Source organism: Bidens hawaiensis, unplaced genomic scaffold, assembly GCF_021521415.1.
Source record: "Bidens hawaiensis isolate Kalapana, Puna unplaced genomic scaffold, B.hawaiensis_p1.1 tig00004021_1, whole genome shotgun sequence".
NCBI classification, from domain to species: Eukaryota; Viridiplantae; Streptophyta; class Magnoliopsida; order Asterales; family Asteraceae; genus Bidens; species Bidens hawaiensis.
Genome location: NW_027491237.1, coordinates 1,182,321 through 1,254,409, shown reverse-complemented (window position 1 = coordinate 1,254,409; position 72,089 = coordinate 1,182,321). Strand labels below are relative to the sequence as shown.

The 72,089-nt window shown below is 35.8% G+C and overlaps 1 protein-coding gene and 1 pseudogene across 1 annotated transcript; both read right to left on the bottom strand.

The window, feature by feature from the left end:
- Positions 1 to 39,511: 39,511 nt before the first annotated feature.
- On the bottom strand, positions 39,512 to 40,639 carry LOC143625226 (uncharacterized). Its single transcript, XM_077095640.1, has one exon. The coding sequence runs from the start codon at positions 40,637 to 40,639 to the stop codon at positions 39,512 to 39,514; it is 1,128 nt and encodes a 375-aa protein (XP_076951755.1).
- Positions 40,640 to 45,947: 5,308 nt separating this feature from the next.
- On the bottom strand, positions 45,948 to 50,358 carry LOC143625225 (oligopeptide transporter 2-like; annotated as a pseudogene).
- Positions 50,359 to 72,089: the final 21,731 nt, after the last annotated feature.

Here is a 72,089-nt window from a genome sequence, read left to right as displayed (position 1 = left end):
GGTAATGGAATGGTACTGAGACAAAAGCCATGATGTCTCAACGGGATGGTGGGTATATTTGGAACATTCAAGTAGAAGAGGTGATTCAACAAGCTAATTTGGTGAACATTGTGGCTGGAAGATATGAAAAGGAACCAGTGGAGGACCAAGCGTACATGGCAGAAATGAATGATCAGCTCTCAGAGGTGATTATCAAGTGAAAGTGGTGGAACTAAATAGAAAACTTGAACAATTTAGGAATTCCTCTATGATGCTAAACCATGTCCTAAGTGTTCAACGTTCCCTGATTGAAAAAGGGTGAATTGGATTCTCTGAGGTTCCACCACCTTATAATAACAACTATAATTATAATCCAATTATATCGAATAAATTTGTCTTCAACTAATGAAATATGATATCGGTTATTGTGTTATAGTTGGTTTAGCTGGTATGATCTCATTTCAAGTTTTTTCAAGAAAATCCTAAAAATCAGAAAAATAAAAAATTAAAAAAAAATATGTCTGTCTTATTTTGTTTTATTTAATTGTTTTCAAAATATTTTTGTTGATCTTTCTATCAAAGTTGATTGTTCTTTCAAGATTGATTTCTTGCATCAGAATCATATGAAGTATCTGAGATTCAAATTTGATGATGCTTTCAATAAGGGGGAGATGGTAGAGTATTGGATGCAAATGCTGAAGTTGTTGATCATGTTCAAGTAAAGATTCTGAAGGTTTTGAAAGAATCAGTCTAAGGGGGAGATTGTTGGGTCACGATTTGGTTAGACTGACGCATATCAAAAAACCATGACATGATCAAGACAAAAGAGAAATTATCTAGAAGAGTCAAAGTATTATACGAGATGGAAGTTACGGCTTGGAGCATGTAATACCGAAATCCATAGGGATTTCGGTTTGCATGGGTTAGCAATACATAAATCATGTTGATTTCTGTTTGGGCTTAGTTGGGCATGGTCATTGGGCCGCTTGTAAATGCTAACTATATAAAGCATGTTTAATCATTTTAGGGTTAGTGGTTGTTGAGCAGAACTAGAGATCTCACACTTTGATAGCCACCACATCTAGAGAGCATAATATTCTGTGTGAAAGGGTTTATGTATTTGACGATTTAATGATAATAGAATCGTATGCATTGAAACCAAAGTACTTTGTGTTCATTATATTTATATTGTTCTTCTACATCGTTATTGAATCATCACGGTGTTAGGATTCCGCACTAACATCATGTTTGGGTTGATATCATACTGTAGTGATCCAGATTCGGGACTTACAACTCTCCCCCCCCCCCCCCGCCTCTTGTACTTTTAACAAGTCATTATAAGAACTTTTACAGCTCCTACTGACCTTAGAAACCCTTAGGAAATTAGCATGCTTATGGTCAATATTTAAATACCAATAGATTCTAATAGAGAAACAAGTTAATGATGTAAGTCGTCGTAGTTTCTCTTGTGAGGATTATTTTAGTAAGAAATCGGAGTATGCCCACATTCAAGAAACAATGAAATGTTTGTAAGAGTAGTAATAAATTCTAAAGAGATAATTTTTGATGGAATAGTGTTGTGATGGAGCAGTGGCTTGTAGAAGATGTGTAATTGAGATAATATCAAGTTTTCACTCCCCCGTCTCTTGCAAATCTTCTAAGTTATAATTGAGACACTTAAGGCTCCCACTGATCTTTAATATCTCTAAGAAAAATACAAGAGAAGTTTCAATGATGTACATGACGTGGGAATCTGTCATATATATGTTAGACTTGATTTGATTCCATTAATGTCCAGATGTCATAATAATCTTACCTGACACATTTAGAAGAAATCACAATAAGTATATATGAATGGATCACTTTAAGTCGTGGATCATAGAAGACATATTAGATACAAGTAAATAGTCTTTTAAATGATAAAAGAATTATGTATGAATATTATGTTTGAATAATTTCCATGAATATAAGTGAAATATAACTTATGATGGACCCACACTTATTTCTTATGCCAAGTAATGTTTAGGGCATCTAACACAAGATTTAAAATCACTAAAATGACATTATATGAAAAATCACCCTTATCAACCATGTCATGATTTCTCATGAAATTTGGTTTTAATGGATGAATTTTATAGGTCTCATTTTTCTTTTGTTAAATTTTTATTTGCATGATAACAAAAGTTTTGAAGTATGTAGTATCATCTAGTTCTATTTTACAAATGTTTCAATCCATATATTGATAACAAATAAAATGAGAGTTTAAGGTAAGAGTGACTTTATGTTGGCTATGCATACCTCATAACTGTTATAATGTAGCTTAAGTATTTATACTAAATTCAGATTAATCTCCAGAATATTTAAGGTATAATAAAGCGTAATTAAAAGACAGTTTATCATGGTTCTAATAACCTTAACATGCAAATTTGTCAATGACACTCGTGTTAGTTATTTGTTGATTTCGGGTAAACATATAGAACTAGACTCAACCAATCATGTGTTGATGGGAATATTAGGATTACCATACTTAAATATCATTTATACAACTATCAGTTTTAGCCAGTTTTTCGTTTGAATTATGGATAGTCCTATAATGCCTATGCCTAATCTAATGACATATATTTGCAACGAGACTTCTCCTTAGAGAACATAAAGCTAGAAGTAATACTTGTATTTTGTTTATGAACCTTAGAATTATCCTCTTTTAAGTTAAAGTGGTGTGAGTTGAATAACATCTTATTTCCAGTACCAGACATTTCTTTTTTTTTTTTTTACATATGTTGCTGATCAACACTCATATTTTCCTTTGGTACTTGTGAGTGTTATAGTTGATTCTTAATGCATCAGATTATACTATTGAAAATTTTAGTATGTAATGTACTATTAAATTGTACTTATTTTCATGTGTGAACCCTTAATTTGATGGGTCATGGTATTGTGCATTATGATGTATTCAGGGATACCATTTAAACGTATAGTTAGACTTTTGAAGGAATGCATGCATCTTATGAGTTATTTTGATTAGTCTTTGAAAAACTAAATCAAGAATAACTCTAGTGATAGCATTTATTTAAATAAGTTATTGATTATCATTACGATGGATTCATCCCATTTGTTATGCTCTAGTTTTCAATAGAATAATTGTTATTAGAAAGAGAAGTGGGATAGTAATATCATGTCTTAGTGGATAATTAAAATTGAGAAAAGCTATAAATGATATTAAAACTCTTTATGAGAAAAAATTCAATTGTGTTTTGAGATTCGAGTGGATATATTGAATGAGATCGTTATTTACAGAATAGTGTTATAGTGAGTAATATTATGGGATATTAAAATAATACATATTAAAATTTCTGATCATTAGATTAATGAAGGATCATTAATGTGAGGATCATTATATTTTATTGGATATGTGATATATATATATTATTAACATCAAACTAATAGACTATAATTAAAAGTTCTACATAAACAAAAAATAAGCACGTTTAGGCATAATTAAAATTTATTTAAGTATTGTGCAAAAAAATTGTAACACATCACATTTGGGCAGAAGTGAGACAACTATTTTAATGATGCATGGGCTAGTTTTGCTAGATAAAAATGTAGCTCATAACCTTTGGGCATAAGTTAGACATTTGTATCATGTTATGCAAAAACTAACAAAAACTTTCAATTAGACTTGAATGATATGGTAAATGTAACACATCACCTTTGGGAAGAAGTGATACATCAAAATTCACTCAAGTTAAGCTTTTTATGTTTTGTAAAATTTTATAAGATTTAATTGTTTACAAAACATTTAATTCGGAACAGTTTATAGGAAAATTAGAGTTCTTAGGAAATTAGTTATCGAGACTTTTGAGTTCTTGGGAATTATGAGATCTCGGGAATTTTAGTGAGCCTGACTTTTAGTGGGTTTTTAGGATTATGAGCGTTTTCGGGTTTTATATGGTTTTTCAAGATTTTGGTAAACCAAAACCATTAATAAAAAAAACCGAAATTTAATTTTAAATCCTTAACCCATAAACTATTTTTAACCCATAAATTATTTTTCCCATCAAATTAAATCCCATAAACTAATTTATGATAAAGACGAAATTCGAATTTTAATTGATTATCTTGTTTCCAAATTTAAAAGATTTAATTAAAATTATTTAATATTTTGAAATCTTTTATTGAAAAAACTATTTCACGTTTCAAAATATTTAATAGATAAAAATGAATCAAAATTGGAAACAATATATTTTTTCCTACGATTCATCCAAAATAAGGAGGATTCTTCGTTTTTATGATGAACATGAAGAACATCTTCGAAGAACTTTTAGTCAGTTTTCTATGGAATCTAAATCTTAAACATATTTTTAACAGATTTCGAATATATTAGAGTTTTAAATATGATTTTGGCAATTATAACCAGTTTTCTTAACAAAACATGAAAACCGAAAAATTAGGGTTTTAATCAAAATTCATGTTTTTCGATTTTAATTCCAAATTTAGGGAAAACATTAAGAACTGAATAACCAACATCACTCTGGTGCCACATGTTGATCAGTTCTTCTTGTATGGAACTAAAAACATGATAAATGTTAAACCTATGAACCTGTTACAGTAGTGAGAGTAGTAATCGTAACAAAGAAGGATGTAGACGACATGGTTTTCAGCTTGGTCGAGTTCCACTTTAGGATGTACTAGTAGAAGTGTAAGCGCATTGCAGCGGGTTCACACAAGTTATCCATTCATATTGGTTTGTAGTGTTTGGTGCGGTGTGTTATGGGTTACTGGTGCGAGCGCATTGCCGCATGTACATATGGTTAGTTGGTTGGTTTTTGTGCGGGGATGCTTACTAAACTTTTGACGTACACATATATATTGGATACCTTGTGTTTTGTGAAATATTTGTTAATAAAGTAGGCTTTTGAGTTTGTGATTTTTATTTAACATAAAGGATTGAATGTGTGTAATTTGGTAAGCAGTTAGAGTTGAAATTTAATCAGGAGGTGAAAGAAATTCTCAGGTTATAGGGATTGTGGGTGTTGTGTAGATGGGGATCCATTTACCTCGGAGTAGGGACCACAGGTTGTATGATATGCTGCGGCCTCTATGAATTAGGAACATGTGTAAGGAGTTGTCAATGTTTCCCAAATGAGCTAAAAATTAACTTTGATGGAACATGATGGAAAACTCTCTCTTTAACCTGTTTCGTTATCATGTGAAGTTTAATAACATCGTTCGTAAACATAGTCCAAGCCTCCAAAACAATGAAGCATAATGCATATTGACATATAGTTCTGTTGGACCACATGGAAGTCGTTCTTACACATTCCCTTAATGTGTTGAATGATATTTGTTTCCATGTTTGTCTTTAATAACTATGCTCTATAATGAAACCTGCGACACATTTAATATGCATAATTCTGTATTCATTTGATGACCATTGTATAATCACAAAGTGTCTTCGATGGTGTTATAAAGGTCATGGGATTCGTTTGTTGGTAGGCATTTCTATGCATGCTTGTATGGTTCTTTAGAACCAACTCCTTGGTTTGTAGCAACGTAAGACATATGAGGCCATCCAATTGTGCAACTATATGGATGGACATGGTGACTGGTTGGGTGGGGAAGCGAATCCTTAATCGACGGCCATAAATCAGCCGCTTAACCGTCAATCGGATAATTATATCAATCGTTCCTTCGTACAAACAACAATTTTTGGTTGATCTCAACTAAATGACTTGAAGAGTGTTGTTTTACAAAGGACAAAAGTTGACGCCACTCTTTGCAAGATGCCTTACACTTTGCGATGGCCTTTGTTGGTAGGTTTGTCATGATGCAAAAAAGTACCTCGACTCTTAAGTGTTGAATGTGTATATAATTTCCTGCAACTGGCAATTCAAGTCTGGATGTGATTAAAGTAATAGTATGTTGTTAGATAAAAATGCAATGGTAAAGTTGAAGGTCTCTAACCATCTTGCAAAACGACACACGTGACATATCTATATAAATGTATATGTATATTATAGCGTTGATCCAATGAAGAGCAGAAGGTGTACCTCTTTTTTTTCAACGTCATTGTGGTTGTCTATTAGTGGCTTGTGGAATTGAAATCTTTTTGGACGTAAGAATTAAGTAATGAGTGTGGGTAATGAGTGTATGGCGCAAGGCGTGAGAGTAAATAATGAGTATGTCGAGTGTGGGTTGTAGGTGATGTTCGGATTTTATAAAGGGGAGTGATTATGAAAACGAAACGTGGGTTTAGTGTGACTGTCCAATGGCAATAATTATCAATGTGTGTTTGCGGGGATTTAACGGGATTTCGGTCAATAGCGGTTGCTATGGCAAAATTTATATTGTGTATAGTTTTAAGACACAAAAAATGGTGGGGAATATCTCACATGATAGTAATCAAGTTTAAAAAGTGTTTCAATTAGGTCACTCATACATTATTTCTTGAAATCAGGTTAGTAAATATTCAAGTTGAGCCCCATTACCCCCTGACTAAAGGTTATTAGTCATGATAAAATGATTTTTAGCCGTTAAACAAACGCGACATCGAGTGATTTCACCCATTAAGGGTCCATATTGCATATATCATGTTATATGTTAACTACCACTATTTGAAATATATTCATTTGAAAAGTTTCTAATTTGAGTTGATACCATGCTTATGCACTTTTTTAGGACCAGCTTATTATCAAAGTATTGAGTTTTAATCAGGGGATAAAGCCCAGAAGGGTGTGCTTGTAAGTATCATCTAATAGTCATACACCAATGTGATAAGTATAATAATTTTCAATTGGTGGGGCCAAAACCCAAATTTTTTAGTGTGATGTACGTTTAGCGGCACTTGGCCAAAATATGTAAAATTAAATTCTTATTGTTCGAGGTAATTATATAATTATTGCAATACTTTGTGGGTCTTTCTCATACATTATAACTAACTACCTTTTGTTGTCACTATGTCATCTTTAATTCTTAGGATACTAAAGACAACAATTTGGTTTTTGGTTGGCTACTTCGCTTGGAATATTTGGAGAGGCTTCTTTTTTTAAATTTTATTTAGATTAAGAACTTTAGTTTGGTACTTGCTTGATAAGACATGTTTAATTTACATATCAATTTTTTATTTATGTGAACTTTATTAAAATACATTTACAAATATCTTTTTTTGTTTTGGTTTATATGTTTTATAATATATGAGTAAAACCAATTTACAGGTAACAAGAAGTATATAAACATAATAAAAATAGGAAACAAAAACATAGAGGAAAAATAAAAGAATTAACAAAATCTAAGATATATGTTCCTCCTTCATTTGCTGATTATGGGCTGCCTTTTGTTGCTGTTCAGGTGTGAATAAAAGATACAGTTTGGAAAAGAAAAAAAAAACTAAAAACATATGCGAAGGACCTTCAACTAACAAGTAATCAAGCCTGTCTATTTTTTTACTGTTATATTCATGTAAATAAGTACATGTGTAGAATTGTGCATCTATAACTACCAATGTTAACTGGTTTTAACACTCATAACTATCTATCAAATACTTCAAAAGTAATCAGTTTAATAACAAAACTATTGCCCAAAGAGAAATGTAGCAAGAGTCAACGAATGTTGGCTATAAACATTTGCAAACTATTTTGAATAATAACGAATAAGATTCAAATGCGTGAACGGGTCGGGCACCAGTTTTAGGTACCAGCTTAAGCAGTATCTTGAGGACTCCCAAAGATGTTCCCAAATCTCCAAGTCTCATCTCCTGCAGCTGATGCCTTTGTACACCATCCAGACTCGGCAACAACAAAAACATCAGAGGATTAGGCTACTTCTAGTTACCAATTTTAACTTTGACTTTCAAAACTATTTTTACTCTGAAAACTATACTTGTGTCATGAAAAGAACTCTAGATGTATAACCTCTGAGCCCAGCCATTTTAACCATTGACGGATACTTCCATAAAGTCAACTGGTTCTGATTGAACTCGTGTAAGCTCAATAGCCTGCGCTAACGTGTGCTCCATAATAATGAACACACCTGGGACCCGATCTCAACTGAGTTCAAACAGGAACGTGTGCGCATTCCAAAACTTTATGCAATGATCGTTACCGCCAACGCCCGAAGCAAGAATGTTAGCCTGAAACAGGCATCATGCGAGTGCCTTTACTGCTGTAGTGTGGTCTTCCAGGCAGTGAAGCCACTCGGTCTGCGAGGCAACATAACTCATTGAAGACTGTCATTTCCACCACTGGTCAGCTGTTGACCGGAAAATGACCATTTTAACCAAAAACATCATTTTAGACTCTTGCATGTTCTATATACACAATTAACTTTAGTGTATAACTGTTTGCTAATGAAGTGATATAAACATAGTTACTTGTATTTTTTTACTATGAAATTAACTTTTATTATTTACATTGAAGCTTAGATTAAACATACAACTTGGATTTACAGTTTATTGCTTTATGCAGAGTCACTTCATTTATTAAAAATACTAAAAGTGGCTATTTATACGCTTTTTTCATATGATATTTTTATATTATTTTAGTAGAATTCGGTTTTTTGAATTTAACCAAAACCAAACCGAGTTTTAAATTCAATTCCAGGTAGATAATTTCAAAGTCAGATCAATTCAGTTTTGAATATGGAAAAAAAATTTAACCAAATTCCCAGTATCCGAACTGATGCTATTGAAGCAAATTCATCATGCTACTAAATTTATCATGTAAATATTAAATTATAAAATTTCAGAATATTTATAACATGTACCTGAGATTTTAATGACAAAAACTATTGTTTAGCGTCCCATAATACATGTACATGAGATTTTAATGACAAAAACTATTGTTTAGCGTCCTATAATACATGTACCTGAGATTTAATCCAGATTCAATACGAGCCCTTCTTCGCATGTGTTTAACGTCCCATAATAAAACACAATAAATGCCATCCCCAGTTAAAGATTATAAACCAAAGTTATTTGCAGTGTTGTTTAGTTCATCAAATGAAAATGATAGTGCTTCAATTGTTGAGATTTTCTCGTGAGTCACATTTGTTGCTACCACACCAGTCCTTGGAACTCTCATATTGCCTGCATCGTCATCATCATCATCATCATCATCATCATCAACAACATAAATATGTGTTATGGCATTATGTATTGATCAGATGGACATACATCCATCACAAGCCATTTTTTTTTACCTTTATAGCATCAAAATTTGTTAACGATTATTATCTTACCATAAAGATATGTATAAATCAAAGAGAATTAAAAAGGAGACTTACCTGAGTTAGAGATGATAAACAAAATTGATGAGAGAAGAAAGTGCAACACCCTGCACGTCACGTAAAGGATAAACTTGATCATCAGTGACAAGAACTCAACAGTTATCTTATAACCAGAAACAAAATCCATCATCTTCATCCGAGTTGGTAAAACTGAAAGTTCAATTGGAAACCATGAACAAATGAGGAATCTGCTTACCATTTTAATACTATGATCATCTTTATTTTGTATTCATTCACTTGAGATTGAACAAAACACAGCTGTTTAGAATTGATACAAAATTATGGTGTGTCAATTGGATCAAATTAGACCTGTATTGAACAGAACATGTGAATTGTCTCTTTTGTCCCTTTTCCCTAATTATGAAATTATCATGGTGTGTCTCTTACTCTTCCTTAATAATATAAAATAGATAGTTAAGGATGGTATTAGGGTTCTTGAGAGGAACCCGGTATTTAGAAGAGAGAGGAGACACACAAAATTGTTATGTGTGTGATTATCTTATGATGCTAATATTTATCTTTCTATATATACACCCAATGGAAAACCCTTTATTAGTTAGTAAGGGTAATATGAACCATCAATAATTACCAAACTAATATATAATAAGGGTGGCAAACCCAACCCAAATGGATTGTTTTGGGTCAAGATGGATAAACTTTAAAAGTAAAATGGGTTAGGATGGATCATAAAAATTCTTCAAGTGGGTTATGATGGGTTGGAAATATACAAGTGAGTTTCATTTATAGGTTAAAATGGGTCAATACGAAATATCCAAGTTATCCAAAATTTGACTAATTCAAAATATCCAAACTATCACGTGCGAAACAAAACTTATCCGAAACCCAAAAAACGATCAAAATGAAACAAAAACCCCGAACCGACTAAAAGGAAACTAAAAAACAAAAACGAAACTGAACCGAAATAAGAAAACGACCAAAACGAAGCAAAAAAAACCGGAATAAAACCGAAAAACTGACCAAAACGAAATAAAAAAAGTGAAGCAACAGAAAAGCTTACCAAAACTAAATAAAAACACCGAATCAACCAAACCGAAAAAAAACTGAATCGAAATAGAAAAACGAAACAAAAAAACCGATATGAAACTGAAAAGTTGACCAAAACGAAACAAAAAAAAAGTGAAATGCAACTGTAAAGCTGAGCAAAATAAACAAAAACACCGAACCAACCAAAACGAAACAAAAAAACCGAAACGAAACTGAATTGAAATAGAAAAACGACCAACACGAAACAAAAAAACTGATATGAAACCGAAAAGCTGACCAAAACGAAACAAAAAAAAAGCGAAGTGCAACTGTAAAAAGCTGATCAATACAAAACAAAAACACCAAATCGACCGAAATGAAACAAAAAAACTAAAACGAAACTGAACCGAAATAGAAAAACTACCAAAACGAAACAAAAAAAGCGAAATGCAACTGAAAAGCTTACCAAAACAAAACAAAACAAAAACACTAAACCGACCAAAACGAAACAAAAACACCGAAACGAAACTGAACCGAAATAGAAAAACGACCGAAACGAAACAAAAAAACTGAATTGAAACTGAAAAATTGATTAAAAGGAAACATAAAAAAACTAAATGCAATTTAAAAACCGGACCAAAACGAATCAAAAACACCGAACCGACCAAAACAAAACATAAAAACTGAAACGAAACTTAACCGAAATAGAAAAACGACCAAAACGATACAAAAAAACCGATATGACACCGAAAAACTGACTAAACGAAACAAAAAAAAACGAAATACAATCAAAAAGCTTACTAAAGTGAAACAAAAAACTGAAAAGTAGCCGACCAAAATAAAACAAAATGAATCGAAACGGAAAAAAAAACGAAATGAAACCGGAAAAACTGACTAAAACAAAACAACATTGAAATCGAAATGAGCGGATACCGAAAGCGACCGAAATGAAAAATAAAACAAAACCGAACTGAAAAACTCGAACCTGAATCGGTACAAAATGGTTTTTTTTTATGAACGAGGATGACGTGGGAAACATTTTAGTTATTCTACATTTTGTGTTTTTATTTATATTTTGAATTATTATTTTTTTAATAGTTTTTTTGAATATTTTTTTAGGAGTTTTTAAAGACCTTTGTATGTCAACCTTCACTTGGGTCAAGATGTGTTAGCTTTACCCATCTTGACCCATATCTATTCTAACCTTCTATTTTGAAAATCCATCCTGACCCCATATCCATCCTGACCCATCACCCAAATCCAACCAAACCCACTCACATTGCCACCTCTAATAATAAGGTATAATTAATATTTTAATCTATTATAATATAAATGATTATAGTGGTCATATATAAATATAAATATATTATATATTTAATCTTATATAATAATCCAAACTTTCGCCTATTGGCCGATATTAATCCAACTTAAGAAATTCTCTACGTGAATCTCAACTTTCACTCTATTGGACTCCACTGAGTCTCTTGTTAATGGGAAATAACCCGATCAGTTTTAGAACAAAATATGTCTTTTCTCCAAGTTTATGAAGACAAATGAAATATGTAATAACACTCACCACCTTGGATGCCGCCACCATCGTTGCCGCCAACACCGCCACTCCTATCACACCCCGAAAATCTTAACTTAAAACAACGGAAGACTTAACTTAAGTCGTTCGGGTTATGACATATGCCGATAACCAATAATAATAGAATAAGAAATAAAATATTAACTTATATTTATAATAAAAGATTTATTATAATATCAGAGTTTTAAACATGTGCTACCGCACGGTTTATTATAATCCCATTTTCAACTTTATTCAAACACTTACCGCCCTCCTTTCCATGCCTCCACGAAACCTTCACTTACCTAAGAAGCATATTAAAAATAAACGTCAATACGAATGTTGGTGAGTTCTTTTTATTAAAAATAACACACACACACACATACATATATATATATATAAGTGCATATATTATAATCTAATGAAAATAGCGTAAACGAAACGTCCATATAATTCTTCATGGAAAATCGTAATGAATGACAATATATCAAGTAACATAATAACAATTTAATATATATAATTCCATACCATGGTTCAACAACCATTCTTTTATCATCCATAATCTATTACCATAGGCAACGGTGGTGGCCTTTCCTACCGCTCTTTTAAGTTGGTAATAATATTTACCAACAATCGAACTTATCATAAAAACGAAGCATTTTACCTTTTAAACAAATCGTACTATTGTAGACTAACAAGGAATACAACAAGTGTGTGACTATCAAAATTGATAACTCGATATATACCATACTCAAAATATTCTCGTTTTTAACCTAAAGCGATTGGAAATGGGGGCGTCACCCTGATAGATCTACCAATATTTTTGTGTCCTTATTAATTCGGTTAACAGTTATTTAACCAATTGTTGACTCATCCCACTTTTTTAAACGGTTTGTAAAATAAAATGCTTTTATAAAAACTTCAATATAAATAATATGCCTTTCCCCCAAAACACAATAAAAATCGATTCGAAAACGATGCGTCGATAGAGAAACTCACGGTTTGTAGCATTTCGTTCCAAAATCTCATGTCCTATATTAGTACACGTTTTGTTAATAAAAACTTGGTTTTAGTTAATAAAATCCTTTTAGTTTATTAATCCCAATCTAGTGTCCACACAAGCACATAAGCAAATAACTTCCTATTTAAGTTAACGAGTACACATAGTTTGGTTTTTCGTTAACTATTATTTAAATAACTAGATCAATTTATAAATGATTAAAATATATAAATATAATAAAATATTTTAAGTTTCAATTGTTGGAAAGTTTTTTAAGAAAAAATTAATCTTTTATTTTTTTTCTTAATTCTTGTCGGTTTTATGTTTAAAAACGAACTGTTTGGTTTTTTGTAACTTTAAAATTATGAGAAATATTTGTTACATATATAGTAATCAAGTTTTATGAGTTACTTGCAAAAGTATAGTATTTTCATGTTCGTTAATAATTTTTTTAAAATAGCAACTTTTTAACGTATTCGTGTCGGTTTTCGAGACATGAACCGTTTAGAACTAAGCTTTATCATCTTGTCTTCTTCCCATATATTAACTTATGTTATATATGAGTATTTTATAACTTTAGGAGTTGTTCTAAAACAGTCCCTAATAGTCGTGTCGGTTTACGTTTAAAAGCCGATTTTTCAACTGTTAACGTTACCGACAGGTCAAATAAGTAGAACAAGTTTACACTAATCATCTTATGAACTAATCACACATATAATAACACATAATTCACCATAAATTCCAGCTTTGATCATATAAATTCACAAGACATATTTAAACAAGTTTTAAGCTTTTAGTTCATATTCTAAGTTTAACAATGTTACTAATCAAGTTTGTTATTCTTATATGAACAAATATTATTATATAACCTAGGAATCTAGATTTTTAACTTATTTTATGAGGTTATAATAAGTTAAAACATTACTTTTCAATAAAGTTCTTCTTATTCTATTTTGGAATAATCTAAGTTCATGATTCAAGTATGTCTTTTTCTAAGAATCAAGTATTAACTTTTAGATGATTCTATTCTTTACTATAATCAATCAATTTACATAATTCCTATCATTATCAATCTCTAATAAATCACTCATATCCTTTGCGTAGCATTTTATGGGTTTCTGTAATACTGGAGAGATTTAATTCGGGGTTACATTGATTGCCTTGGATGGTTAAGGATTCTCCGTTTTAAAATTGGTAAACGACCCAACTTATCTGAACATATTATTTTGGCTCCATTCTTGGACAGCCAATCCATTCCTACGACTATATCAAAGTTAGACGGGTAAGTGATCGATATTGAACTTATGGTTGGCTAACAGAATATTACAGTTATGTATGACTTCACTTGTTTCTATTGACTTTCCATTAGCAAATTCAATAGAATAATTGGTATTTAACTTACTGGATTCTATTCCTAACTTAGGCTCGAATTGTTTGAAAACGAAGCTTAAGTCAGCTCTGGTATCGAAAAGTACAAAAGCATAGTGATTCTTGACGAGAAACGTACCGGAGACTACAGATGAATCCTTCCGGGCCTTTTTCGCGTTCATTTTTAATGCTTTGCCCTTGGTGTTTTGACCTTTGAATTTACGACAGTCTTTCCTATAATGTCCTGTAACACCGCATTCGCAACATCCTAGGTTTTAGTTTCCTGAACCGGATGGTATGATCTTGGCTTAACTGTCGCGTGTCACGTGATCAAACTGGTTGCACCGATTGAATTTCCAACAATCACCAGTATGATTTTTCCCACGCCTGTTGCATGAAGGCGCTTGTCCAAAGCTTCCTCCGGTTCCTATCATGTTGGCGGCAAACATCCGTCCAACTCCAAAGTTCCTCTTGAACTGCCCTCCAGGGTTCCCGTTCCACTTCCTTTTGAATTCGCCGGGTTTCTGATTCATACCGGTTGGATTTTGTTCGGGTGACCACTTTTTTCCGGTATCTTTCAGTATTCCCATGCGAACCGCATTATCAGTCAAAGATTTTGCCAGTTCTATGGCAAACTGGATAGTAGTTGGTTTAGAGGAGGTGACCATTCCTCGGATTTTGAAAGCTAAGCCCCAGATTTACCTCTGAATTCTTTCATATTCAGGCGTAACCATTCGGGGTACCAGTCGTGCCAATGCGTTGAATCGGGAGGTATATCCTCCTGTCGGCACCTTCCATCTTTAACTGCCAGAAGTCATATTCGATCTTCTGAAGTGCATTTCGGGGATAGTATTCTTTTAGCAACATCTCTTTCAATTCTTCCCAGGTTAGACGGTAAGCGGCATCTTCTCCAATATTTTTAATTATGGGGTTCCACCACTCGAGAGCCTCGTCACGGAATGAACATACTCTATATTTATCCTTTCAAGAGGGTGCAGTCATTGATTTTCATGACGGATTCCATTTTCTTGATCAATCGGATAATTTCTAATGGTCCTTCGGAACCGGTAAATTCTTTCGGTCCGCAACCTTGAAAATTTTTTATGAGACTGTGCTACCTGAGGGATTTTCGTTTAGAGTTTTAGTTTCTCCGGTAATGTTATTAGTTGTATTTCGGATATTGGCTTGAATTACGGTTAGCCTCATGTTGCTCGAGTGCCGTGTTCACATGTTGAGCGATTAATTGACCTAACTCTTCCTGAAAGATAGTAATCCGGATGCTTGGTTGGTAGTAGTTTGTCTTGTTTTAGGCGCCATAATTTCTTTTAGAAAAAGAATATAATTTGTTAGTTTTGGAAAAATATTTTCTAAACTTGAGAGATTAATATAACATTTAAATATATAACCATACAAAATGAGAGGGGGTTCATTGTTACCAAAATATAAAAAATTAAGTGTAATACATACTACACCTTATCACCACCCATCATAGTTCCTAAAAGATAACATCAAGTACCCAAAAGACAACAAGTTAAATATTAGTTACATAACATTCTACCAACTACAAATACTGCTTATGAGCCCAATCTAGTGTTGGCCCATTAAGTAGTGCACACACGGCTCAATAACCCTGTTCTTCGCCTCCAAACCTCCAACCCTTGCTTCGGTGTTCATCCCTCTATTCTCAATGGCGAACATATAGTGACACAAGGCATTGTATGAGTAGTCGTCGTTGCCTTGTTTGTCGACACCTGGAACACGGTTTATAAGATCATGGATAATGGTCTCGTAGGCCGCGACTGTCCCTTGGAGGGAGATGATAAGCTCAAGTTAAGAGGGGCCCCCCACAACCACTAGCTACGGTGAGGGAGGCGGTGGTGGTGGCGTCATCTCAGTCAAAGGGATCAACATAGCATAGGTGATTGCATCTTGGTTAGCCCTAGTTAGCTTTCGAGAGTACACCTTGTAACATTCTACTTTTGATCATAATAATAAAATAAAGTTCGTCTATTTTATTATGGGTCGTTATCGGTTTAGATAAATAGAATATGAGTTGGGCCAGTGTTGGGTTAAATAGATATGCGTTATGGACTTTAGTTACAAAAGAAAGAAAGAAAGACCATGGGCTTAAGCCCATGATCCATAATTATATAAGCCTTAATTACCCATTTAATCCTTCATTTCTCACATATTCCATACACCACCAAAACACACACTTAATATCTCTCTCTAGTTCTCTTCTTGCCTAAGACGAAATCAAGAAGGAAACCGAACACCGACCCGAGGTAATAATAGTATGATGTTTATAATCTTAAAACCGCGATATTTAGTCGCGAAACGACGAGCCGACACCGTTAAACCGTTAAGTTATGAGATCCGGGTATTATCGGGTAAAAAACGAACCTAAAATGATCTTAGGGGTCACCCTAGCTCAGATCTGGATCAAACGAGACGAAAAAAAAGTGAGCACGGTGCTGAAACACGTTTTTCCGGCCACTGCCCGATTTTCCGGCACGGCGGCGCTGGAAAGGCGGTTGGGTATTTAAGGATGTCAGAGAATTTTTCTGACATTCTCTAACAAACCCTAACCCTAATTCGTTATCAAACTAAGGGTGATTCGCCAAGTAATTCGTTAAAGGGAAACATAGCAAACTAGTTCCAGTTCGTGTTCAATTCGTTAAGGGAAAAGATAACGAATCACCCTTGATTCGTTAAATTCATTCATTAAAGGAGATAACGAATTGGAAGGTCCAATTGGCTACATGGACTGATTCGCTACATGAACTGATTCGTCAAAGGACCAGTTCGTTAGAAGGTCCAGTTCGCTTAATAACCAGTTCGTTAAAGGGTTCAATTCGCTACATGAATCAGTTCGTTATGATAACCCAATTCGTTAAGACCAAAGTAACAAATTAGAAGTTTAATGAAATGACATAGCAGTCCCTGGACTTAGAAAATGATGATTTAATTACAAAGAAGCTCTTGAACTTCTAAGTTAGCAAATTTATAATGATTCAAAATTCTAATGGAAAATGTGTTACGATGGTTAATGGAAAATGCTTAATAACCAGCTCGACCCCAACCAGGGGCTCTGCCCCTTGGACCCTGCTAGGGGCTGCCGCCCCTAGACCTCTCTGCAAGGGGTGCTGCCCCCGGACCCCCATTTGTTGTGGGTTATATAAAGATAGAAATGTGATATGAGTAGTATAGTTAATTGATACATGTGAATATTATACAGTTTGCCGTGCACAGCTCAAGAAGGGAATAACTATTAATGGTGAACGAAACCGCATTCAGGTGAGTTTCTAGCCCCATTCCTTGTTATGTTTTCGGGGCTGTGTGCATACTCGATGTGATTAGTTAATACACTTATCCTAAGTGATAAGTTTATGTCATATATGTATTATGTGAAATGTATGAATGCTTTCTTGTCGGTACATGAACGATCTTCGGATATTGCATGTACTTCCAGGTGACGGTTGATGTCATAGGTATGTTGTAAGATGACGAACGAATGATGTATGTATGTGCGAAATTTACGATTATGTATCTAGAAAGTGCGTTATGGAGGTATGGAAGAAAGGGTACTGGACCCTAATAATATCCGAGGATGGAGGGTACCGGACCCTAATAATATCCAAGGATGAAGGGTGACCGGACCCTAATAATATCCGAGGATGGTGGGTACCAGACCCTAATAATATCCGAGGATGGAGGGTACCGGACCCTAATAATATCCGAGGTATGTAGGGTGAAAACTCTTTATAACGTAAGGTTAGTTATGAATGTATATGTAAGAACGATGGACAGGTTAAGTATGTAATGCGTACCTTTGGGCACGTATATGTGTATGTAAAGTAAATTATGTGATTAACTAGAACTCACTCAGCATAGCTAACTGTTAGTATGCACGCAGGTTAACAGGTTGAGACAACTGGTTTGAGGAGGACACATGGCAAGATCGAAGAGGCTGGCATCTGAAGATTTGTCATGATGTTTTGATATTATAATTTATGTTATGTTTTAAAGACAAGTTAAGAATGTTTGTAACGAATGGATGACTATTATTATTATTCCGCGAAAGTTTTAATTAACTCTGATTTGTAGAACTATGTTTTTGAGTAAATCCAACACCAAAGTAGGGCTACCGGTAACGGGGCCTTACAAGTTGGTATCAGAGCAAAGTTCGAGAGATTTAATCATCCTATATGCATAGACTCGAACAAAGAATGATATTAAAGTAAGAAAAGAGAGAAGATTCCAGTTTGAGATAGCCATGTGTCACTCAAGCAAGCTCGGTAACGGTAAAGTGTATGATTAAATATGTATGTTAATGTTAGCTTAACTGCTAAAGAAAAGGATATGTGAATGTTAGGGATAGGAGTAATTGATTGTTTGATTGAATAACTGTTTAGAGTAGAAACAACACAAATAGACTCATAAAGGGAAGTGTATAGGACACGGAAAGTAACGTGATCAGCTAATCACATCTGGCCACTGTTATTACCTGTTAGCCTTACTATCCTTGTACTAAATAGTTCCTTAAGTGATGACGTTTGTGTTTTCCTTTCCAGAATACGATGGCTGGATCTAGGGCAGTTGTTGGAGCAGGAGGCCGCACCGGACATCGTGGCAAGCTTCGTCGCGTCCAACGACCTTCGGTAGAAACAGCTTCTAACACCGAAGAAGAAGGAAGTGCAGCTGGAGGAATCCTTAACAACAATGAAGGGGGGTTCAGCTAGATCCCTTAATCCAAGCAGCTATTGTCCATGCAGTAGCCACGGCTGTGAAAAACTTGAATCCGAAGGGTCTGCTGGAGGCCGTGAAAGAAGAGCTGATGGAGCGGGAGGAGGTGGTAGGAAAGATGATGAAGGAGAGAGGGAGGCTTCGAGTGAGGTAAGGTCTGTGAAAGTTGATGATAGGAAGAGGGGCCGAGGTGGGTGCAACTATAAGTCCTTCAAGGGCTGTGACCTGCCGAAACTGACTGGTTTGGGAGATGCAATCGCTACTCTTCAATAGATAACTGCCATGGATAAAATTATCCAAATCAGCGAGTGCCGTCCCGACCAAGCTGTCGGTTATGCCACCCAATCGTTTGGGGAGGAGGCAATGTATTGGTGGGAAAGTGTGGAGCAAAGAAAGACCTGAGATGAGATTAAGGCCCTGAGGTGGGAGGATCTGAAAGAGCTATTGATGAAGAAGTTCTGCACTGACGTCGAAGTTGAGAGGACGGAGATGAAGTTCCTAAACTTGAAAGCTGGGACGATGACATATCGTGAGTACACCACAGAGTTCAACCGAATGTCTAGGTTGGTACCCGATATGGTCAAAACTGAGGCTAAGAGAATCAAGTGCTATGTGAGGGGATTGCCACAGAAAGTCCGCGTACTAGTCAGGGCGAATAAACCCGCTACTTTTGACTCTGCTGTAGAACTCGCAGAGATGGTTTATGAGGACCTGGCGGTAGATGAATTTTTGGTAGGGGAAGAAAAAAAAGATAAGAAGTGGGTCAATCATGTTAAACGACCGGGTACTCAGTTATGGAACTCTAAGGACAAGAAGAAGAAGGTGTGGGAGAGAAAGACGTGCAAGACGTGTGGGAAGGTGCACGGTGGAGAGTGCAAGTGGGGTACTGGTTCGGATGTGTGTCACAAGTGTGGAAAGGCTCATGGTGGAGAGTGTAGGCTTGGGACAAATGCATGTTATAAGTGTGGGAAGGTGGGGCACTATGCTAATGAGTGTGATGTAAAACCCGCATGCTACAAGTGTGGTAAGACGGGTCATATGGCAAGGGAGTGTACTAATGGTGGAGCTGGAGGTAGTGGAAAGAAAGATGCCGATCAAGCTAGGCCAAGGACCAGGGCCTACATGCTGACCCAGGAACAGGCCAAGCAGATTCCAGATGTTGTGACTAGTACGTTTTTAGTAAACGGTATTTTGGTTCAGTATTATTTGATTCGGGTGCGAATAAAAGTTTCGTAGGTACACCGTTTAGTAAATTAGCTAAATTGAAATGTTTCTGAGTGTCAGAGACTTTTATAGTAGAAACCGCTGGTGACGCTTCGGTTAAAATAATGAGAATGGTTAAAAACTGTAAGATAGAGTTAGAGGGACATGAGTTCCCTATTACCTTGTATGTTATAACCTTAGGAGGTTCGATGTAGTTTTGGGAATGGATTGGTTGTCTGAGTATGAAGCTCAGATACTATGTAAGAGTAGGATGATAAGGTTAAAATCCTTGGATGGTAGTACGGTGATGGTTTATGGTGATAAGGAAAGTTCTGGGCTTAATGTCATTTTGATGATAAAAGCCGAGGGTTTGCTAAGGCGAGGGTGCAGTGCCTACCTGGCGTATGTAGTCAACGCTACGGCCGAGACGAAAGAGATGAAAGATGTTCCTATCGTGTGCGACTACCCAGAAGTATTTCCTGAGGATATTCCGGGATTGCCACCGGAGCAAGAGATAGAATTTCAGATAGATTTAGTACCAGGAGCCCGACCCTTCGCGAAAGCGCCTTACCGTCTAGCACCATCCGAGATGAAAGAATTGATGTCCCAACTGCAAAAACTCCTCGACAAAGGTGTTATTAGACCAAGTGTTTCCCCGTGGGGCGCACCAGTGTTATTCGTGAAGAAGAATGATGGAAGTATGAGAATGTGCATAGACTATCGCGAGTTGAATAAACTTAGGGTAAAGAATAGATATCCTTTTCCAAGGATTGATGATCTTTTTGACCAACTGCAAGGTTCAAGTTGGTTCTCATGAATAGATCTCAGATCAGGCTATCATCAGCTGAAAGTGAAAGAGGCAGACATCCCTAAAACAACGTTTAGGACGCGTTATGGACACTACGTGTTCCTCGTTATGTCATTCGGTCTAACGAATGCTCCCGCAGCATTTATGGACATGATGAATAGGGTGTGTCTGCCAATGTTGTATAAGTCAGTAATAGTCTTTATCGACGATATATTGATCTATTCCAAGAGCGAGTCTGATCATGCTGAGCATCTGAAAGAAGTATTAGAGACTCTGAAGGAAGAGAAGTTATATGCTAAGTTTTCGAAATGCGCGTTCTGGTTGCGAGAATTGCAATTTCTTATTCGTGTGATTAATCCTAAAGGGATTACCGTGGACCCAGCTAAGATTGAGGCAATAACGAATTGGAATACTCCATATAATCCGACTGATATACGAAGCTTCTTAGGGTTAGCTGGCTACTATAGGAGATTCATCGAAGGTTTCTCCAAGATAGCCGCACCGCTGACCGGTATGACCCGAAAGTCGGTAGTATTCAGTTGGGGAAAGTTCCAAGAAGAAGCTTTTGAAGAACTGAAGAAAAGACTCACGCAAGCTCCAATCCTTGCTCTACCCGACGGTGATGAGGATTTGGTTGTTTGTGCTGACGCTTCGCGTCAGGATTGGGTTGCGTGTTGATGCAACGAGGAAAGGTGATAGCTTACGCATCTAGACAGTTGAAAGTCCATGAGAGTACTTATCCGACGCATGACTAGCAGCAGTAGTGCATGCCTTAAAGATATGGAGGCATTACCTGTATGGTACTAAGTGTACTATTTATACGGATCATGAAAGTTTAAAGTATTTCTTCGAACAGAAAGAGCCGAACATGAGACAGAGAAGGTGGTTGGAGTTGATTAAGGATTACGACTACGACATTAAGTACTATCCTGGTAAAGCTAATGTGGTCGCCGACGCGCTAAGTCGTAAGAACGAGGAAGTCATTGCAACAGTGAAGTCATACCAGTTGATTATGAATTCAAGACTGTTTGTTGAAATCATCAAAGTACAGTCTGAAGTGCTGGTAGATGAAGGGCTAGTGAAGAAATAAAGGATTTTCGGTCAGAAAGACGAGTTGATGGAAAACACTCATGGTGTTAAGACTAGGTTTGACCGTATATGGATACCACGCCATGGGGATCTCAGAGGTTGAATCTTAGATGAAGCTCATAAGTCAAGATATTCGATTCATCCAGGAACTACGAAGATGTACCAAGATTTGAAAAGAGATTACTGGTGGCCAGGCATGAAGAATGATGTAGTAGATTATGTAAGTAAGTGCCTAACTTGCTTGCAAGTCAAGGCAAAGCACCAGAAACCTTATGGAAAGATGCAGCCTCTAGAGATACCAGAATGGAAATGGGAAGACATCACCATGGATTTCATAACTAAGCTACCCCGTACAGCTAAGCATCATGATACCATCTGGGTGATTGTGGACCGTTTAACCAAAAGTGCCCACTTTCTGCGTATACGAGAGGCTATCTCGTCCGAAACGTTAGCAATTTTGTTCATCAAAGAGGTTGTATCTAAGCATGGAGTGCTTTTATCGATTGTGTCAGATAGAGATACACGTTTTACCTCGAGATTCTGGAAGAAATTCAATGAAGCTATGGGGACGAGGTTGAACATTAGTACTGTGTATCATCCTCAAACCGATGGACAGTCTGAGAGGACGATCCAAACCCTTGAGGATATGCTACGTGCTTATGTTGGACCTCAAAGTCTAAAACGACTGGCGTATGATCATACTAGACTGAGATTATGTTGGACCTCTCCGAATGCGGAAGCATACAAACCAAATAAGCACATAAACAAGTAAGGTATAAGTTGTTAACACATAAGACAAAGTCGCAGTTTTGTGTATAGATAAATGTGAAATATACTAAGTTACGCATATGTTCCCAAAAGATTGAAAGCGGTAAAATAGGGGAATGTGGTACTCACCTCGATATACGAACAAAAGTTAAAGAGAATATTAAGAATGATGATTGCGGGAATCACACTCTTCGGAAAAAATACCGACGAGAATACTAAGTAACAAATAATTACGGAATAAATACGAATTGAATAAAGAATTTAAAAACTAAATAGAGGTTCGGGATTTGATTATCGAGGTAAGTTCTTATGGAAATTAAATATGACTTAGACTTTTAATTATAATTACTTTTGTTAAACAACGGTTTATAATAAATATTATTATTTTAATTATACAAAATTTCATAAAAATACGTAAGTAAATATTTATAAGACATTGGATAAATCATATAAAGAGATTTGTTTTAAATAATTAATTTAAGATAAAAATACATTAAATTTTTATATATATTTTCACCATTAGAAAAGATTCATTTTTATAAAAACCTTGTAAATAAAAAAGGATCAATAAATAAAAATATGATCTTTCAAAAATACTTAAACTTACACTTTTAATACGTCAATTAACTAGATTATAATATATATATATGTGTGTGTGTTTGTGTATATATAGTTTTAACCAAAATTCGAGGAAATGCGACCGGTTGATATGTCGATTTTATAAAAAAAACTGATTAATATACTTATAATATATATTAATCGTTTAAACATATTAATATAATTGTTGAATGGGTTAAAAATAATAAAAGAAAAGAAAACCCTCCCAAAATGGGCTGCCGGGAATCGAACCTGCGCCGGCAGCCGTTTCCGACAAAGCAAACACAACAGCCCACAACCACCTGATCTGCCCAATCAGTTGATTCAAACCCCAAATGTAAAAATAATAAACAGAACACTGGAATCAACAGTTTATACGAAGAACCCTAGATTAATCCATTGATCAATTCGCGATATTGAAACACGATTAATGTTAGGGTTATTGCAGAACATGAACCCGCGATTCTAATACATATAATATTTACCTTGAACAGTGAACAATTGAGGGTCAATTAGATTAACTCGTCATCGGCCAAAGACTGCTCAAGAACTCATAGTAGACAGCTAAGAAAATATAATTAGATAAGGGTGTAAGGTTGTCGATGGTATGAGGATAATATCTGCAGCTTGAATTGAATTATCGAGGTGGTTATAGTGAATAAGGGTTTACGAGTTAGGCCCGGTTCCTATAATAAGCAATTCGCATCAAACTGATTTTAGTTTCCTTAATCAATACGTCGGTGGAGCTCGTTTAGGCAATATGGTATCATAATCCTATATCAATTCATGATTATAACAAGAATTAAGGTTCAAGAAATCATACGGATCATGGGTTTGGGTATTCGGGTATCATATATGGGTTTGGGAGATGGGTAACTGGGTTAATGGATAATAAAAAAATCAGAAATTGTAGATCAGTCCTTGGAGATTAGAGATGGTACAGATTTCAGTTAAAGTATAGTGTGGGGGTTAAAATTGAATATTCATCAAAGTTATTTCATACATAATAATAAACTAATATTAATAAAATATTAAATCCTTGTTAGATGCGATATTTTATTATTTAAAATTTACCCGAACATAAAAGCGGGTCGTATAATATAACTTGGAAAATCCGAGTTGTTACAGTCTCCCCTACTTTAAAGGATTTCGTCCCGAAATTAAAGGATGTTATAACAAAATCAATAAATTTTGATTAAAAGAAAATTTTAATTATAATTTAAAAATTTATCATAGCAAAGAACTTGTATAGTTAAAATAACACTCCAAATACAAATGAGATAAGAGCCCTTATATATAGGATGTACCAGCGGCGTATCCACCATGTACTTATCATTTCCACATTTGTACCGTTATCCCAACCACTTTCATTCTATATTATAACACACAATCTTACAAATCATGATTTCCATGCGAGAACTTCGTTAATTATGTTCCAGACCATAATTATTTTTATCGTCGGATGGTCCACATGATTCGTCCCATCTAGTGGATTTTCAAAACATTTGATTAAAAACATGAGTTTGAGGAAACAAAGGTTTTATGGAGTTTTAGTTTAGATCACTAGAAAGTCATCAATGTATAAAATAATTTGAAAAGTTGAAGTGAATTTTAATAGAGAAAGAAATTTTTAAGACGACTTTTAAACGTAAAGATATAAGTATTTAAAGATGAAGAAGAGATAACTTATTAATAGTTAAAGTTGATGTAGGTAAGGAAATAAGATAGAAGTATACTTTAATAAATATTTTATTTAAACAAAATAGACTTTATTCATAAATAGTTCAAATACGGAAATAACTCAAAGCCATAAAGAGGTGTTACGATATGTAATTAGGGAATGACAAAAAAATTAAGATAGGTAAAGGGAACAACAAGGGTCTTCAATATCGTTGAGTAGCTTACTTGACGTGACTTGAAGTACCATAAGTAGTTGTAGGAGTAGGATCAGTTGAAGTAGATTGATTTGGTATCGCTTGGAAAAATGGAGTTTGAACGGTTTGCAAGATAGTTGTTTGGTGGAAATATGTTTGGTAAACTTGAGCCTGTGGTTGCGAGGTTTGGTAGTATTGGGTTAACTAAGGTTGACCTTGATTGGATGGAGGAGCTTAAGAGACATGAGGTTGATGGGTTTGAGCTTGGTAAGAATGGGTCAAGTAGTAGGTTATAGTCGTAGATTGGGCTTGATGAGCTTGAGTAAGTTGAGGGTACGCTTTACGGAGATGATTTGGGTTCTTACAATGGTAGCAAGAACGTGTATTAGGAACATCAGGTTGAGTATGAGGGGTAGGTTGTTGTAGAACAGCTTGTGCAGTAGATGGGGCACGACAGGTGTTAGCATGATGTCCATAACGGTTACATTTGATGCAGCGACGACATAGGGATTTAACTGAGTGATGACGGTTACAAATGGAGCATAACGGGAAGGCCTGAGGTAAGGTTTCTTGTTTGAGCATACTTGCAGGTGGGTAGGATTTGTTGCATCAAGGTTCTTACGTTTCTTGTTGTGAGGGTGAATGGAGGTAATTGGTTTGTAGTCACCAGCAGGGGAATTAGTGGGAAAAGTTGAATCGGTTGCATTGATGTTTTGAAATTGCGTCACTATTCTAGGGATCGCAACAGCTATCTCTTTGGCTATACAAGTAGGTATACGGTGGTCGTGAGAATCAAACGATTGATGTCGAGGATAACGTTGGATCATTGAATCAGATATTCTATAGGGACCAAAAATGAGGATTTATAAAATGAAGGATAAATTGAGGAACCATAAGAATAGTAAAATGTTTAATTATGTAAAAAATAATAATGTTGTCTTAATGAGTGAGGAATTGCGTCATGAGAATTAAAAGTAAAAGTTTATAAGATGAGGGGGGGTACATTGCGTAAATAGTTATTAAATGATGTAGTTAATAAGATTAATGTGTGATGACTACATGAGGAGTTAAGTCAGTTTAAAATTTAGATTATTAAGTTTACAATAAACTAACGAAATATAAATTGTGGATGTTTCCCCCCCATGAGCTTTCCATGGCAATTTGAATGGCCCAACGAACTAACGAAAAACAACTGAGTTGGACAGCCCATGAGCGTTACATGGCAATTCAATTGTCCCAACTAATTAACGAATTAACAATGAAATGAAGTTTGTCGGCCCAATGAGCGTTACACGGCGTTTTAACCGACCAAACTGAATAACGAACTATCGAAATAAATATGGGTAGTCGGAGTATCTTGTGAACCACCACGTTTGATTACTCTAACAAAAACACAAAAACAAGTTAAGAAATGGATAGTAGGAGTGCCCATGGGTTCCATGGATTTTTCACCCAACTAACCATTTAAATAACGGAACACAATAATCTGGAAAACCGAGTTTAGCCACGAATCACCGTGAATTCGGTTAAAATCAACCTAAGGTGTCAGTCATATGGCATTTATGGGTCTCTCTCGGGTCCATAAGGTTGAGTACTGTGGTCAGGTTATCACCCAGGTAAGGATTAGCGTCTTACCTTTGGTTCTTGGAACGTTTTCCCAGTGCCCAACTCAAAGTTTCTCTTCCCCTTTCATTTATCATAGGGACATGCCACATAACCTAATCTTAAGGTGTACGAGTGAAAAAAACAGGTGGGAATTCTTAAGGAATTTCCCGAAAATAAAAGCAATCTACTTTTTGAAAAGTTTTATTTGAATGTTGAGGCATAGCCTCGGAATTTGTGTGTGTGTGCAAAACAATAAAGAATAGGTAAATATCTAAGAAAGATGTAAACAATTTAAAATTGAACACATAAAGGTAAATAGATAGGCACGTATAGGGTTCCTAAACATGTGTCTAAGGCAATTTCTAACGACCTATCTTAAACCTTCGGCTCTGATACCAATCTTTCACACCCCAACCTACGGCGGAAATGCCGGGGCGGGAACTGATTGCCACAGCTCTCAAGGTACTATCATGCAATATTTATATGACAATATCTATTAATTTTATTCAATTCCAAATAAATCAAATACAAAATACAACTCATTAAACAAATAATAAACACAAATTTAATTCTTGATTTTATATTTTCTAACATAATTCTTCACTAAATCTTCACAAAGTCTTGCAACTAATTCAAGCGATAACCTGCATATGCGTATAAAATAGAATTTTGTCTACAACACATGTTGAGTGAGCAGCACACCAGTTTAGTTGTACATATAGTATATATAACAAAACACGTAGCTGCAACAAGTCATATGAGAATAACAAATTAACCAAATGAGCAAGTATAACTGAGATGTCGAGAAGCACAAAGGCTATAACGACTGGCGTATGATCATACTAAACTGAGATTATGTTGGACCTCTCCGAATGCGGAAGCATACAAAGCAAATAAGCACATAAACAAGTAAGGTGTTAGTTGTTAACACATAAGACAAAGTTGCAGTTTTGTGTATAGATAAATGTGAAATATACTAAGTTACGCATATGTCCCCAAAAGATTGAAAGCGGTAAAATAGGGGAATGTGGTACTTACCTCGATAGACGAACAAAAGTGAAAGAGAATATTAAGAATGATGATTGTAGGAATCACGCTCTTCGAAAAAAATACCGACGAGAATCCTAAGTAACAAATAATTACGGAATAAATACGAACTAAATAAAGAATCTAAAAACTAAATAGAGGTTCGGATTTGATTATCGAGGTAAGTTCTTATGGAATTAAATATGACTTAGACTTTTAATTATTATTACTTTTGTTTAACAACGGTTTATAATAATTAATATTATTTTAATTATACAAAATTTCATAAAAATACGTAAGTAAATATTTATAAGACCTTGGATAAATCATATAAAGAGATTTGTTTTAAATAATTAATTTAAGCTAAAAATACATTAAATTTTTATATATATTTTCACCATTAGAAAAATTTCTTTTTATAAAAACCTTGTAAATAATAAAGGATCAATAAATAAAAATATGATCTTTCAAAAATACTTAAACTTATAATTTTAATACGTCAATTAACTAGATTATAATATATATATATATGTGTGTGTGTGTGTGTGTAGTTTTAACCAAAATTCGAGGAAAAGCAACCGGTTGATAAGTCAGTTTTATAAAAACAAAACTGATTAATATACTTATAATATACATTAATCGTTTAAACATATTAATATAATTGTTAAATGGGTTAAAAATAATAAAAGTAAAGAAAACCCTCCCAAAATGGGCTGCCGGGAATCGAACCTGCGCCGGCAGCCGTTTCTGACAGAACAAACACAACAACCCACAACCACCTAATCTGCCGAATCAGTTGATTCAAACCCCAAAAGTAAAAATAATAAATAGAAGACTGGAAGCAATAGTTTATACGAAGAACCCTAGATTAATCCATTGATCAATTCGCGATATTTAAACACGATTAATGTTAGGGTTATTATAGAACATGAACCAACGATTCTAATACATATAATATTTACCTTAAACAGTGAACAAGTGAGGGTCATTAGATTAACCCGTCGCCGGCCAAATACAGGTCAAAAACTCATAGTAGACGGCTAAGAAAATATAATTAGATAAGGGTGTAAGGTTGTCGATGGTATGAGGATAATATCTGCAGATTGAATTGAATTATCGAGGTGGTTATAGTGAATAAGGGTTTACGAGTTAGGCCCGGTTCGTATAATAAGCAATTCGCATCAAACTGATTTTAGTTTCCTTAATCAATACGTCGGTGGAGCTCGTTTAGGCAATATGGTATCATAATCCTATATCAATTCATGACTATAACGAGAATTAAGGTTCAAGAAATCATACGAATCATGGGTTTTGGTATTCGGGTATCATATATGGGTTTGGAAGACGGGTAACTGGGTTAATGGATAATAAAAAATCATATATTGTAGATCAGTCCTTGGAGATTAGAGATGGTACAGATTTAGGTTAAAGTATAGTGTAGGGGTTAAAATTGAATATTCATCAAAGTTATTTCAGACATAATAATAAACTAATATTAATAAAATATTAAATACTTGTTAGACGCGATATTTTATTATTTAAAATTTATCCGAACATAAAAGCGGGTCGTATAATATAACTTGGAAAATCCGAGTTGTTACATACTCTACATAAGGTACCCGTAACATATATATAAAATGAAGTCAACTAAATGAATAGTTGGTGAGTTCACACAGTTTAAAATAATGTATAAAAATCGTACAATTCCATGAAAACTTGTCTAAAACACATAAGGGTTCTTTACACTAGAATCAATGGTCCATGAGTGTAAAGAATAAATGAAGGTCTTTTCTAGTTAGGATTGTGAACCAACATACTCAAATCGGTGTCCCTTTTCCACTAGAAACAATGGTCCACGAATGCAAAGGGGGGCGTATGATCATACTTATCGAAGAAATCCATGCACGTAATAATTGAGAAAGTAACAAGTAAACACAAAAGTCCATGATGTGAATTGTAGTTTGTAAATAATAAATAAACGAAATTGAATTTTTGATATGATATATATGCTACCCCCAAAATAGTAAAAAGGGTAAAAAGGGAGCGTGAGAAACTCACCTTGAAGTTGAAGACAAACTTGAAATAAAACCGAAGGTGCATAAATGAAACCCAAGCAATTGAACGTCACGAACTAGAATTAAAAGCACAAAATATTAACTAACGACTAATAAAAAGTAGATGGATCGGGTTGTCTGGATTGTTTTATATATTTTACATCATTTATGAAGTTTGATATTAAAATATTATAATATTATTTTAACGAAATTTTAACGAATTATTAAATCTAATATTTTCAAGTTGGCGTGTTATAAAGTTTAACGAAAATAATAATTACTTATATAGTATTAATCGGGTTTCTAACGAAAACTTAGCGGAAACGAAATTTGGTTTTAGATGAAAAGTGACAAATATGATTTATATCTAATATTACTTAACTTGAATAAATTTTATTAAATTTATAAAGATTTTTAATATAATTATTGATTTATAAAAACAATAAAAGATAATGGTTTTAACAAAATTAATACTAAAAGTAAAAGACGGCCTGACCCGGGAGAACCCGGGTTATTCTGCTCACAGTCACATGTACTAACCAGTAAGCCATATTGTTTGTTTGTTAAAAGATTAGAAACAAAAATATTTAAATTAACATTACAATTCCTCATCTTCATCAAAACCCTAGCTTTTTAAATCTGTTAACTTGTTCTATGTTTGATCATAATAGGTTAGGGGTTTTGTTAGTCGGGTTGAAACGAATCATAACCATATAAAACTTATTTGGATTGGTGCCAGAAAGGGGGTGTATGGAGTGTCGCTAGAAAACGGTATTGGGTGAACAAGTTAGAGATTTTAGAGTGTAAATTAACTGAATTTGATGTTTCGGACGAGATTAGATGAAGGATTAAAGGCTATATATAGTGTCAATTGGAACTTATGGCGTTAATTATCGTTAGTGATGTTTAAAAATATATCCGGCCGTTAGTCGACGGGTTTGGTGATTAATTAGTGTTAATTGGGTCGTTAATGACGAAGTAAATCACTTAATAATGTTTAGTAATAGTGGAGAAGACGTTTGGGGTGATTAACGGATCAAAAAGAGCCATAATACGACGTTTTATATATCGCGGCACCGGAAATCCGGTTGCCAGACTCGGGGCCGGAAAAGCGTGAAGGGGACGAAGGGGGCTGGGCTAGGATGTTATTGTTATTATTATATTATATATTTAATTTCATATTTACACTTAAAACCCCTCATCTTTAATTTTATATTTAAAACATAAATAAACTGTAATTACCATTTGAACCTTATACTTTTATATATCATATAAATGTTATGGATTATTTTTATATTATACCCGTCTAGTTTGCGACTCGTTTAAATATTGACTAGTAACGAACGGATAATAACATAAACCATAGGAAATGTTATATTCATGTTAAACAAATGACAATAATACGGTGAAACAATAAACATGTATATTTAACGAATACAGATATATAAAAACGACGTATGTCACATAAGATGAATGAAAAGAAAATTAATTAACATATTTATATTATTATATATATAATATATATGAAAGAAAACCGAAAATTTAAAAATGGGTCGTATTTTCGGGTTTGAAAAGTAACGAATGTTACACATAAAACATTTAATTACTTAATTACCCCTCTAAACATAACTTAGGACTCGGCCCATCGTGGTTTAGGAATAATCAAGTTAAAACATAAACACAATTACAAACTTAAGCTCCACTCGAAACCGCTCAGCAAACACCGCAGCATTCGAGATTACTTAGCTAGCATCAATATACACATGATTACCCTCTCTCGGACGTAACTTAGGTCCGACCCATCATGGCGTAGGCTTATAACCAGGTGTGGCGCGGTGTGTCTGCCGTCTTCCACATATGTAAGCATCCGAACAAACGTACACGACAGCCTGAGGGCCAGCGATTACTTTTGTTTATAATGTTTTAGAGATACGTAATCTCATGTATCAATTTGTTTGACTCGATTAAACAAGTTGTAAAAGTTGGGGCGTATTCACCTTTTCATGGATCAACTTCACTTCACTGATCGGTCTTTCTTTAGCTATCTCGGACCTATAGTACGAGTATAACATTTTGTTAATACTATATCTTTAATCTAGCTTAAGACCTTTAGTCTCTTTTGTATAATATTTCTCGATTATATTTTCTTTGTGAAACTTTATTTCAAAATACTTTCTTTCTTTTACAAGTTTTAACCTTTAGTTTTACTTGCTTATTTTTCTTAAATATTATGTTTCTTCTTCTAGAAGAAACGTATACTTTATTTCTTTACTTATTATCTAAGAAACTTAAATAATAATAATAATAATAATAACAAAGATTTACTTTTACTTTCATATTTCTTATTTCATATTTCTTATTTCATATTTTCTTTGTTATATAATTTCTTTATTTATACCTCGAGGTATCAAGTATACCCTCGACTAGGGTTTAAGTCTTTTAATATTTTATTTAGGCACTATCCCTACCTTGGTTTGCTTATATTTTCTAAATGCTTGGGCAACACCTCTACGCTTGTACTCTTATTGAGAATTCCTGATCAACACTTCTTGTATGCTAAACAAGGCACGTCGGTCGTCGGTCTTCGTCGGCACGCACTTTGAGGTGGACGTCGGCTCGTCTGCTTGGTGGCATGCACTTCGAGGCAATTTCATTAGTGTGTGGCATGAACTTCGAGGTAACATTGGTTTTGGACATGGATTTCGAGGTAACGTCTGTGGCACGCAAAGCGAGGTAGTGAGAGAGTGAGATTCTAGTGAGAGATAGTTGTGAGTTGTGAATGAGGGCTGATGACCCTATTTATAAGAGCTGTCAAGCTGACCCATCGTGATACGCGATGGATCTTGTTTATGAGCCATCGCGTATAGCAATGGGCCAACAGATCTTTTAATTATTATTTTATTGGATCGCGATACGCGATGGGCCAAAGGAAAGTCGTCGCTTATCGCGACTAGGCTTGATGAATCATGAAATAGCCTTGCCACGTGGCTGACGCAGTGCCACGTGGGGGCATGTGGCGAGACATGTGCCTGTTGTCATACCACGTCATCGTGATACGTGATGACGTTGGGTCTTGGAGGATCGCGTATCGCGATCGGATAGAAAATTAGAATTTCTATTTTAGTCCTTGTACTTTGAAACTTGGCAATTTTGATCCGAAAATTTCAAGATGTTACATTGAAGAAGTGTTATATTTTGCTATAAAACTAACACGGTTAGTTCCGTTAAGGAAAGGCTCAATTAATGGAGACCAATAAAGTGAAAATTGACAATATTATTTGTATGACACCAATTATATGAGTTCACCGAAAATATTTTTGTATGACATCAATTATATGGTTTTTGTCCCCCCCCACCAAAAAAAAATAGTGTTTCTAAATAATGTTTTGACATTATAAATATGATGTATCTATAACGAGTAAATATATCTAGGAGAATTTACATTCTCACTTTCCCTTTAGCCTTTTGTTTCTTTATTCAAATATCACTTCAATAATCTTGTTATAATTAGGGCTAATATTATAACACGTTATCAGCACTAGCCGCTTATCCTAATCAAGAAAGGTAATAGACACAAAGGTATCCACCTCGTGCTAAAGAACGTGGAGGTTCGAGTCCTCTTCAAGGCATAATATTGAGAATGCTCATTCAATGAGCAATTCAATAAGAGAGCTCGGATAGCAATACCGATTCGATCCGAGCTCTCTTGGAATAAGTTCGACAGCGGATCACGAAATCTTGGTAATCTTCTCTATCTAATGAATGGGAAGTCTGCTTTAAAATTTCAAATCGTCCGCCCTGCACCCACCCCTCGAGTATATGCTTCAACAGGAATCACACAAGGGTAGATTATAAACCTCTAGTAAAATGACCACCCGTAACCCAATAGTCCGTTTTAGGGATTGGCGACTTACCCATTCAGTGACTTTGGCACTGGACGTTCCCCAAATGGGTACTGTCGGGTCTGGTCAATAATAGACGCCTGTTGGCATTCCAGCCTTCCTTCGCCTTTCATGGCCACATATCTTTCCGTCTAAGGAATGGGAAATCCTTCTCCTATTCCATGAATCCAATTTGCATTTCATCCGGGAAAAGCCAACATAATCATCATAAACACTTCTTTAATTATGTACATTGGAAATATATATGCATATACGTATACTAAGTAATAGCAATAATGTGTATAAACATTGTTATTAAAATTTGATATTTATTCTAACTTTTATTTATATATGCACACTAATATTTCATTTAGAAGTTAGGTTTATTTACACTAACAATTCTATTCTTATTATTGTGCACACTAATTATATATTTTATGAAATAAACGTTATTTAATATCTTATTTATTATCTTACTATAATATAATTAATATTATATATATATACACACACAAACATATACAAACAGTAATACTACCGTTATTAAACGGTAATATAGCCGTTGTAAAACGGTTATAAATTTTCAACTATAAATAACCAATTATCAATCTCAAATCTTTCACAAATACAAAAATTTTCTTCTCGGGAATACTCAAGATAATATTTGGAAAGGTGATTCATCCAGTTTTAATGTTAACTACCATAATGTTAACAATCTTATTGTTCTTAATTTGTAATCTCCCACCTAGAGAGTTTAATCTTTTCTTTTTTCTTTATCTATTTATAGCTAAACCTTTTTGTTTTCTTTCAATTTTAATAAGTATGTAATTCTAATATTTATCTTATTTGTGTTTAGCAATAAAATGGCAAGCATCGCAAAACTTGAATTTCCGGCTCTTAATATTACCGGAGATAATTATATGTTGTGGACGACACATGTTAAACGACATCTCAAATCAATGGGTGTTTTGAATACGATAACAGAGGGAAATAATGGCGAGGATCAAGACAAGGCAAAAGCCGATGTCTTCCTCCACAAACACATTGATGAGATGTTACAATTTGAGTATTCAAATTATGAGGATCCATGCATTTTGTGGGAAGATTTAAAAAGCAGATTTGATCATCAAAGGGAAGTTCTACTTCCCACTGCTAGAGATGAATGGAACAATCTCAGGTTCCAAGATTTCAAAAAAGTAAATGAGTACACCTCTGCTTTGTTCAGAATATGCTCAACGCTCCGATTTTGTGAGCAAACTGTTACTGAGGGAGATATGTTGGAGAAAACTTTCTCCACATTTCATGCATCAAGTATAAACTTGCAAACACATTATCGTTTGCAGAATTATAGGAGATACTCTGATCTAAATGCATTACTCCTTGTAGCAGAGAAAAATAATGAATTATTGATGAAAAATCATCAATCTCGTCCCACGGGTTCATTGGCAATACCAGAAGCAAATGTTGCTCACAAACATTCTCATAAAAATTCTGGTCATAAATGGGAACAAGGTCTTGGACAAGGCCATGGACGTGGCCGTGGTCATTTTGACAAAAGACATTTTAATGATCGTAAGCATTAATTTAAATGTAACACTAATTCTTACGGTCGTGGCCGTGGTCGTAGCCAGAGAGCCAATAATTACCATGTTCCACAAAATACCAATTCCAACCAACACAATAAATGGAATGAAGCTGGTAGGTCCGAAAACAATGGCACTTCATGTTTTAGATGTGAAAGTACAAACCACTAGTCAAAGGCTTGTCGCACAGCTCCACATCTGTGTGAACTATACAATAATTAACCATGTTGATAACTTTGATGATATCAATGTTGAGCTGAGCATTGCAGACTTTGATGTGGAACTCTGAAACAAATGTTGCTTGACGACAATTATTATATGCAATAATTAAGTGTGTTTCTCATTATCTTTAATTATGTAGTTCCCTTCATGTACTGTTTGTTTTTCAATTATGTCAAATCCGAGCCCCGGTGCGGAAGCGTGAATATTCGGTGTTATTAAAGACAGTGGAGCTAGGAGAACAAACTTAAGGCCCATAAGATTGCTTTATGTAACAAAACCTTTTTTTTTTCTTTTTAGTTTGTTAAAATAAAATCCCCACACTTATTTTTAACGACATCCATTGTTCACGAGACCAAGAATTGTACTTGATTTTTATTTTCTTACCAAAATTTTGTTGTTTTTCGATTCTCACGATCTTGCATTCCTCGATAAAGGTTAAAATAACAATTTCACACAAAAACACACAAAATGAAAACTACGGGTTGCCTCCGGTACAACGCCTTTCTTTAACGTCTTTGGCTAGACGTGGACACATTTTGTTCAGTTTGTGTATGTCGGGTTCTCCAAGTCAATCATGTCATGATTTTCTTTTTGGAACCCTTCATAGAATAATTTTAGGCAGTGTCAATTGACTTTAAACGTTTTACCTGTCTTTTTCGCTTGTTATCTCAACTGCACCATGAGGAAAAACGTTAGTAACAACAAATGGTCCAACCCATCTGGACCTTAATTTCCCAGGAAAAAGCTTGAGTTTAGACGAAAATAACAAAACCTTTTGCCCTACACTAAACATTTTTCATGTGACTACCTTGTCATGAAATGCTTTGGTTCTTTCTTTGTAAATTTGAGAGTTCTCATAAGCATCATTACGAATCTCCTCTAACTCTTGAAGCTGTAATTTACGATAAACTCCTGCTTCGTCCATCTCTATGTTGAATTGTTTGACAGCCCAAAAGGCTTTATATTCTAATTCAACCGGAAGATGACAAGCTTTCCCAAAAACAAGTCGGTAGGGTGACATACCTATTGGTGTTTTGTAGGCTGTTCGGTATGCCCATAACGCATCATTCAGACGTAAGCTCCAATCCTTTCGATTTGGATTGACTGTTTTCTCTAGGATTGACTTGATATCTCGATTTGACACCTCTACTTGTCCATTTGTTTGTGGGTGGTAAGCTGTTTAAACGCGATGTGCAACTCCATACTTCTTGAAAAGTGCTTCGATTGTTCTATTGCAGAAATGCGTCCCTCTATCACTGATAAATGCTTTTGGCATTCCAAATCTGCTAAAAATATTGGACTTGATAAAATCTGAAACAACTTTAGCATCATTAGTTTTCGTGGCTTTTGCCTCTACCCATTTAGAGACATAGTACACAGCCAAAAGTATATAAGTGTTACCAAAGGAAGACGGGAATGGGCCCATGAAATCGATGCCCCATACATCAAAAATCTCACACACCAGGATTGGTGTGAGAGGCATTTGATCTCGTGATCTTAAATTCCCAGTCTTTTGACATCTCTCACATGACTTGCAAAACATATATGAATCTAAAAATATACTAGGCCAATAAAAACCAGATTGAAGTACCTTATGTGCTGTATGTTTGGGACCGAAATGTCCACCACATGCTTGTGAGTGAAAAAAATCTAAAATTGAGGGTACCTCGCTTGTGTCGACACATCTTCTTATCACTTGATCGTTACCATATTTCCAAGGTATGGCTCATCCCAAACGTAATGTCTTGACTCCTTCTTAATTTTCTCTCTTTGAGCGCGAGTCAGATCAAAGGGAAAGGTGTCTGTGATCAGGTAATTTACGATGTCAGCATACCACGGTGTAGCCAGTTGTGCAGCAAACAAACTTTCATCAGGGAACAGATCATGCAATGGCATAGGATCGTCATTGTTGATGATCCTGCTCAAGTGATCAGCCACCAAGTTGTGCTTTCCACTTTTGTATCGAATTTCTAAGTCAAACTCTTGAAGTAGAAGCACCCATCGAATCAATCTTGGCTTTGCATCTTTCTTTGTCATGAGATACCTCAATGCAGTGTGGCCAGAGAAAACAATTACTTTGGTACCGAGTAGATATTGCCTAAACTTTTCCAAAGCAAAGACAATAGCTAACAGCTCTTTTTGGGTAGTCGAGTAATTGCGTTGAGCTCCATCTAGGACTTTAGAAGCGTAGTAAATCACGTATGGCACTTTTTCTTTTCTTTGCCCTAGCACTACTCCCATTGCGTAGTTGTTGGCATCACACATAATCTCAAATGGGAGGTCCCAATCAGGTGGTTGGATTATGGGTGATGTCACCAACATCTCCTTTAATGCATCGAAGGCTTCTCTACACTCTTCTGAGAAGAAGAACTCTACATCTTTTTGTAAGAGTTCGCACAAAGGTTTGCTGATCTTCGAAAAGTCTTTGATGAATCTCCTGTAAAAACCTACGTGTCCAAGAAAAGAGCGTACTTCTCGTACACTTTTAGGGTGAGGTAAAGATTTGATAACATCAATTTTCGCTTTATCTACCTCTAACCCTTTTGCTGAAACAACATGTCCAAGAATGAGACCTTGATATACCATAAAATGGCATTTTTCATAATTTAACACAAGATTGGTCTCAATGCATCTTTCCAAAATCTTTTTCAGATTATCTAAACATTCACTAAAAGAGTTTCCATAAACAGTAAAGTCGTCCATAAAAACTTACATTATTTCTTCAACATAATCTGAGAAAATACTTACCATGCATCTTTGAAAGGTAGCTGGGGAATTACAAAGACCGAATGGCATTCGCCGGTATGCAAACGTACCAAAAGGACATGTAAACGTTTTCTTTTCTTGGTCTTCGGGTGCAACAGGTATCTGGTGGAAGCCAGAGTATCCATCTAAGCAACAATAATGAGTTTTTTCTGCTAACCTCTCCAACATTTGATCGATGAAAGATAAAGGGAAGTGATCTTTTCGAGTAGAGGCATTTAGCCTTCTGTAGTCAATACACACTCTCCACCCATTATGAACACGAGTGGGAACCAATTCTCCTTGTTCATTCTTTGTAACAATGATACCGGTCTTTTTGGGTACAACTTGAACTGGACTTACCTATTTGCTATCATAGATTGGGTAAATCATACCTGCATTGAGTAGTTTCAGAATCTCTTTCTTGACAACTTCCATCATGGGAGGATTCAATCTTCTCTGTGCTTCACGTGTGGGCTTGTAATCATCTTCCATGAGGATCTTGTGCATACAAAGGGATGGACTCAGACCTTTGATGTCAGCTATGGTCCAACCGATTGCTTCCTTGTATTGCTTGAGCATGTTAACCAATTCATCCTCTTGGTTCTTGGACAGTTTGTTGGATACGATTACTGGCAATGTAGCATTATCTCCAAGATAAGCGTACATAAGATGATTAGGAAGAGTCTTTAACTCTAGATCTGGTGGTTGCACAATGGATGGTAGGAGCTTTTGTTCGGTAACTTGTAATTGCAGCTTGGTTGTTTCATACCTAGGTTTTGTATCCATGAGGGATACCAACTCTACAGCTCATCTTCAAGTTTAAACTTTTCAGCGAGTTCTTTTGTTGATGCTTCATCAAGGATTTTGTTCAAGATTAGTGCTAGAGTGTCATGGTTAGATAGCTCGAAGTAATTATCAGTTAAAGGATCGATTAAATCTAACCAATTCACAGATGAAACATCGCTTGCATACCGCATAGCATCATAAATATTGAAATTTATAATCTCTCCATCAAATTCCATGGAGAGTGTGCCACTATAAACATCAATCTTTGTTTTAGCAGTCTTCAGGAACGGTCTTCCCAACAGGATGGAACTTGAGTCTGAAGTGTCACCATCTTCCATGTCTTACACATAGAAATCAGCGGGAAATACCAGCTCATTCACTTGCACTAACACGTCCTCTAATACGCCTTTTGGGTGGACCATGGATTTGTCAGCCAATTGAATGACTACCCCTGTCCTTTTCAACGGTCCTACATTAAGAGTTTTGAAAATGGAATATGGTAAGACGTTGATGGAGGCTCCGAGATCAAGCATAGCTCTTGGTATGCTTAGATTTCCCATTTTACAAGGAATAGTGAAAACACCAGGATCCTTGCACTTTGGTGGAAGTCTCTTTTGTAAGACGGCTGAGACATTCTCGTTGACCTTGACGGTTTCATTCCCTTTAAGCTTTTTCTTTGAAGAGCAAAGTTCTTTTAAGAACTTAGCGTATCGAGGGACTTGTTTGATGGCATCAAGGAGGGGAATATTCACTTCCACCTTTTGAAACGTCTCCATGATCTCATGCTCTTCTCTTTCTTTCTTTGTGTTTAAAAATCTTGAGGGAAATGGAGGAGTGACTTTGAACTTAGGTATTACTTCACTTGACTTTGAAGTATCATTTTTCTCTTCGGTATTCTTTTCAAAAACGACCTCTTGTTCTTCTTCTTGCGATTCTGGTCTGTCGTACTTCCTTCCACTTCTCAATGTGATTGCACAAGCGTTGTTCTTGGGGTTTGCTTCTGTTTGTGCGGGTAGTTTTCCTTGAGATTCGAGTCTACTCACTGAGCTAGCTAACTGAGCCATTTGTTGCTCCAGATTCTTAATGCTGGCCTTTGTTTCTTGTTGGAACGTTTGAGTACTAGCAGCCAGATTCTTCACAATGTCTTCTAAAGACATTCCAGAGCTGCTTGGTTGTTGTGTTTGTGGTTGTTCACGATGTTGGAAATTTTGTTGGTTTGGATAGGGTTGACGTGGTTGATATTGAGGTGGTATTTGTTGGTAGCCAAAGTTTGTTGGTTGTCCCCAATTCTGATTTACTCGTGGTTGATCATATTGCCTTGTGTTTTGTACAAGATATCCGTCAATTGCATTCGCTTGTTCGACATTGTCTTGCAGCATTGGACACATATCAGTGGGGTGTCCTGTTTCTAAGCATATTCCACATGCTCGTTGTGGTGCTTCAGTTGCTTTATCCTTTGTAAGCATCATGACTGCCTTTGTTAACTCAGCGAATTGAGTTTCAATGTGAGGAGTACTCACTCCTTTCACAGCACGTGGTATATCTGGATACCATTCTTTTTCTTGTGTCGAGTGTTTTGTGTCATCCGCAGCCGATGGATTATGGCTCTAATTTGGGTTGGGGTTTCGTCGAGTGTTTCCTCCACTTGAGGCACTTAGCAATCGTCTCTCCATGGGTGCCATTCCTTGACAGAAGTATTGAAGTAGTTGATGCTCCGAGACTCCATGTTGAGGACATTTGATACATAGCTCCTTGAACCTTTCCCAGTAAGCTTGTAGAGGCTCTCTTTTTGCTTGTTTGATTCCTGTGATTTCTCTACGAAGAGTGGACGCTTTTGCTTCAGGGAAGTATGTGTCAAGAAAAGTTTTCGCAAGTCCATTCCAGGTTGTCACTGACCCTGGCGGTAGGGTATACAACCAATGTTTTGCTGAATCTTGCAAAGCAAAGTGGAATGCCCTAAGTTTGATTTGATCTTCTGTGACATCATTTGCCTTCATTCCGGTGCACACGACGTGGAATTCTTTGAGGAAATTGTGAGGATCTTCATTCTCCAGGCCTCGGAAGGTTGGCAATAAATGGATAAGGCCTGATTTTAGCTCCATATTTGGCATAGCGGGATAATTGATACAAAGAGGTTGTTGGGGAATATCACGGTTCGCCCATTCTCGAAAAGTTTGCTCGACTGGGTTCGCTACTTCCATTGGGTCCGAATCTTGGGTCGAAGTCGAGTTTTGTGACGTGGAAGTGGAAGATGAGTCAGAGTCACTTAACAAGGAAATGTTTTCCCAAATGTCAACGACCGATGGTGATTGAGTAGAGGTTGAAGGACTTGCTAACTTCTTTCGAAGTTTTGCCGTTTCCTTAATCTCTTCGCGGTTTTTTTTATCTCTAGATCGATATTGAGTGGTTTACCAGTTCTTAAAGATCTTAGCATAAAAGTGAAATTTTGGACGCAGTCCCCGGCAACGGCGCCAATTTGTTGGGTGTCGTCAGCTCCAGCAAATAAATTTATAAATATGAACTCACTATGTTACACACTATTAGGGATAGTATGAATGGAAGTAAGGTTCGTGTTCACAAGGAATGCATTTTAACAATTTTCTAACCGAGAACGATTTAGAACTAGTATTCGTAACTGGGGGTTTGGTGCAAATTATAAATTATATAAGCATAAACTAAATAGTAGTAGTACAAATGTTTAACATATAACTAAGAGATAAAATAACTAACTTAGAATAAACAATTATTAAAGATATTTCTGACACAATAGGTATTTCATACTTCTGCTTCGAACTACGATCATCAATAATTATGGTGCAATGATTTTTATCATTAAAAGATTTGTATCAATGCTAAACGTCACGCCGTTCGGACGTTCCCTCCATCTATGTCTAACTAAGCGCAGCTCGTTAGTTAGAGCCAACTCGTTACCCTAGGCTCACGCCGTTCGGATCTTAGTTCGAGTTGCATGTGATGAAAGTATTAATTATCATTTAGTGTTCACGCCGTTCGGAATACTAAATCACATTGTGTAATTTCTATAACGAGATTGAATTCATAGACAAACGCAAAACCGTTATTTGTTCCTTAGTTATCAAGATTAAAATCATATTTCATATTTTAACTTTGAAGAACGTCATTAGCATATTAATAAATTGATCAGGTTCATTAACAAACTAATTTGAATCCAAACAGAGTTTCAGATTTAAAGTTCAAGAAATTATACAAACGAAACCTTTCAACAATAAAATCACATAACTATTTCACATTTGAATCATAATACAAAATAGAGCCCTTAATGTCGAAACTAATAGATTATTAGCCTAACATAGCAATTAACATAACCAAAGTAAACTTACAAAGTAAAGACATACTACTCGTGGGGTGTTCGGGAAGTGGTTTGGACCTCCTCGAGACTCCTGGAACCTCCTTGGCACTCCTATGGAGTTTATTTAGCTAATTAGAGAGAAGAGATGTGAGAAATGGGGTGATTTTGGCTGAAACTCGGGCTGCTATTTATAGCTGAAAATCTGGAATACTTATGGGTCGTAATGTTTTCACCAGTACCCTTATGACCCATAAGTTTAACTTTTTATCTTGTGTTATCTCCAACTCCAGATTTTTGGGATTGTGTTTCCTACCGACAGTCTTTATGGGTCGTAAGGTTGCTTTATGACCCATAAGTATTATTTTTTAATGTCTTGATATTATCTATTCCGGATTTTCTGGATCTTGGTTGCACCGACGACGACGTTTGTGATACAATAATGACCGACGGTTCTTTATGGGTCGTAAGGGTGTTTACAACCCATAAGTGTCAACTAATGCTGGAAATCTTTATGGGTCATAAGTTTCAGCTGCTCTTTAGTCTTCAAATCTTTACAGCCCATAAGTTTTGCCGGTGTCTTGTTATTCTTTTTATCTTCAAGTCTTGTCTTTGCTTTTGATTTTCATTTCTTCCGGCTTCGTTCTTTCTATCGGTTGTTCTTCGGACCAAGTTGCTTCATTCCCATTTCGGACCTTGTTGCTTCATTCCCTGGTTTTGTTCGGTTTCTGAATTGTGTCCTTCTGGTTGTTATTTCTTGTTTATTTGGACCAATTCGTCATTCAAACCTACAAATTCATGTTACAAATAATTTAGTATCAAACTCAATGGATTTGTAATGAAAAATTTATAAAATCGGGGATAAATGATATAAATAATGTGTATAATTTTGCCCACATCAAATGAATGATTGACAAAACCTTCCATCAGGAAAGAATAAATAATATAACATTCTCCCAAGAAGAAATTAATGATTCCAATAAGGAATTGTCAATCAACTATGGTCAATCACATATAATGTGGAATTGAGATGAAATGGAAAATATTGATGATATATTTTCTTATTCTGTGGAAAGTGATATCATGGATGAAAATGATGGCCCTGAACCAAAATCTGTAGATGATTGTAAAAATTGACAAGATTGGAACAAATGGAAAGATGCCATGCAAGCTGAATTAAAGTCACTAAACAATCAAAAGGTTTTTGGACCTATTGTCATTACACCAAAGCCAATAAAACCTATAGGATAGAAATGGGTTTTTGTGAGAAAACGAAATGAGAAAAATGAAGTTACAAGATATAAAACAAAACTTGTAGCTCAAGGTTTTTCTCAGAGGCCAGGAATTGATTATGAAGAAATGTATTCTCCTGTTATGGATGCTATTACGTTTAGATATTTAATCAGCTTAATTAGCAGTCTCTAAAAATTTTGATATGCGTCTTATGGATGTTATTACAGCTTACTTATGGATCACTAGACAGTGAGATCTATATGAAAATTCCCGAAGGATTTAAACCCCCCAAATAATTAAGTTCAAAGCCTAAGGAAATGTATTCCATCAAGTTACAAAGATCCTTGTATGGACTGAAACAATCTGGAAGGATGTGGTACAATCTTTTGAGTGATTATTTGATAAACAAAGGATGCACAAATAATCTTATTTGTCCATGTGTCTTCATTAAGAAGACAACATCAGGATATGTGATTATAGTTGTGTATGTTGATGATCTAAATTTAATTGGGACATAAAAAGAAATTAATGAAGCAATTACTCTTTTAAATAAAGAATTTTAAATGAAAGACCTTGGAAAAACCAAATATTGTCTTGGTTTACAAATTGAGCATATGCATAATGGGATACTTGTGCATCAGTCAACTTATACTGACAAACTCTTAAAGCGTTTCAATATGGACAAAGCAAATCCTTTAAGCACACCAATGGTTGTTAGATCACTCAATGTTGACAATGATCCATTTCGTCCTTGCGAAGATAATGAAGAGATTCTTGGTCCCGAAGTACCATACCTCAGTGCAATTTAGGCACTTATGTATCTGACTAACTGTACAAGACCTGACATTTCTTTTGCAGTTAATTTATTGGCAAGATTCAGTTCATCACCTACTAAAAGACATTGGAATGACATTAAACATATTTTTCGGTATCTAAAAGGAACTGCTGATTTAGGTTTATTTTATCCTAACGATTCAAAAGAAGGGTTAGTTGGTTATGCAGATGCAGGTTATTTATCTGATCCCCATAAAGCAAAATCTCAAACTGGATACATATTTAAGTAATGGAGGAACTGAGATTTCATGGCGTTCTCAGAAACAAACACTCATTGCAACATATTCAAATCATGCTGAAGTCATTGCATTGCATGAAGCCACAAGAGAATGCGTATGGTTAAGATCTATGTCACGACACATATTTTTTTCTTGTGGACTAGAGAAAATCGAATTCCAACTCCTATATATGAAGATAATGCAGCTTGTGTCTCGCAAATGAAAGAAGGGTATATCAAAAGTGACATAACAAAGCATATACCACCAAGATACTTTGAGTATACTCGGGACCTTATTAAAGACAATCAGGTTGAGATGAGATATGTCCAGTCCAGCAACAACTCAGCTGATCTTTCACAAAAGCACTTCCCACAGCAACATTCAGGAAACATGTTCATGATATTGGCATGCGCCATGTACGGACAATGTAACGACCTGCAATTTGAGGGGAAACTATATACTGCACTCTTTTTCCCTTAGCTAAAGCTTTTTCCCTTTGGGTTTTTCTTTAGCAAGGTTTTTAATGAGGCAGTACTTCAAGACCCCGAAGTTTTGAAAATGCGTCATCCAAGGAGGAGTGTTATGAATCACTGACAATATTATTTGTATGACACTAATTATATGAGTTCACTGACAATCTTTTTGTATGACACCAATTATATGGTTTTAGTCCCCCTTAAATAGTGTTTCTAAATAATGTTTTGACGTTATAAATATGATGTATCTATAACGAGTAAATATATCTTGAAGAATTTACTTTCTCACTTTCCCTTTAGCCTTTTGTTTCTTTATTAAAGTATCACTTCAATAATCTTGTTATAATTAGGGCTAATGTTATAACATTTATATATTTATTTTACCGGTGGATTTCGGATTTCGGAAAATAATAGAAATCCCACGGCCGTTTCCTGTTAGTAATCCAACGGTATCCATCACTGCTCTATCATTACAAAATTTAATTCAAAACTCGGAATAGCATTTTCAAGAACATGCTTTATGATATTTGGAACATAAATTTCATAAAAATAATTGTCATATGGTAAACAAAATGCCACAGATATATTTGCAGTACTCCAAAGAGAATATTACTAAACATACATACCAGGAGCTAAAGTATTATTTTCATTCCATTCCCAATATTGTAAAGTTTCAAGATGCACAAACGATTTAATTGATCGGACACCCATCAACGGCGACACCCTTAGCCGTGGGGCAAGTAGCCAACGGACAATGCTCGCCTTCAGTACCCCACCATTCAATCGCTGAGTCAGTCATGGTGAGAGAAAAATAGATAACTATCCCCATGAAAGCCAAACCCGCATCAAGCGCCGCCGAGAGGACGTAGTTGTACTTCTGCCACCACTTTTTCCGGTAATTTAGCACAAACAAGTTGAAAATGGTACCCACAAAAACCCAGCTATTAAAATTTAACGTTGTGGCAGGAGGCATTGCCGCGCAAGACCCCAGAATAACCGGTAGGTTGATAAGTTTGATCCATTTTTTACTTGGGAAGGCCTTATGTAACATGTACACGAAAACGGGTCCCAGGAAGCCTCCCAAAAAGAACCAATTAAGGGCGGAGTATGGTCCAAGAGAACCAAATATTCTTTTAGGACCCACTAGTCCCCAAATGACCGAAGCGTCGAAGAAGACGCGATCCCCAGGACATGTCCAGGGGCTATCCGGAGGAAGCACTTGATCTTGACTTATGTTTTCAACGCTTGTAAGTAGCCACCATGCTACCGATATGTTAATTGTCCCCGCAATCATGGTTCCAATAAACTGATAACAAACAAACACATATTAATTAAAAGACTAAATTGGCGTGCGTCGATTAGGTTTGTAAAAGGGTATGTGTACATTACCTGAACTAAAAACATTGAGCGAGGTGGGATCTTCATATAATGGCCGAGCTTGAAGTCGTTAAGGAAAGAAACGGCTTGAGCCATACTAATATAGCCATAGGTTTTGAAAGTAACATTCGCTATTGGCCTTCCCGGATATATTACTCCCATCAAGTACTCGGTAATGATATTTAGTCCCGGAGTCTGAGAATGCAAACAAACGTCAACAAATTACAAATATGACAGGCCGGCTAAGACAAAATTCATGACTATTATGTGTACAGTAAACCTGATTTGTAGTAGCAGTAATGATGCTAATGGGGAGAGTAAAGCTGGATGCGAGAACACATGATAAAATGAGCCCCCACCATGGCATTTGGATTTGATCTTTCATAAACAAACAAAGCACAAGCGATAGAAGAAACGAAGCAACAACGAGCAAATAAAACCACCAATTAGGTATGTCTTTGTATTTCCTCATGAGTTTTGTGTGAATGTCAATCTTTCCGTTAGTCGAAGCTCGATATTGATTCATGATTTCTCTACACAGATAATAATAATAATAATAATAATAATAATAATAATAATAATAATATATTGTTTGCAAACTAGAATTTATTAAAGGACTGTACAACTGGACTAAATGAGTTGACTCTTATTAGAAGATCATGTTAATTGTGAAAAGTTATGATTTTTACTGAAAACTAATTAAAACTGTGTGACATAAAACTTGGCAAGCCTTTAAGGTAGAAAAAGTGTGTGAGGCAAAGAATCTTACACATATCCATCAATTATGAGACATTGACCTATATTTTGAATCAATGCAAACTGAAATTAAAAGGCGAAAGTCAATGACTTATTAGATTAATATTTTTTGATCAAAGAGAAGTGATTTTCAATTTTTTTTCTCACTCCTCCTCCGTGAACACATTTTTAACAAACTAAAAGGTAAATAAATAGTTTTAGGTTGAACGAGTATAAAGTATTAAAAGTATTTTTTTTTTATAAATCCATTAGACCTAGTAAGTACATAAAATAATTTATACATAGTATATAAACACCTCTATATTTTGAAATTGGGATTATAGTAGAGAAAATATGTACCTTCCATTGAACAAGATGACATGAGTTATGGTAGATATGACGGCCGCAAAACCAATGCCATAGGTAAGGGTGAAAAACGTACTCATATGAATTTGGCCTTGTTTCTCGTACTGGGGCATATCTATCTCAAATTTATTGTTCACAATCGCTGACACATTGTAAGTTTGCCCCCGATGATCAAATAGATGAGATGAGAAAATGGGGAAGGTTTTGGCATCATACATGTCAAGCCCCCAATAAGCAATGGGGATAAATATGTACATCACGATCACAAACCCGATGTAAACATTTGCGATTGCAAAAAAGGGGGTCACGAGTGGGCTCCCAAGAAACGATGCTATTACCGACCAATCTACAGTGAATGATAGAAGACCAAGCCCTTTCATGCCCGAACCGATTTGTTGGGCGGTTATAGATTTGGAGAAAACGAGGCACAATATGGACAAATTGGAGAGTGTTGGGAAAAGATATCCGGGGACAATGTACCACAAGAAACTACATGCAAGTGCGAATACGAAGAATTTTGCTCTCGACATTCCTGCGGATGCATCTGTCTCGTGAAGAGCCCTAACAAAAACAATAAAAGTTAACACACTACCAGACAAAAAACTAGTAACGTCTATTATATCATTTATCTATGGCTACTCGAATGCAACACATAATGCATTAGTTCTGTGATGGGGAACATCATAACACCATCGATCATTGATAGAGATATTATTTTAGTAGAAGTCATCGATGAAGTCGTTACGCCTATATCTCGAACTGATGTGAAGGACTAGGGGTATACTTTAACGTCCAAGATGTTAAAGGTGATTTGACAATGGTTAATGAAAACTACTAGATAATTAGGCATTTTTCTACAACTGATTTCATAGGAAATATGTGGGAAAACCCACTTTCCAAAAATTTTCAAACAAAAGGTGACGTTAGAAAAACATATGCTTAAAAATTGTTTTCAACCGTTTTCCAACAACTTTTCTTACAAAATTGCTACAAATATAACATCATTGCAAACTTCCTACAAAAGCTATTTTCTTGTTTATTTTTCATTTGGGGTTAGTTTATAAAGGCATTAAAAAAACAAAAGAAATAGTTTTTAAAACTTTCGTTTATATATATTACTAGTTGTTATCCCTCGCATTACGGGGGTTATTTTATTTTATTTGTTTCTAATATTTATTTATTTTTTGAATCTTTATTTTTTTTACTGTATGAAAATTATTAATATACTTATGGTTTGATGATAAATTGTTTTACATATAAATGAGATGTTATGACCCGGTTTAAAAGTTATACGGGTTTGATAAAACCCAAGACCCGTTTATTTTTTTACTATAAAATTAGTTTTTTATTATAAATAATATATATATATATATATATTTAAATAAATCATATATTAATGAGATATTATAACCCGTTTAAGATATATCTGGGTTTGATGAGACCCATACCCGTGAATTCGAGTTAAATGTATGTGAAGCTTCCATTTAAAAATCAAACAAATCTGGTGAAGCGACCAAATCGCGACACGTAAGATTTTTATGTATTCGTTTATATATATTATAGATAGATTATTTGAAGTTAACATTATTTATTTATTTGAATAGTTGAAAAATCATTTATTTGATTTATAAGTGATATTAATATTGTATATAGGAGACCTATTGGGATAAGGTCAAACCTTCCTTCATAACAGGAGATAGAGTGGTGAATATCGAATAAACTTTTTTAAAAATTCAAACAAACTGAATGCATATAAGAACCTGAATAGCGAGACTTGAACAAGAGAACTTGGCCACCACATCTGCAGGCTCCACAACATATTTTCTCAGAAAACCAGCCCAACCGTAACCTAGTCCTGTTCATATTATTAACACCGTTTCTTTTTTCGTTCAAATATATAGATAGTCACGAGACAACTAAAAAACAAATTTAATATGTAGTTTGATTAAAGCAAACTATATACAATATTTTGAATAACCACGCACACAGATTTGTAAACATAAAAAGGATTTTAGATTTTGAATTGCATTGCATTGCATTGCTTGTAAAAGAATATGTTTTGGTAAATCACTTAAACGATGTAATTAGCTAGGGTTTTATTTTATTAATAAGAAAAGAAAAGAAAAGGTTAGGGTTTATCAACAAGTGACAACGAACCTGCGTGGTGATGACGAGGATCCAACTAGCGAAAAAAGAGATTTTCCGATGATAGAACGCTCTGATGATATCAACAATCCCCACCGCATACGCGGATCCACTTCCGAAAGCCGATCCGGCATTGGCAAATATCGAAATAAGAACATGCTCTTTCACGTTGAAGGGGCCTGGATTCAACGAAAACTGAAAGCCTAAAACATGAAACGTTTTCCCTGGCAGAACGGCCGCCATGAAGCGGCCTATGGGAAGGGTTGCAACTTGAACGGAGATCATGGATATTATGAGGGGTTCGGTTCGGTAGCTGAAGAAGGTGTTGAGGAACGAAAGGGTTGCACCCGAGATGATTCCCAGGAACCACATCCGGAATGTCCATACGGGCAGTGATGGATCGTCAGCCGGACTTCTTCAACGGGTGATTCTAATTCATCAATGGCATTATTGGATGCCTTTGCACTCTCGCTATCCATTGTTAGGGTTTTCAACAAGGAATATGATGTGACGAAGGAATCTCTAGGATACTGGATACCTTTTTATGCTAGCTGTTTAGGATCTTTGTAATTTATATTTTTTTATTTATTTTCTTAATTGCTAGTCTTTTAATCTGTACGCGAGCTGTTTCCCAGCAATAATTTAAATGCCTTAATCTTATAGCAAACACTTAATCTCTTCACTGATCAATTTTGTGGAAACTCAATAAATTATGGATTCTTTTGTGAAACGTTTTTTTGCTACTTTTACCGAAGTATCCTATTACTTTTAGGATATTTGTATTGAGAAAGTTTGATTATTTTAAGAAAGTTTAGGAAGGAGTGTATTTTTGTCTAATACCTTAATATTGAAACACCATTTAATTTAATTTCAAAAACCCACTATTTTAAGAAGTTTAGGAAAGAGTGTATTTTTGTCTAATACCTTAATATTGAAACACTATTTAATTTAATTTCAAAAACCCACTTAATTAAAACCCACTTATATTTTCAGTTATCTCCTACAACCACCACCGCCCACCGCCACTCACCGCCACCCACCGCCACCACCTTACCGGAAAAGTCTTCGGAAATTTCGTCAAAAATAAAACACTATGAAAAACACAATGAAAAAGACACAATGTAAAAAACAAAATGGAATAAACACTACGAAAATAAAAACACAATGACAAAAACACAATGTAAAAAACACAACGCAAAAAACATTATGAAAAAATAAAACACACTTGTATAACACAATTTTGGTAAAACACACTTTGTAAACAACCCACAAATTTTTTTTTAATTTTTATATAGCAATATGGTACTCATATAAAAGATAAAAAAACACTCGTTATTATAGTGAAAGTGTTTTGAAAAAAAATGTCGTATAAAAAAGTTATGGGCGTTTTAAAATGATGGGGGTATTTGACATGTGCCTTGCATGTGGAGAGAGAAAGTCAACAAATTTGTTATCCGTATTATGTCATTAACCTTGTTTTACACTTTATGATCTCTTTAATCTAATCTCATCCATTCAATTTTAAAATGAATGGACAAGATTATTTCTTATTCTTCTTAGAAAAACTAATCTTCCTATTATAACTAAACCCTTATTTCATCAATTTTCCATTTTATCTTTTTTTATTTACTTCGTTACTCTTTTAATCTCTAAACTAGTTTATTGACCCGTGTACGATACACGTGAAAATATAAAATCGTCAGCTAAAAAAATATTTAAGATGATAAAAGTTTGTTTCATATGTTTATCGGGAGAATTATTTAATATAATTGCAATTCATATTCCTATATAAAAAAAATTACTTAAAAACATAAACTTACTAAAATAGAAGATTCATATATCTATACTATTAAAATAATAGAGTTTCAACATGACATCTTTTTCTATTAGTGTATTCTTAACATTTTCACACACATATATATATATATATAGATAAAATATCCAATACAATAATCCCTAATCTTACATTACGTACGCGAGTTCCGACATTGTTGATTTTCAAAATCAAGCGATGGCAATATTGTAAATTTCATCAACTATGATCCACTGCTCCCATCAATTCCGTCCGCCTTCACTATCACCGTTCATCAATTCGTCACCGTCCAACGATTGTATTCACCGTCGCGACCATCGACATTACCGTCGTGAAAACCATCTTCCTCCGTCACGAGTTGGTCAAAGGTTAGTTTATCAAATTGATCAATTGAAATGGAAATTGATGAACTAATTGATCAATTAAACTTTGAAATTGATCCAATTAATCATCAATTTGAAGTTTCAGTTATCAATTTTGAGTTTGAGTTCTGGGTTTTAACATTGAACATATTAACATTAACCTAAAACGTATAAACAGAACGTATAAACTTTTTGTACTGAACTTTTAAAGTTTAATTGATTTTTGTTCTGAACGTTTAAACAGAACATATAATACGTTTAAACAGAACGTATAAACAAAATGTATAAACTTAATGTTAATGCGTTCAATGTCAAAACCTATAACTCAAAACTTAAAATTGATCGGCTAAAGTTGCAAGTTGATGATTAATTGGATCAATTTCAAGGTTAATAGATCAATTAGGCTCATCAACAATTTCAATTTCAATTTCAATTAGAAATTGCTCAACTGACCTGTGACCAACGACCGATGGTGGTGACGGACGATGACGGTGCTCACGACAGTAGACGATGGTCGCGGCGGTGGACTTTGACAGGTATGCGTTAAGTATTTTTAGGTTAATTACAATTATGCCACTAAGCATTTTTAATTTCAATTAGAATCGGTGGTGCAGGAAGTCGCGTATGTAATGTACGATAAGCGATTATTGTACGTTAACTCACACCTATATATATAGCACTTATCTAATTTTTATGTGAATAAATAATTCTTAAAAAATTAAATTAATATAAAATCAATTCTATTAAATGATTATAAATTAGTATTAATTAATTTATATTATTCTGCATTCATTATAAGTAATTATTTTGTTTAATTGACATTTGTAAACATTACTTTAATATATAGGCTTAATTACCTGAATTGTCTACTAAATCAAATATTCATAGATTAAAATATGGTACAACATAATAAAATATATTGTATACCTTAAACTAAAAGATTTTATATTTCTATTTGTTTATTATTATCTTATATTATACAGGAATGTTATATTTAGAGGTGGCAATGTGAGTGGGTTGGGTTGGATTTGGGTGATGGATCAGGATGGGTATGGGTCAGGATGAATATGAGGTGAAGATGGATTTTCAAAATAGAAGGTTAGGATGGATATAGGTCAAGATGGGTAAAGCTAACCCATCTTGACCCAAGTGAAGGTTGACATACAAAAGGTTTTAAAAACTCCCAAAAAAAATATTCAAAAAAACTATTAAAAAAATAATAACTCAAAATATAAATAAAAAACACAAAATGTAGAATAACCAAAATGTTTTCCACGTCATCCTCGTTCATAAAAAAAATCCATTTTTTACCGATTCAGGTTCGAGTTTTTCGGAGGTTTTTTCGGTTCAGTTTTGTTTTTTTTTTTTCCATTTCGGTCGCTTTCGGTATCCGCTCGTTTCGATTTCAGTGTTGTTTTGCTTTAGTCAGTTTTTTCGGTTTCATTTCGTTTTTTTGTTTCATTTCGATTCATTTTGTTTTATTTTGGTCGGCTACGTTTCAGTTTTTTGTTTCGCTTTGGTAAGCTTTTTGATTGCATTTTGTTTTTTTTGTTTCGTTTTAGTCAGTTTTTCGGTGTCATATCGGTTTTTTTTGTATCGTTTTGGTTGTTTTTCTATTTCGGTTCAGTTTCATTTCAGTTTTTATGTTTCGTTTTGGTCACTTCGGTGGTTTTGTTTCGTTTTGGTTCAGTTTTTAAATTGCATTTAGTTTTTTTATGTTTCCTTTTAGTCAATTTTTCAGTTTCAATTCAGTTTTTTTGTTTCGTTTCGGTCGTTTTTCTATTTCGGTTCAGTTTCGTTTCGGTTGTTTTGTTTCGTTTTGGTCGGTACAGTGTTTTTGTTCTGTTTTGGTAAGCTTTTCAGTTGCATTTCGCTTTTTTTTTTGTTTCGTTTCGGTAGTTTTTCTATTTCGGTTCAGTTTCGTTCTAGATTTTTTGTTTCGTTTCGGTCGATTTGGTGTTTTTGTTTTGTATTGATCAGCTTTTTTCAGTTGCACTTCGCTTTTTTTTTGGTTTCGTTTTGGTCAGCTTTTCGGTTTCATATCGGTTTTTTTGTTTCGTTTTGGTCGTTTTTCTATTTCAATTCAGTTTCGTTTCGGTTTTTTTGTTTCGTTTTGGTCGGTTCGGTGTTTTTGTTTATTTTGGTCAGCTTTTCAGTTGCATTTCTGTTAGTGCGTGGTTTTGTGTCTCGAGTCTTTGTATTTATCGATTATGTATTTGTCGTTTTATTTATGTAATAAATTATTAAGTTATTAATGTAGTTCGTTAATGTATAGCCTAGTTCGTTAATGATGTTTAACAAACTAGAGCTAAGTTAAATATCCCTCCTGATTCGTTAAGGATGTTTAACGATTCAGGGGGTGATTCGTTAAGGATTATTTCATTTAGGTGTATGTAACAAAGTGGATGCTAGTTCGTTACGAAATGTGTAACGAACTAGATCCATCTTCTATTTATACTGAATTGTGTCCACTGTTAAGTTAAGTTTTGAGATTACATTAATGAATTGCTGTCCAATTCTCTCTCAATCTTCATCTTCATATTAATCTTATAATCCACATACATACAATTAATATCTTATATATATAACATACAATCAAGAGTAACAATGAACTAGATCCTTAGGTTAATTATAATATACATATCAGATCTGTGATCTGTGTGTGTTAGGATTAACCCCGAGTTCAAACAATTTTGTTTTTTTTTTGTTTCGTTTTGGTCAACTTTTCGGTTTCATATCGGTTTTTTTGTTTCGTTTTGGTCGTTTTTCTATTTCGATTCAGTTTTGTTTCGGGTCGATTCAGTGTTTTTGTTTAGTTTTGGTAAGCCTTTCTGTTGCATTTCGCTTTTTTTTATTTCGTTTTGGTCAATTTTTCGGTTTTATTTCGTTTTTTTGTTTCGTTTTGGTCGTTTTCCTATTTCGGTTTAGTTTCGTTTTTTTTTTTAGTTTCGTTTTAGTCGGTTCGGGGTTTTTGTTTCGTTTTGATCGTTTTTTGGGTTTCGGATAAGTTTTGATTCGCACGTGATAGTTTGGATATTTTGAATTAGACAAATTTTGGATAACTTGGATATTTCGTATTGACCTATTTTAACCTATAAAAGAAACTCACTTGTATATTTTCAACCCATGCTAACCCACTTGAAGAATTTTTATGATCCATCCTAACCCATTTTACTTTTAAAGTTTATCTATCTTGACCCAAAACAATCCATTTCGGTTGGTTTTGCAACCCTTAGTTATATTATCCCATCTTTAGTAAACATCATTTTAATAAATAAATATAGTTTTCTTATATTGAAAATCTTATTAAAATAATTTAGTTGTTTTACCTGAATTGTCTTCTTACCAATAAAATAATTCAAAAAATTAAATGATTATATACTTTTGTAACCGATGTTTTAATTGTAACCCTAATTTTTATCCCTTTCTCTCCATCTAAATTTATTTATGCTTTTGTGAAGTCGTATTGATATAACTAAATATCGATAATGAGATTTTCTATATCGAAATCACAAATATAAGTTCTATGACAATTCGATTTCTGAAAATAACAATTTTTTTTCTCTGTTTGTCTATTATTATCTTATATTATACGGGAATGTTATATTTTCCCGTCTTTAGTAAACATCATTTTAATAAAAAAGTATAGTTTTCTTATATTGAAAATCTTATTAAAATAATTTAGTTGGTTTACCTGAATTGCCTAAAATTTCTTACCAATAAAATAATTTAAAAAATTAAATGATTATAAACTTTTGTAACCGATGTTTTAATTATAACCTTAATTTTTATCCCTTTCTCTCCATCTAAATTTATTTATGCCTTTGTGAAATCGTATTGATGTAACTAAATATCGATAATGAGATTTTCTATATCGAAATCACAAATATAAGTTCTATGACAATTTCATTTCTGAACATAACAATTTTTTTCTATTGTCTTCATTAGTGCTATTTTTATCATTCAAAAGTATATATATATACATATATATATATATATATATATATATATGTGTGTGTGTGTGTGTGTGTGTGTTTATCATAATTACAGTTAGTTATGTTATTTTGTGTCATCATTTTATAACCGTAGTCCTCACAGTTTTATGCCATTTTAATCATGCTATAATCTTTAAAACTTGAAGTGTAACTCAAAGTTAAATTTTGTAAATTAATGGTCAAACATCTCATAATGTGTAACATTACTACGATTGAAACTTATTATTTTTAAAACGATTTTCAGTTTTATGAAAGCTGAATGAAAGAATGAAAGCTGCTCAAGATCGTCAGAAGTCCTATGCTAATAAGCGGCGATGACCGATTGAGTTTAACGTTGGTGATAGTGTGATGCTCAAGGTCTCGCATTGGAAGAGTATTATTCGTTTCAGGAAGAGAGGAAAGTTAAGTCCGAGGTATATTGGACCATTCAGAATCATAGATCATGTGGTTGAAGTGGATTATAAGCTAGATTTACTCGAAAAATTAGAAGGAATTCACCCTACCTTTCATGTTTCTCATTTGAGAAAATGTCTAGCTGATGACACGACACATGTGTCATTAGTAGACATTGAGATCGATAAACAGTTAAACTATATCGAACAGCCTGTCGAGATCGTTGACCGCAAGGAAAAACAACTCCGTCATAAAGTTATCCCTTTGGTGAAGGTGATATGGAAGCATCATAATGGATCAGACGCTACTTGGGAAGTTGAAGAAGAGATGTGCAAGTTTTACCCAAATTTGTTTAAGTAATAGTTAAGAAGGGAAGATTTGTAACATCCTACTTTTGATAAAAATTGTTAGTGCACGGTTTTGTCGTCTCGAGTCTTTGTAATAGTCGATTGTAATTTATTATTATTTTAATGTTAAAGGGTATTTATGTCGTTAATTATGAACCCATTCGTTATGTAAGGCTCATTCGTTAAGGATGTTTAACGAATGAGCCCATTCGTTTTTACTTATGGTTCATTCGTTAAGGATGTTTAACGAATGAACCTTAATCGTTATATATGTAATTGTCCATTCGTTAAGGATGTTTAACGAATGAAACTTAGTCGTTATGTATTTGAGCCATTCGTCATGGAATGTTGACGAATGGGGTATAGCGAATGAGTCATTCGTCATAACATATGTTAACGTATGTAAAAGAAGATGAATGGAGGCCTTTCGTTACGAAATGTGTAACGAATGACATCTTATCGTCTATATAAGGCTGTAATGCCTTGTTTAATTTAAGTATTGATTTGACAGTATATCGTTACTCTATCTGATTATCCTCTCGATACTTCACTTAATATTATCAATATTTATCTAACACATAAAGTATATCATATAACTAGATTCTTAATCTACTCAATATATTATGAATTCGTATTGATTGAATCAATTATTTCTAGTGTTCTACAAGTGGTATTAGAGCTACCAGGGTTAGATTACTTGTATTTTAAGGTAATTCGGTATGAATTGATAGATAATCTAGTAGTTAATTGTTAATTTTTGGTTTAAGTTTAATTTTATTGAATTCATCTGAATTAACATGCTGAAATGTTAATTGGACTCTGATTTGGGTTGAATTAAGATCGAATTTTATCGTGTAAGGGTTGTGAGGCTTGAATTGGGTTATTGAGTATATTTGACATGGTTTTGAGTATAGATTGGAACATTGGATTCTGTTCTCTAGTTTATTGAATTTTGGTTATAGTTGGATTGATTTGAGGTTTGCGGAAAAGGTTGAGGGTGTTCGCGAAATTGATATGAGTAGTTTGAGCCTTTGTTTGGCTGATTTGGTGCAAAATTGACGTAGTAATCCATCATGTTATTTGTTTGGTTTGAACAGATAGATCGGGAAATTTTCCAAATCTGGAAAAGTTGTTTGAAGATTTGAAGATATTCATACACATTCGTTATAATGAATTTGATCATTCGTTACGTGTGTGATATTCATTCATCATCAGATCCTAACTGATTCGTGAACATGTTAAGTTTGTTACAACAGAATAACAAACTCATTCGTCATCTATTTGTTACTTATTCGTGTTGATCATTCGTCATTGTAGCTAATTCGTTATTAAGAATTTGTCATTCGTGCTCAACCATTCACTACTCATTCGTCAGCTATTCGTTACTTGTTCGTTCAACCATTCGTTACTCATTCTTCTACTCATTCGTTACTCATTCGTCACTCATTCACTCACTCATTCGTTGTCAACACATTACTTCATTCGTTAAGCTATTTACTGGTCATTCGTTAAGCTACTGTTCTTCATTCGTTATCACCTATACTCTCTCATTCGCTATTAAAATTTCATTTTAAACCCTTAAGTTTGAACTTGTTAAGATTTAAACTTTTATTTACTAAAAATGGCTGGTTATGATGCACTGGCTTCTCAGAACGTAGTAATTGAAGGTTCCCCGGACGGATCGCACGAGATATATCGGTCTACTCAGGTGCGGAATCCCTGCGTGGATCGTTACGAGTATAGAACACAAACCAAACAAACACACGAATAACCGAACAGACGTTATATATATTATAACTCAAACACGTGACGTAATATCACTGTTACAGACTCTCGTCCTCACGTTACAATGAACTCGAACCACTGACACGAACTTAAACGACTCACTCAAACCAAGCCGTAAGCTGGTATATAAATACACGACAACTTCGCCTGGCATGTTCAGGCGAAGTTGTCCATAACTTCGCTTGACTAACAAGTTCGCCTGTTAAGCGAACTTGTCAGTAACTTCGCTTAAACATACAAAACATAATTAAACATTACAGACTCGATTACAGACACTAGATTATGAACTACTGACACTATGCACCAACAGACTCCCCCTTGGCAGTAGCTTCATATCTTGATCTTTAAGCACTTATCTCGTAATCTTCAATCTTGTCTCTTCACGCATGCACTCCTTCTCTAACACAAACTGACACAACTCTTTGATACTTCCTCGCTTCGTCATTCCAAGCAGGAATATAAAAGATTTTCTTCTCATTAAGCACCTTCAGATCAGCTTGCGATAAGTTTACCAAATGCATCGGATCGTAAACTCTTAGAAGCTCTTGTTCATCCTCGTCTTCCATCACCGCCTCTGCTGTCTCACAATCCACATACCACCACTTTAGGTCTTTAAGCACATCCTTGGGCATTAGCTTCATCGGTACTTCTTTCAGGCACCGGATCGGTTTATACTTCATGACCATCCAAGGTTTTCCATCAGCTCTCAAACCTCTATCCTTGTCTTCAACAAGTTTTCCCTTCTGCGGTTTCAACAGCTCAAACTTCTTTTCTTTTATACTCTCTCTCCATACAATTTTCTCAATGACTCTAGCCATATTATCGTCATTTCGATTGATTAACCCCAATCTGGCTAAGTCTTTCACTTCACATTCCGGCATTGTATTCAACGACCTTAACATTCTTTTAAAATATTGAACGCCGTCATACCGTTTAATCACAAAGAGCTTCAACTGCTCATCATAGATCCAGCAAATAATCCCTTTCTTCGCTTCGGCATAGCCTTTAATATTGTAACTCTTCTTAAACATTGTAGGGACCGCTGGTTTCTTCGTTTTGACGAACCACTGAGCATAGCCTTCCTTCCACCTAGGCTGCTCTTCCCATTCAGTATCATCGATTACTGTCTCATTACCCATATCTGCTTTCTCCACACCTGGAATGTCATGCTCTACATTCTCTTCTACTATTTCACCTTCTTCAACATCTTCTTCAATCACAATCTGAGCTCCAATCTTCTCAATCTCCTCAATAGGCAGCACATCATCATCAAACATCACATCATCATCTAGCATATCATCATCTAATTCTTTCAAAGCATCAATCACATCATCTTCATCATCAACCATCACCACTTCATCACCACCAACTGCACCTGCAGACTCCCCCTGAGCTGTGGAAGTCCCAAGAGCTTGAGTAGTTCTTGGCAACTCACCACCTGCATCTTTCGATGCATTGGGATCATCGTCTTTTTCATTCTTCTTCTTTGTCCTTAACTCGTCGCCTTTACAGCCTGTCTCCCCCTGAGATGCCAAGAACTCCTTCATAGCATCTATAATTCTCCCATGTTCAATCAGGAGGGACGACTGTGGTTGATTCTCTGCTACAAGGCGCTGAATAGCCTGGGTCTGGACAAGATTCACCCTTGATTGTTCAGCCACTACCCGCTCAAGTGCAGCTATTCTCTCCGAGTCTGAGAGGGTTGCATCGAAATCAAACCTCATGTTAGATGTGTCTTGAGTATACTCAGCAGGGATCTCGAATGTAACCGGGACATCAGAAGCAGTTGTGGACGTAACCGCAGGTGGTATCGTGACCGACAACCCTGCAGTTGCAACGACTGTCGACTCTACAAATTGTGCCACCACCTCTGAAGGAGTAAGCGTTGGAGGTGGTAAAGACACAATCTCCGGAGTCGTCAGCTGGATAGTAGTGATTGATGGGATGCCGATTGCTGATGTAGCCACCACAGGAACATCCGCGGCGCTTAAACCTGTGACCTGTAGTGATGTAGGAACAATCGACATACCTGACAGTGCGGATGGAGCAAAACGTACAACTCTTGAAGTCTCTCCAGCTCCCATACCTGCACCTGTCCTTTCACGTCTTGATCGTCTAATCAGCTTGTGAATATCCTCTTGTTCTTCTGACTCGCTATCATCAACTGTTCTCTTCCTCTTGCCAAATGTTCTCTCTTGAGTCACCAACATCCTTCTCGCCTCATCCATAACATCATCAAGATCTGAGTCAGCCACCGTCGTAGCTGCTCTAGTAACACGCACACTCGAGACACGTTCAACTGGAATCTGAACGTTCTCCTCTGGATCCACCCGATCCATATCGAAGAACCCTTGACCTCCGAATTCTGCATCAAGGTCCACTTCCTCCTCCGGTGACACAACAGGAGCAGCAGGTATAGCATGAGTTGCTCCTGCCTGTTGTGGTGCCGGGTCTCTGAACTCATCCCCACGAGCTGGCACATACCCCGGGTTTATTAAGTACCCAAAGAGTGGAGTATGCCTTGGACGCAGTTCAGGCTTGCTCCTCGCACTGGATGTACGGCATTGAGCGAAGATACGTTTGCTCACATTCTCCACGTATCTTATTGGACGCCGTTGAGGCAACGTGGGAGCAACATGATTCAAGATCATCTGAATGAATCTTGGATACATGATGAACCTCTCACGAGCCATCGCTCTCCTCTGTCTATCAATTTCATAAAAGACCATCTGACTGAAGCTATAACGTTTGTTATAAGTCAGAGCAGTCATTGCGGACTGCATGGTCGCACCCATCCCGTCAGTGCCCGCCTTCCTTCCAGACATGCAGACAATCATAACGTGCATGAGGAAGCGCCACTGATCAAGTAGGAAACCCTTCCTCCGTTGTGTATCGCCCAATGGACCAGAATAGCCCATTCTTAGAAATGCTCCATCGCGAAACGGAGCAACAAACTCCGTAGGGTCATCCCTAGTCTCCTCTCCAAATCGTAACGCCACCCGTATTTGTTCAGATGAGAACTGAACTTCTTGATTATTGATGGTTGCTCTCATAACCGGGGGCTCAACACGGCAATCGTATTCCACCGTCTGCCAGAAATCCTCAATATTGGGTAAGGAAATCAGCAGAGTCGTAGTGATTGCGTGGAATATCCTCGAGCGAAGGAGGAATGTGATTATCTCGCGGTAATCCTCCACACCACTCGCTTCTGGGTCTAAGATGATGAACATGTTGTGACCCGGGAAGAATTGTCTCTGATTATCTCCTCCGTCATCTCCTCCAGCACCTCCAGCACCGGCAACAGCAGCCATATCTGTAACAAACGAATCAAGTTAGATAAACGTTAAAGCATAACACAAGTTCGCTTCTTACCATGAGCGAAGTTGTGATTAAATCTGTATCAACGAAGTTAAAGTTGGGGCGAAGTTGAGAACAACTTCGCTTCAGCTTTAAGTTCGTCTGATAACTGATAAGTTAAAAGGTCCAGGCGAAGTTAATGTTAAATTCGCCTCACCACAACATCGCCTTAGAACATCGCCTCTCAACATCGCCTCAGAACATCGCCTCAAGCGAAGTTAAGCCTCAGGCGAAGTTACGGATAACTTCGCCTAAACCTTAAGTTCGCCTGAATCTGAATCGGCGACAGTAAGGATTTCGAACGACGTGCCGTTGGCGAATTTAACGATTGTGGAGATTAAGGACTCTGAAACACAAGTTTTTAAGGATAACTAGACGACCAGGTTGTACATGACCACATGAAAACAAGGTTTGAAATCGGGTTTAAGGATCGATCGGCCGAGGTTATTAACCGGTCATCGAAACAACCTTAGATTAACATCAAAGAACATATAACACGATGTAATGACCCAACCAACCTTTAAATCGGTTTGAAATCGAAGAAAGAAAATCAGATGATAATGAATTAAGTTCGCTGTGATAATCGAGATTAAGTTCGCTGATATTGAAAGTTATGAACAGTTTGACCTTAAAAATTCTTTATATAGGGTCAGAGATTATACAGGCGAAGTTACGGTTAACTTCGCGTAGGCGAAGTTATTCATAAGTTCGCCTGTTTAACAACATCGCCTATATTTACAAAATCAACCCTTATAATTTGAACATTTTGCAATTAAGTTCTAAAACTTCCCTTTAAGAATTAAATGACACGATCAAGTCCAAATAACCATTTATAAAAGCATACAACTACATAAAAAGAAAACTTTAACAATTAAAGTATAAGGGATCAAATTTCAGTCTCGATAGGGACTACTACGTTTAGAAAAGATCCGAACAGGAATCATACTAATTACGTGACTGTCACATAGATCCGTGTTTAGCTGTATTATGACATATAGAGACAGGTTGTAAGCAGGTAAATAACTTAAGATGGTTTTCATCGTTTCTGTGATACGAGTTAGGTTCAATTAAGCTCAAAAATTAAGTGGGCAACAACTCAGAGATTATGATGCCTCCTATCTATTCTCAAAGCATATTTGGCTTTCCCCAAGTCACCCCGAATTGACTTCGACCCTTAGTGTCTGATTAAGTTTACTCTTCATCTGCTTCCCGTTCTCTTTCTTACTCCATGATTAAGAAGTCTTGATATTTTGAACTCTAGAATGTTTCAATAACTCATAAGTTTTTTTTTTTTTTTTATTCAAACATTCATATAGACTTCAGAGTAGTAAACAACTGCAAGTTCCGAATCTGGATCACTGCAGTTTCTTGAAACACTATCTTCACGGGAATCAGAACACTTACGGGCTCGTGTATGACTGGGTAATCGCTTTTCTGCCTATCATTCGGAAAGATATATATGAAGACATTCAAAACTCTTAAGGAGTTTCCACGTAAAATCGAGTAGTTTTAGTTTGTATCACATCTACATTTACGCACCATAAAAAGTTACCATGACATACAATGACTGTCTTAAAGCCTTTTAAGCCTAATAACTTCACTAGTTAAGCACACAGAATCAGTATATCTATCATTTTCCAAGGTTGGATCAATTTTCTGTTAAACATAGCAAACGAACTTCTTACGAAGTAGTAGACTTGAAAAATAATTTCATTTCCCCTTTTTAAAAAAAAAAAAAAAAAATTAACATTAATCGCCCCGATCAAAACAAAGTCTTCAGGTAAACGGCTATCCCAAAGATCCAATGGATCAGCTGGACCGACCACATACAAGTATGTGTCCTTCTAACTAAGTATGATCGACTAATTTTAAGCGAAAGAATGAAAACTCATCATAAACCGCCCCGGTCACTTTCAGTCATCTGGTTAATGGCTATCCTCAAAATCTACAAGTAGAAAATGAGGACCAAAACATATCCGAAGACAAGTCCTTCAAACTGAGGTAACCGACATATTTTAAGCGCTAGTGACGTTTTTTTTTTTTTTTTTTTTTTTTTTTAAATATAATATGAAAAGCATGGTTACTCGGGATTGATCATCCCATTCAGCTCGATAAGGTTTTGAAATCTTGTTTTGTCAAACGCTTTAGTATAAAGATCAGCGAAATTATCAAGCGTATCCACCTTTTCAAGCACAATAAGTTTCTTCTCAGCACAATCCCGTATAAAATGATGACGTATGTCAATATGTTTAGTTTTACTGTGCTTCACGGGATTGTTAGTTACTGAGATAGCAGCTGTGTTATCAATGCAAATAGATGTAAGTAAGAAATTCAGACCATAGTCGCGCAACTGTTGTTGAATCCAAAGAACCTGGGAGCAGCAGTTGGATGCTGCCATGTATTCTGCTTCACAGGTTGAGATTGCGACCGAAGTCTGTTTCTTGCATTGCCACGACACCAATCTGCCACCAAGAAACTGACATCCTCCAGTTGTTGACTTCCGACTCTGATTGCACCCTCCATAATCAGAATCTGTGTAAGCGACTAGCTCCAAGTCTCCTCCTCTCGGGTACCACAACCCCAGCTTCGGTTTGCCCTTGAGATACCGCAAGATCCTCTTCACACCCTTCATGTGAGATTCCTTTGGGTTTGCCTGAAAACGTGCACAAAGACAAACAGCAAACATTATATCAGGCCTAGAAGCAGTTAAGTACATTAAAGAACCTATAATAGCCCGATATTGAGTTGGGTCCACATCTGCATCACCGTCTGACTCAGCACCCAATTTGTGATTGACGCAGATTGGAGTGTTGAATGGAGTGCTGTCCTCCATCTTGAAGCGTTTGAGCACATCATGGACATACTTGGTCTGATGAATGAACATCCCATCCTTCTTCTGATCAACCTGCAATCCTAAAAAGAAAGTTAGTTCACCCATAGCACTCATTTCAAACCTTTTCTTCATGACGGCCTCAAACTCCTGACACATGGAGACTTTAGATGCAGCAAAGATAATGTCATCCACGTAGACTTGCACCAGCAGGAAGTCGCTTCCATCTCTCTTGAAGAACAATGTGCTATCTATTTTCCCTCTTTCAAACCCATTTTCAAGCAAGTAATCTGATAAAGTTGAATACCAGGCACGAGGTGCCTGATGTAGTCCATACAATGCCTTGCTTAACTTGTACACGTGATCAGGAAAGTCTGGGTCAGGAAAACCCGGAGGTTGCTCAACATACACTACCTCATCAACTTTCCCATTAAGAAACGCACTCTTCACATCCAACTGAAATACCTTCATCTTCTTATAAGCAGCGAATGCCAAAAACAATCTAATGGCTTCCAACCTTGCGACAGGAGCGAACACTTCATTATAATCAATCCCCTCTTGTTGATTAAAACCTTTAACGACTAGCCTCGCCTTGTTTCTTATGATAATCCCTTTCTCATCTCTCTTGCACTTAAACACCCATTTTGTGCCTATCGCATGCACATGCTTCGGTTTTCAACCAAAGTCCAAACTTCCATTTTCTTGAATTGAACCAAGTCTTCTTGCATAGCTTCGACCCACGAGCTGTCCTTGAGAGCCATTTGATAATTCTTCGGTTCAATCTGGCTGATAAAGCAGGTGTACATGCATTCGTTGATTATCCCTGTCTCCTTGATGCTTGTGTAAACACAGGTGTGCTCATTCAAGCTACGTCTTGTTTGTACACCGGAGGAAACACACCAATCACATTCTCCAAAGGGTGATCTTTATGAATTCTCGTGGTCGGAACAGAACCAACATGCAAATTGTCTTCCAAGTTAGAAGAGAGCTCGTCAATGGTTGTTTCATGCTGAGAGTGAAATGGATTGAAAAATTCTTCTTCAGTCGAGGCAGCAGGGGTATCGACAGCATTTGATGAGGAAGGTTGACATTTATCGATCAGCTGTCTTTGCAATAGGTTTTCTTCCTCATCAAGGATCATCTTCGTAGCAACTCTCTCTTCTTCTTCAGCAATATCCAAATACGGTATGTTAAAAGACTTAAAAAGTTTAACATAGTCGAAAAACTCAGCAGGTCCGTTGCTTGGTTTTGGTGGTTGGTAACTTGTGATATCGGTGTTACACACCACCTCAACCTTGCTGGTCGATGTATTAAAGACACGTCTGTTGGGAGTCCCAACAACATAACCGACTAAGATTCCTTCATCGGCTACTTCACCAAATTTAGAATTTGTCTTCAAAATCGAACAAGGGGACCGGAATGGTTCAAGACCACTCAAGTTGGACTTTCTCCCATGCATAAGCTCATAACACGTTTTACCAAGTCTTTTAACAGTTAAGACTCTATTCAGAACATAACAGGCTGTAGCAACAGCTTCAGCCCAAAACACCACAGGAAGCTTTGAATCAGCCAGCATTGTTCTGGCTCCTTCAATTAATGTTCTGTTCTTCCTTTCAGCCACTCCATTCTGTTGCGGTGTATACGGAGCGCTGTATTGGTGTTCAATCCCTCTCTAAAGGCAGAAGATCTCCATCTCAAAATTCTTGAACTCCGTTCCATTGTCACTCCTGATGAACTTAACCCTTTTATCCATAATGTTCTCAACTTTGGTAATCAAATTCTTCACCATCTGAGCCGTTTCGTCTTTTGATTTCAGGAAATACACCCACGAATATCGTGAGTAGTCATCAGTGATCACCAAGCAATAAGAAGTACCTCCAAGACTTTTTGCATTCACGGGACCGAAGAGATCCATGTGAAGCAATTCTAGGGTACTGGCAATTGAATTGACTTTCTTGGTGAGATGGGATTTCTTGTGCTGCTTTCCCTTCTTGCACGCTATACATTTATCTTCAAAATTGAAATTCTTCAAGGGAACGCCCAGCACAAGTCCATTCCTGACAATGTGGTTCATCTCCCGAAGATGAATGTGCCCCATTCTCCTATGCCACAATTCGGACTCTGATTCACTCGCTTTTGTCATAAGGCATGATTCTGCCGTGGCCATTTCAGTTGATCTCATATCCATAATATATGTATTTCTTTCACGTGGAGCCTTCATCACAATCCACTCCTCTGGTATCTGAAAACCAGGTTTCAACACAATCGCCTCATTTTTTGTAAAATGAACGGTGTACTCCTTATCACAGATCTGCGACACACTCAGCAGATTGTGCTTCAATTCTTCTACAAAGTTAACCTTCTCCAAAGTCATTTTTCCGTTCCCATTCCAGTAATCTTGCCACCACTTTCACCGGCAAAGCTCACTCTCCCTCCTTGAACAGGTTTCAAATCGTGTAACAAGTATTTGTTACCCGTCATGTGCCGGGAACAGCCACTCTACAACCCAAAGATTGTTGGCAGCCCTGTTCAACTGTTCCTGCACAATAAAGCAAAAGATTAGAATTTAGGGACCCAAGACCAATTGGTCTTGGATCTATACATCCCAAACTTTGGCTTTCCAAAGTTAGTATCTTGATAATTCCTATAAGTCCTACTAGGATACCTCCTTGTAGATTGATTGTGAGGCCTACCAAACCTTAGTGAATTGAAAGAATTATAGTTTGTAGTTTGGTTATTAGCAGTGTAAAACTGAGATTTGTTTCTATGAAAACCTGAATTAGTCACATTTTTGAATTTTAAATGGTTTTCATTTTTAGCAGCATGATAATTACAATTAGGCTTATTCTCAGTTTTAGTAGGCCTTACACCTCTGAATCGCTGCTTCAGAGGGCAATCTGCAACTAGTTGCCCTAATTGATTACACCTAAAACAACACCTATGCACAACCTTTTTATCAACCGGTGTTGTAGATGTCGAGGCTTTATTACCACCCGTTCGTCTCACATATGGTGGGACGTACGGGTTTAGTGGAGTACTCTTTTTATTCGTCTTATCTTTCTCTCCACCATTGGGTAATACCACCTCATCTTTTGCCTTACCAGACTCGGATGACTTATCCGAATCCGATGAGACTGGACTTGGATCAGAAATTTTAACACTTGAAACAGGCGAACTTGTTTCGCCTCCACTAACATTTGGTTCTTTACAAGTTATTTTAACTGGTACTGTCTGAGCAACCTCAAAATCAACATATTTCTAAACACTAGGGTTAAAAGTGTAATTGTGATTATAAGGTGGTGGAACCTCATGATAACCGATTCCTCCTCTCTTAGCAGAGGAACCTTGATCACTAACAAGGTGATCAAGAATAGCAGAAGAATTTCTGAACTGCTCTAGTTTTCTATTCAGTTCCACCACTTTTACCTGGTGATCAGCAATCTGTTTTTCTCTATCAGCAATTAGTTTGGTTTTTTCCTCCAAAACTTCATAGCTTAAATCAATCACTTCAATTTTTTCAGCAAGTTTTGTTTTTAGGCTTTTAACATCTTTTTCACAAGCTTTTATTTTGACTTTATAGCTATTTTCTCTTGCTTTTGTAAAATGATGATCTTCTTTTAGGGTTTTAAATTCAGCATCCAACCTAACATACTGATCGGTTATAGTTGCTAATTGCTCAGACAAGTTTTCACATTTAGAGCATGTAGATTTAGAACATACCTCGGAGAGCTGGTCTTTAACATCTGCCATAAGAGCTTTTTCTTCTCCGGTAGCCTTCTCATTTTCTTCAGTTTCAACCTTCGCGAAATTTGCCTGCTCAAAAGTTTCTTTAGAAAGCAGGTTCCAGTTGTATTCACCATCTTCTCTGGACATCATTGCTCTATAATCTTTAGAACCCCCACTTTGCTGTGTAGACCTGCCCTTACTTCGTTCCACACGCTCATTCCTGCATTCCTTAGCAAAGTGACCGTTTTGCTGACAATTGTAGCATCTCACCTTCGTCTTGTCAAACCCTGGCTTTCCACCGACAAACTTTCTCCCGGTCTTCCTCATAAAACGCTTCACTCTTCTTACAATCATGGCCATCAGCCATTGCAGATCCATTTCCTCCAGATCATCAGCATCAATCTGGTCATAGTCTTCATCCAACATAGCTGGATCAACAACCTTCCCTTGAATGTAGTTCTCGTAGGAAGCAATAAAAGAAGCATAGAGACCAAACTGCTCTTCAGCAGACTTGACACTCATAGGCATCTTAGAGTAGTTGTTGCTGGGAATACTTGGAGAGCAACAACTCTTGCTTACCTGGGGTTGAGAACCACTCGATCCACCTGCTACATAGCAAACATCACCATTTGTGTTGACTGACACATGACCCTCAGGTGATGAGTTTGCGCCCGACTCTCCCTTCGAGAAGTAGGCAGCAGATTCAGTCTTCGATCCTGGGCTAGTGTTGATTTTAGCTCCATACATACCTGGATCTTGAACCTGATCCGTAGGTGTCTCTTTTCTGACCATGTTAAGCTCAAAGGTTCTGAGCTTGTTGACTGCCGTTTCTAGATCATATGTGGGAAAGTCTTTGTCTTCCCTCATCAGCACAGTGTACATCTCCCATTTTGGTGGGAGAGCATCTAGAAGCTTCTCAACTATTTCTTCTTCTCGGTAGGAAATTGAATAGTTGCTCAATTCAGTCATCAGATGGTAATATCGAGTGATAATATCATCTAAAGATTCATTCTTCAAATACTTGAAGACTGAGAACTGGGTTTTGAGCAATTTTATCTTTGAAGCACGGATTCCTACATTCCCTTCAAATCTGTTCTCAAGAGCTTCCCAAAGCTCTCTTGCTGACGTGTACTTTCTAAACGTATGAAGGATCTCTTGTGGAAGAGCCATAGTAATAGCAGCATGAGCCTTGCTCTCGGCCTCATACATCTTTTTCTCTTCTACTTCCATTTTGCTATATTTTTGATTTGATCACGACTTTCATACTCCATAACTGGTGGAATATAACCATCCGGGATGCATACCCACATCTTCGCATCCTGGTACTTGACATATTGTATGAACCGATCCTTCCATGCAACGAAATCGGTTCCCTTCAGCAACCTTGGGGCCTTAGTAGCTGACCCTGCTTCAACTTCCATCTTCACTAACTCAGAGATGTTAATCGACGACATTTTTCCCGAAAAGTAAGAAACCCGAAAAAATCAAAAAATTTTCTGAAAAGTACTGTAGGCGAAGTTACGGATAACTTCACTTAAGCCTTAACTTCGCCGCTGATTAACTTCGCTGAAGAACTTCGCTGATGATTAACTTCGCTTAAGGTAAGCGAACTTAGGAGATAGGCGGAGTTGTAGAGAACTTCGCTGAGTAAGGCGAACTTGAGAAGGTAGGCGAAGTTGTGGATAACTTCGCTTAACCTTATATCTTCACCGAAACCCTACGTATCCTGACGGCAACTTCGCCTGATGAACACGGACGTTTTTGCAGATCTAAAATCTGGATTTTACGAGGTTTTTGACGGTGCAAAGGTTTGAACACGATGGTAGGAGGTAAGATTGACTCAAAAACACATAAAACACGTCCCGCGAATAGTCGAAACAGGACGAATTCTATACCCGCGTGAATATCCCGAACCACACAATCGAGCAAATGCTATGATACCAATTGAAGGTTCCCCGGACGGATCGCACGAGATATATCGGTCTACTCAGGTGCGGAATCCCTGCGTAGATCGTTACGAGTATAGAACACAAACCAAACAAACACATGAATAACCGAACACACGTTATATATATTATAACTCAAACACGTGACGTAATATCACTGTTACAGACTCTCGTCCTCACGTTACAATGAACTCGAACCACTGACACGAACTTAAACGACTCACTCAAACCAAGCCGTAAGCTGGTATATAAATACACGACAACTTCGCCTGGCATGTTCAGGCGAAGTTGTCCATAACTTCGCTTGACTAACAAGTTCTCCTGTTAAGCGAACTTGTCAGTAACTTCGCTTAAACATACAAAACATAATTAAACATTACAGACTCGATTACAGACACTAGATTATGAACTACTGACACTATGCACCAACAGTAATGCAGCAAATGTTACATCTTGATGCTGAAATTGGATCCCATTCGAAATGTACTCGTCTGTTGAAATTTAGTGATTTTGCTAAATGGGAACCACGTTTTCGAGTACATCTTGGTTCTGTGCATCCTGACTGTTCTCGATGACTTGATGATGTATACACAGTTCCTATGATTGGAAGTGAAACTACGGGTTTTACTCCAAAAGCTTTTTCTCAATACTCGCGAGAGGAATAGAAAGCTTTAGAGATTGAAACTAAAGCATCCTCTACTTTGACTATGGCATTACCTGATAACATCTTTCATCAAGTAGGGAGTATTAAGATATGTGCATCATTGTTTCAACACATCAAGATGAGAACCATGGGAAATACGGAAGAAAACAAGAAAGTGATGTTGAAGTTTCAATTTAGAAACTTTAATTTATTAAAAGGTGAAACTGTTGAAGAGATGCTCACTAGATTTAAACATTTGATAGCTGAAATGAACAAGTTGACAATGGAACCAAGTGAATCTGATAAGATTGATACAGTAAAGAATGCTTTACCGAGTTCATATTCAATCTTTTTAATGGTGTTGAAAGAAAACAATTATTTTAAGAATGAAGATCTTACAGCCATTGAATTCTTGCGGAAAGTGGAAGATCGAGAATATGATCTGAAATGTCAGAAGTCTTCAAAAGAAACTCAATATCCAACTCTTTATGGAGGTTGTCTGCCTTTGAGTAGTTCTACAACTCCAATTACTGCATATCTTACTAAAAGTGCACAAGAGAGATCATCTGCCTATAGTGATCCTAATGTATTTTCATGGCTTAATGGAAATTCTGGGGGATCAGCTACTACCAATAGCTTCACTGCACCACCAAATGTTAAAATGAAGGAAGCTGAACAGAATTTTGCTTTTCTTTGTGCATTCATGACATCATATGAAAATTTGGTGGGTAGTAAGATTGCTACAAGTGAGTTGACTGATGAAGACTATGACCAAATTGATCCAGATGATTTGGAGCTAATGGATCTCAAATGGAATATGGCTATCATTGTTTGAAAGGTTAAAAAGTTTATGCAACAAACTGGTAAAAACTTACCATCTCTGAACAAGCGAGTTGGATTTGACAAATTAAAGGTAAAATGTTACAATTGTCAAGAGTTTGGTCATTTTGCCAAAGAATGTGATAAGCCGAAGAAGGAGTACAATGGACCTCGAAATCAAGACAGAAGTTCTG

Bases quoted from the DNA above. Each gene is read 5' to 3' on its own strand.
- LOC143625226 (XM_077095640.1), bottom strand. From the start codon at position 40,639: ATGATGCTTACAAAGGATAAAGCAACTGAAGCACCACAACGAGCATGT.